Here is a 71,285-nt window from a genome sequence, read left to right on the forward strand (position 1 = left end):
GCAGGGCACAGGGATGTGCCTGCCTGCTGGCATGCTCAGGGAAGCACAATCACAAAGGTCCTGCCCTTGTGATACACTCCATTAGCCTGGCTGGGTTTCTGGGGAATGTCCTGCTCCAGGACTCTTGCAGGGGTGCAACCATCCTGGCCCTTGGCTCTGCTCTGATGTCTGAAAATGCTCTGGAGCAAGCATGGGGCAGGTCCTGCTGCTCCCCAGGATGCTCCAGGCTGTCAGTGTGCTGTAGGAAACAGGAGGGGAGCTGGCAGGGGAAGGTCTAATGGAGAATTATTCCCATTCCCTAACAAGTGAGCCGAGACAGCCGTCTCCAACAGACTCATCACCTCAGCAGAGAGACATGCAGGGCAGCCAGCCCTTTCCAAGGCTTGGCCCACAGAGCCGAGGGCAGGAATAGCCTGGGTTATACACTGATGTCTTGTTCATCAGCCAAGAAAATACTGGAGAGGCCAGTGGTGGGTCTGCCTGTGGCCACACTGCGTGGGTTAGTGGCAACCTGTTACCTGTGTCAGTGCTGAGCCTCTGCAAGAGGACATTGTCACAGAACAGACTGAGCAAGGCATAACTGGGGAGAAAAACATGAAAAAAGAAGCAATGATGGGAAGAGCCACAGGGGCATTTCCTGAGCTGCACAGGATGTTGGTCTGGAACAGGGAATGCGTGTTTGTATTGTAAATATTAGAGTTAGGGAGTTTGTGAGTTGGTGCCAGCTCCTCTCCATCACTCCCCTGCTCACCACGGGCAGGCACAGCCCCAGGATGAACAAAAGAGTCGAGTACAGTGTTCACTGTTCACTGCCATGTGGGAGCTGTGCAAGGCAGGGGCTGTCATGGGTTGATCTGAGCTCTCCTCTTCTTGGGGAGCGGTGCTGTGCTGAGGAGAGGCACAGGGAAAAGACCAGAAATCCTCTTCTGGTTGTTCTCAGCTGGGCTGGTTACTTTCTGGCATTGCTTGTGCTTGTCTGAATATTGCTGTGACATCTTCTCTCTCTCCTGATTCTTTCTCATGTGTGTGCTCTGCTGCCAGCCACTGCCAGAAAGGGGCACGGATGCTGCCCACTCCCCCTGCATGTTCTGGGTGCAGATACCTGGAGCCAGCCACTTACCCCTCCTTCCACCCCAGCAGAGRTGGTTGTGTCTGAATTCACAGATATTTTTCAAGCTGAAGGATGCATTAAAGCAAATCAATCATGTGACTGTTAAATTTCTCTTCCTTTCTTAAGCTTTTCAATTAAGCCTCTGTTGTCTATACCCTTGACTTTCTAGATACAGTAAAAATGAGCTGTCACAAGACTTTAGGGAGATTTGATTGCTTCTTTGAAGCCAAAAATTTGATTTGCTTTTGAAGCCAAAAAATTCCCRTTCCCAAATCAAAACTTTTCAGTAAGAATTAAAATAGGAATGGTGTTTGGTTTTAATTCCAACAGCCTCCCTTAGCTCTGTGAACACCAGAACTGCTACAGTTGTTCACAGCCAAGTTTATGGTGTGAGAAAGCAAATGGTCACTGATTTGGCCATCTTGTCCCTCAAAGAGAGGTCACTGCTTTCCACAGCATTAAGGCAGTGAGTGAGTCTGGAGCTCTCTGTGGGATTTTGGTGTTGAACTCTTACATCATCGTTGTTTTTAAAAGTATCTGTCTTAAAAAAAAAACAAAACCAAAAAACAACAACAAAACAATGAACAACAATCAGCCTTTGTGCTTAGGCWGAAGTTAAGGAAATGTGTTCTCCACCAATAGGAATCCAAGCATGAAATCCAGAGCTTCCTAGAATTAGGCTGTTTTCTGGACCCATAGCTCTGATCCTTCCAGTCAGGGCTCTTCACGTGGACCACTGGCCACTGCCCAGGGGTTCAAATGGTGCTTCCATGTGGGATTTCTTGGCCCCCATGTCCTGGATCATCCTCACACAGTCTGTGTCTAGTTGCATGTCCCAGTCTCTGCTATCAAACCAGGAGGGAAAACTGAGCTCAGGCTGCAGGAACTGTCTGGATTCATCACTGCTGCTGCCAAGCTCTATTTTCTTTATTTTCTCTTCTTTTTCTCTTTTTTTTAATATTTTTTTTTGTCCTGCTTGGATGTTAAAATCGAAAATTGGACAGATCCAGCAGCCAGTGGCTGCAGCTAGGGCTTGGCTTTGACTAGCACAATCACAATATCCTCTCAGAAATTCGATGGCAGGGTTGTTCTCTGTCTCTTGGGTGCAGTATTTYAGCAGTGAGGAGCCTGTCTTGGCAAAGCAGTGTCTTTGTGGTCAGGGGTGAGTGAGCAGTCACTGCTGGCTGAAACATTCACTCATTGCCCCTGGCACGTGCTGGAGAGGAGTCAGTGAGGGCTGGAGAAGCTCACTGCTGCACCCATGAAGAGATCCAGGTCCTAATTTCTGGCTTTTCCATGACTGCCTTAAAACAAGTGCCAATCCCTTCACACTGTAGAGCTCTGACTGTTGCTTACCCTTCTGATAATACAGTTATGTTTTTTTTTTTCCATTGTACATTCTTCCTCTCCTATGAATGCAGTTCAGCTGCACACATGCCTTGTGTGCATAGCTCTTGTCACCCATCCTTTTTCCTTCRTTCAAGTCAGAATCCATCAAAAATATCACCTCCTGTTTCAGAAGGTTTTTTTGGGTCTGAGAGAAAGCATCCCCTTCCAAGAGGGTCTGCCCTGAGAACTGAGCCTCCCTACAGAGCAAAGCAGCACCTGTCCCACTGACCTGCTGGCATTTGCAGGCTGTAATTTACACTGATCATTTCAGGCACCACAATTTTTTTTTTCTCTTTTTTTAGGTTTTGCACAGACACAACAGGAAGCAAAGCTGGGGCTGTGAGACGGCAGCAGAGAGGCAGTGGTGGGGTCAGGATTAGCTCCTCAGGGCCTCTGGGGTGCCTGCTCATGTGCAAGGACATGTGCTGTCTCTTCACTCCCCTTGGCTGGAGCCCACTGGATCTCCTCCAGGTGTTAACCCTCTCCAGTGTTTCATATTGGAGACCACATGTGGAGTTTTTGGCTCCTTGTGGCCCCAGAGTCCAGCCTGGAAAACGTCTGAAAGCTTCATCCTCCAGCCCAAAATGAGCTGGGATTTCTCCTGTTGCATCCCAGCCTCTGACTCCCGCTGATCTGGGGTTTCCAAACCTTTTCCTCTCTAGCACCTGAGCACAAAGATGTCCTGCATGTGAGACACCCCCCATCCCTCTGTGCTGCCTGTTTCCAAGGGGCATTCACAGCCCAGCTCAGCTCAAACMCACATCCAGCCCCTGCAGCCTCCCATGGCACAGCGAGTGCTGGCAGCCCCTCTCAGCASCTCTGGGTCTGCCTTGGTGCCAGGAGAGCAGAGCTGCCACTGCTGCAGGTGAGGGTCACCAGTGTGATGGATAATAGCATATGGATAATGCTTTTGTTTTGCTGCGATGGCAAATATCTCACCTGATTTGTTTCAGGGCTTCATTTGGCTTTTTTTATGACTGTCACACTGGCAGTGTGATGGCCCGGAACAAATGCATCTGGGACCTCCTGCCACTTCCAGCAGCAAAGTAGCAAGAACTGCTGAATTCCAGCATTGTGAAATTAAATCCTGTAATTTCCACTCCCCTTATCCAGGATGAACTTCAGTTTCCCTGTTGATCTTCCAGTCTCTCTCTGTTGTGGCAGCCTTTCTCAATGCTTTGTCCATCATCTGTATTTTTCTGTTTTTATGTCAACTCCTTTTCAACATACTAATCCCAAAGCTAATCTGGGAGATGTTTTTCTAGAAATCTGTCCTCTGCCCAGTATTTCTTATTTAGGTGCCACCTGCTCTCTAGTTGCTCGTGACCTTTACAATTCACCTTCTAAATTTCATTTTCTCTGACTGAAGTCCTTGTTTCCTGTGTTGTCTCAGTCACTGTGTGTATCTGGGTWAGGATCTACCACACAGGCTTGATCTTCAGAAACAGCTTATTTTATTTACAGAAAAGTTTTCATGAGTATGAGCTGTGCCTGGTAAATGCCATGTTGATTTTCATTCTGAGTTATTTATTATCCAGTTGCACCCACATCTTTTAATTGCTTTCTTTCCTTCAGACTGTTTTCTGAAGCCTGGGTAATGCTGATGTCAGCCTAGCAGGYTTGTTGCTGCCTGAATCCTGTTTCCAAGCTAGACTCTTCAGTTCACTGGATTTGCTGTTGTGGTTGCAGAGAGCCTCCCTCCCTTATTGAGGGTCTCTGCAGCCAACACAGCAAATTCTTTCACTGGTGCTTCCAGAAGTCTGGAATAGGCATGAGCCAGTCTTTCCCTCTCCTCACACATGTCTGGCTGTCTWTGCAATCAGCTAGCACACCTAAATATTCACAGCTTTAAAATCTATTCCCTTTTCCAAGGACAGCTGGCAAGACATTGAAGCCCCAGATGCAGTTGTGGCATTGATGTCACACACTGCAAGAGAGCAGCTTCAGCTGTGATGGGACAGCACTGAAATCTGGGATGCAGGAGGAAAGGAGGGGGGAAGTGTGATAATTTTTTGAGCTCCAAAAGTAAGTCTGAAAGCCCTTGTAGCACAGGAGATTCAGAAATGTGCCTGAGCTTCCTTTCAGGCTCATCTTATTGAGTGATTTGTGGTCAGTGTCTCTGCCTCAGCGCAGCGCGTTTGGTCTCCYCCTCATCACTCCTATTCCCTTGCCTCATCATCTGAAGATTCAAAGGACAAATGTGCTACTTCCTTCTGCCTGCCTCAGTGAAAAACACTTCAGATTTGGATCACAGACATGCCCTATGTTGATACTTCTCACCCAAACAGTGATCCTGCAATTGCCAATTGATGTTGTTTCCCGTTTAGAAAGCTGATATGCCTTGGCTGAGTGATATCCCTGCTTTCAGATGCAATTGTGGCAATGCTAAATTTCCAAGGATTACCAGTGCATGTGGTGCAATCTGAGAACCTCAGTAACAAGCTATAAAGTCAGGAGAAAAGCCAGGATGTGAAGGTCTTGGCAGCTCTTCTGTTATGGAATATCCTGTACTCAGGGCCATGGTGCCAGAATAAAGCACAAACCATTAATTCACTCACATGACACTCCCCCCTTAACACTGACATTTATTTCAGTATTCCTTGGCCTTYCCAAACTTCTTGGGAGTCCCAGGGGCATTCAAAGGGTGGGTAAACCAGTGGTACAGGGAATGGGGTTTTTGACTCTCAGCATGAATGAGTGGAATAGGTGGGATGTGTAAACACCAGCCAGGGTCTGCTGACAGGGAGGGCTGGGACAGGAGTGTGTGAGCAGGGARCTGCAGGTGCTGGGGCTGAGGGATGGGGAACAGGGGGTGGCCACAGCTTGGGGTCACGGGGCAGGGCTGTGTTGGGTGGCAAAGGCTGATCTCAGTGGGACCAGACTCCATGAAATCACTGTCTACATCCTGCTGCTTGCTCAGGCAGGTTGCAGGAGCCCTGGTCTGCCTGCCGCTGTGACAGCCAGCTGATCCCAGATGKTCTGGGGATGCTTTGGGCACAGGCAGTCAGGATTGTTCCTGTCCCTGCACCTGCAGCTGCTCTGACCAGCCTTATGGAGAATGGACACTCCATCCCATRGGACACATCAAATGCTGCCTCCTGGAGCCGTGCAGGGTCACAGCTGCACCTGCCCCTCTCCACAGGGGTTAACCCTGGCTCCAAAATTCACTGTCACAGCCCAGCCAGGATCCCAGCTGCTTTTCCCCTCGGGATGCCATGTGTGGTGTGAGCAGAGTTTCTGAGCAGGGACATCCTGCAGGAGAGCCCTGTGCAAAGCCAAGCCCTGCTGCTGTGCCAGGCCATGCTCTGTGGGGTTTGGCAGTGCGGGGCAGGGATGGTGTCAGTGCCTTGGAGCACCCAGCAGAGCAGGATGCAGCCAGTACCGAGTGTTGGTGTCTTCCCCTGCCAGCTCAGCACTCCCAGCCTCCTCCAGCTGTATGAGAGCAGCCTGGCAGGGTTGTTTCTTTTTTTTTCCATTTTCTTTTATCTCATCCCGTTTTTTTCTGGAACACTGTACAGCTAGAGCATAGCAGGGATCCCAGGGGGTTTGCTGCTATCCAGAGAAGATGCCTCATTCTCTGCCAGGTCTTGCACTGGGGAAGGGCTGGGGAAAATCCATTTTACAGCATTTCTGCTGGGGCTGCTGGCAAAAGCCCTGCAAGGTACAGCAGCTGCTGGCCAGGCTGGTCCCTCTGAAAGAAATAGGGCTGAAGAGGTCAGAGCATGGCTGTGACCTGCCTGACCTCTGCTCCCTCCCTGATTTACTGCAGATTTGCCTTTTRTTGAGCCCAAAGAGCCTCCTGCTGAGCCAGCGCTGCTCCGGGGCCGTGACCTGACGCTACCCTGGGCACTGGAGCCTTTCCCTGGGACCTTTCCACGCCKCCCTGTGCAGCACCAGCACCAGCTATTTGCATTTCTTGTAGCCTTAAGTCAGYCTGAACCACCCGGGGTTTGCGTCTGTCCCAGTGAGGAAGGCTCTGGTTGATGCACGTGTTAATCTCGAAAACAAACGCCTCCACATTGTTTTTATTAAATACAGGAGCAGTGTCTGCTACAGGGCACTGCTGACAGCCCTCAGCGGGGTCACAGTCTTACATCCAACAGGAATTTATCAGCCCCAGCCAAAGGGGAAAGGGACTCAAGTTTAATGCTCACTGTTCACAGATTTCAGCTGCAGTGAGTCGAGTTTTCAAGGAGGATCTCATTCCCTGTCATTTGCAGAGGGCTGAGCCTAGAAATGTGAAACAGGGCCCCTCTGGGATGAGCATCTCAGCCCGGCTCTGTACATTGGGTTTTCTGCCATCTCCCACTGGCACAGATGCCATTTSACCCTCCTGTGGGGTAACTGATATAGAGGATTGAGGAAGAAACTGCACCTTSTCATTGAGTCACATCTTCATCAACCCAGGGCTGCAGGAAGTGTCATTTCCCATGGACACGCACGCGTACAGGCACTGCTGATGAAATCTTGYGAGGTCAGGCAGTCATTTCCTCTTAATTACAGCTCCAGGAATGAATAATGTTTAGCTGAGACCCTGTGACTTTGTGCTTTGGCGCAGCCTTCAGTTAAATACAGCATGTATTTATTATTTCAGTTAAATTCAGCAAAATACAAGCATGTGGAAATGAATGCAGGATCTGGATTTTTCCTTCTGGTTATTTTGGTTATACAGATACCATCTGGGACTTGTATAACAAATTCGGGGTTGTTTGGTGATGGTCAGTGAATGAAAAGATCCAGAGCCCCAAACTGTCATGCAAAAAMCTTCTGTTAGAAACCTTCACATTGYGAGAAATGGCTTGTGGCAGATACTTTTTCCAGGAACTCTGAGGACAGGAAGAGTCTCTCAGGCCACAATCTCCTGAACTATGTGTCCTATCTTCCCCTTCAGCAAAAACATCATTCTCCATTTTAAAACTCACGGTGTGATTTCTTCTGTGGAAGCCAGCTCCAGGGCTGCACAGCCCCCATGCTTACCAACCTTCTTATGGGAGAACTGTTGTGTTATCCTCTGCCAATGGAGAGAGTCAGAGCCAAGAAGCAGAGGGTGGGAGAGTGGTGGGAGAGCTGCAAGCAGAGCCTGTGCCCTGCCATRGCTGACTCCTTTTGTTGGGTCTGGGGTATCCAGGCCACGTCATTCTGCCCCCACTGTGCTGGAAACAGATCCCTGGGGCTGAGGAATGGCAGCTGAAGCAGATGCTTCCTAGCCTGGAAGGTGGTTGCTTCYGTAAATAATTAATGAGCAGGAAAAGTTGAGCACCTGGCAGTGACTGGGTGTCGGATGCCACACTCAKGGCTGGTCAGATCCAGCCTTGGGTTTGGTGCTGCTGCAAATGGATCTGTGAAATGAAAGAGCTGATCTGCAGGGCAAGGAGAAGGCAGGGACTGCCTGGGTGACTGTCCTCAGCTTCAAACACCAGAGGAGGTGCTGCTGGATTAAAAGGGAAGACAAAAAAAATAGCAAATAAGAACTTCAGTTGATTCACTAGTCAGACAAAGCACCTGACCAATTTGTGTGCTCTTGTCTGTGTCTCTGAGCCAGGGAGTGCAAACTCTGAGCCTGCCAGGGCTCAGCACAGAGCTGCCAGTGTTGTATCTGTCAAGCACAGGGCCATCTCACCCCTTACAGGACTGTGGCAATGCTGGTTGGGCTCYTGTCTCCTCCTGGTTTATTCCCTCAAACAGCCAGATGTAGTAGCATTTCCCAAAAGCATGTGGATCAAGCTGTTGCCAGTTGCTGTTGAAATTGTAACAAACTGTTACCTTTATTTATGGTCTTTTATTTGCTAAGAAATAGATCTGGACCTTTTGAATGCTAACTGCTGATTTTGTTAAAAAGTAGGAGGGAGGGACAAGCATTGTTGGAGCATCACTTCCAGAGCCAGATGGGTTTGTCTCTTCTTGGGAGATGTCTTATCCTAACTTGGGCATCTCTAGAGAATATCAGGGAATATTCCAGCCTTTTTGATTTTCCTCACTCCTCTTTCAGCCTCCGAAGATATGAGATCCACCTGGCAGGGGAAGGCYGGTCGCAGCCCACTCCAGGCCCTGTATGAGAGTGACCAGGTAAGGGGACAGGGACAGCAAAGTGTGGGGCAAAGATGGGGTGAAGCACTGGGTGCTTTCTTCCATCCCTCTGGTGTGTGGGGCACTGTGCCATGTCCAGCCACCCCCAAGGTCCTTGCAGCTGAACCTCCGACTGTATAAAAGAGAAAACCACACTGCTTGGTGCAGTGACTTGATTAAAAACTGTTTATGGCCCTTGCTGGTACTTGGGCAAAGGGTTTAATGACCCAGTGGCCTGAGCCACTGCTGGGAAAATCTGGGGGATTTTGCCATCTGAAGATTTCAAAGCCAACACTGGGCCATCGTGGCAGGGCAAGAGCATCACTGCTGCCCTTCCTGAGCTAAGAATTGATAGATGTTTCTCTGTTGGGTGTTGTATATATGCACACATATTTATTTATTTACATATGTATAGCTGGACTCAGCCATGAGGGATTTATAATCCTGGGACATCTCCCGTTTCCCCTTTACTCTGAGCTGTGCTGAAATATAAACAGCCAGGCACAGCCTGGGCAGAGAATCTCTCCCCTCCAGGTGGGCTTAGGGGGTCCYTCCCTGTGCAGGAATCAGGGCAAGCATCCCATTTGCCTTTCACAGTGGGGTTTGTGGTTGGACCTGCAAAAAGCRTTTGTTTCTGCTGCATTTCCCCTCGGCAGGCAGTTTTCCCCTCACACAGGCACACTTGCCTTTGCAGGGGGATCTTCACCCACAACTTCCCTGCAGGAAATCCTGTGGGAAACCACCCTCCAACAGGTGCAGTGCCACGTGCCCCAGACACCAAACGTGCCCTGCATCTCCCCATGTCCACAGAGCTGTCATCTGCTGCAGCCCCAAGAGCAGAGGGCAGTGCTGGTGGTCCCTCAGTGGGCTGCCATCCCTGCTGYCCGTGGCAGTGCCCAGTGCAGCCAGAGCCAGATCTTTCCATGTGTGACACTTTGTGTTACTGYCTAGGCTGATGCTCTTTGGTTTATAAGCAGCCAGAGTACATTTGCTGTCTGAAAAATGGCAAATACGGACTTCCTTGGCCATGATAGCAGCAAACCCAAATGCTGCTGGAATGTCGTGGTGCTATTTCCTTTAAAGTGATACTTAATTTCCCTGGCTTTTCAAGAGAAGGAAATGAAGGGAGCAATTTTGCTCTGAAATAACTGCAAGACGTGCATTTATTCCAGTGGGCGGCTGCTGAAAAGTAGTCACATTTATTTGTTGCCATGCCTGCAGACAGTGTCTGTCCGTCTGTCTCTCTGGTCCAATAGTTTTGAATTATGCAACAGCAGGGAAAAACACCTGAAAAAAAGTCACATTGTTAAAATGCCTCTTTTTTTTTAAGCCCTTGCAAAAAGGTTTTCCAATTCTACAAACTGATAGGGAGGCTCTGAACAAAAGAAATTTCTACTGAAAGATTTGGCTGTGTCACAAGGCAGCATGAGAATGCCTSTTCAGCTGTGGTTATCACCTCCTTAGGTGCTGTGTTTTCTTCATAGCCAAGTAGCCAACAATGTCAGAGTCATATCTTGGTGGCAGTTAGCATCTGTTCACCTGAATGTCCTTCATCTGGGCATTTTCCATTATCCTCTCCCTGTTGGAAGGAACAGGGATGGGGTGCTTTCTTCTGTCCCTGTCTCAGGTTACTGACCATGCAGGTTCCTGGAGAAAGTGGTCACTAAGATGATCTGGACGAGGTTATTTCTTTTGTGGATGGAGATCCAAAGGGTCTGAGTGTGGCTCATCCCTTGCAGGAGAAGTTTTTTGCCCAGATGTGAGTGTCTCCCTGAAGGTGACAGGCCTGCTGGATCATCCATGGGATGGACAGTTTGTCTCAGTACCCCAACTCCTGGCAGGAGCTGTAAAAGCCCATACAATGCTGTACCTCAAAACCCATCGTTGGCCCCTGGAAGCAGTGAGGGAGCACCTGAAGCCTGACCAAGGGTGTCCTTGGCTCTCCAGGCAGTGACAGCTGTCAGCAGCACTGTAGGGACCGAGGCCGTCCCTGCCCTTCATCTGACGGCTGGCACGCTGTGTGGTGACAGAACTGTTCACCATGGCACCCTGTGACAGAGGCAGGACTGTCTTCACAACCCCAAAGTGGTGTTGTGACATGATGGKCACTGCATGGCGTTAGAGCCACAGCCCTGTGGGGTCAGGGCCGCCCTGGGTTAGGGTGTGCTCGGTGCAGCTGTTCCCAGATGAGGCTCTGGGGTGTTCCCAGCAATGACAGACACAAAACTCCCAGCCCTTGTGAGCAAAGCCAGGACAGAGTGGGCAGGAGGAGGAGGAGGAGGAGGAGGGCACCTTCCCCTTCTGACTTCCTGGAAATGGTTTCCTCCCTAAGATGTTCTAATGACATTTTGGGATTTCTGATGAAACCCATGACAGAAAAGGCCTGCACTTTCTGTCCTTGGGTCCATGCATCCCCCCTGGACTGATGTAAGGCACAGCACTTGAGCCCAGCATGTGTGTGTGTGTGCATCTTTTAAAGAATGCTCTGTTATTGACCCTCTCTGCATTGGCTGTTCTTCCCTCAYCCATTTTGATTTTTCTCCTCATCCACCTCCTCATCACATTTTGTCCTCTCTTTTGACCCCAGCCTGTGCAGAATTAAATACACCGAATCAAGTTGTGTTCAAAGTCAGTGCTATCTCCAAAAATCCCTTATGGGTGACTGACCAACCCATTAAATGGGAGGCGGTGGGGACAGTTGTGGGCCAAATGTTGTGTGTAGGCCACACTCATCTGGGGCAAGCTGGTGACCATCTCTGTGGTTTTTTCCTCCCCAGTTTGAGCAGTCGTCCCTGCAGACGATTCACCAGCAGAGACGGGAGATGTTGAGCAATGTCTGCAGCCGTTACACCCGCAAGCGGCGTCTCCTGCAGCCCGAGGACCTGCGGCACCTGGTGGTGGACGACACGCACGGGCTGCTCTACTGCTACGTGCCCAAAGTGGCCTGCACGAACTGGAAGCGGGTGATGATGGTCCTGACGGGGCAGGGCAAGTACCGGGACCCGCTGGAAATCCCCGCTCACGAGGCCCACGTCCCCTCCAACCTGCGCACCCTGTCCGAGTACAGCGTGCCCGAGATCAACTACCGCCTGCGCAGCTACCTCAAGTTCATCTTCGTGCGGGAGCCCTTCGAGCGCCTGGTGTCTGCCTACCGCAACAAGTTCACCCTCAGCTACAACACGGCCTTCCACAAGCGCTACGGCACCAAGATCATCCGGSGGCACCGGCCGGAGCCCAGCGAGCGGGCCCTGGAGCACGGTGACGACGTGCGCTTCGCCGAGTTCGTGTATTACCTGCTGGACCCCCGCACGCAGCAGGAGGAGCCCTTCAACGAGCACTGGGAGCGGGTGCACTCGCTCTGCCACCCCTGCGTCATCCACTACGACGTGGTGGGCAAGTACGAGACCCTGGCTGAGGATGCCAACTACATCCTGCAGCTGGTGGGGGCCGACACCAGCGTCAAGTTCCCGGCCTCGTCCAAGACCACCCGGACGACGGACGGCATGACGGCCCAGTTCTTCCAGGACATTAGCCCCTTCTACCAAAGGAGACTCTTTAATTTATACAAAATGGACTACTTGCTCTTCAATTACTCCATCCCCTCGTACCTCCGCCTCCGATGAGGCAGGGGCTGGGGGGGAAGAGGTGGATAACTCTCTGAGGGAGAGCTGGATAACTCTCATCTTGCCACAATTCCTCTCCTCCCACTTTGTACTCATCTCATGGTTGACTTCTTCCCTGTGCCCTTTTATTAGGGTGTGCTCCACGTGCTGATGCCTTGTTCATGCATGGTCTGGAGGAAGAACACCTCTCAAAACACTGGGGCTGGAGCTTTTCCTTCCCTTTGCCTCRCAGCCTTCAATATCTACAGGGARTGGTGGTGGGACTGGACACTGCTTSCCTYRGTTGGGGACTTTCTTTTAACTAAGAGACTCCCCTGTAGATCCAAGTCTTGGGAAGGCTCTTTTTCTGGGCAGGATCCCTTCAGGTCTTTCTCCTCCTTACTGGGCTGTTTGGGGGCAGACRTGGAGTCTCAGGGGTCAGAGTGGAGTGTACCAGAGACTTGCATAGAACCAGAAATAAAGCAATAATTTAATGTAATTTTTCCCCTTTTATTTAACATTTCTTCCATCTTTTCTTTTTGTCTTTTTCTCCTCCATCCTCATCCCACTTCCCACACCATCYCCCGCTGAGGGGGATGTAACACACAGAATTGTGTTGCTCTGTGCTGCTCTGTGCACGTCTCTGGATTTCTAATCAAATCCATTAAATCCAGGTCCCACACCTCCCATTTCCTAAATCAGGTGATAACTGTTGTAAAGCCATATGTACAGCATGGGTTCAGATGTCTCCTCAGATGACATCACATCATCCCCAGACCATCCTGATGGTCAGGCAGGGTCCTGCTGGCAGCCCTGGCTTCTCTTCYCCTGACAGCATGGGCTGCTCCTGTGTGCAAACCCTTTGTAAAAGTTACTGAGTGTGTGGGGGGCTGGGATGTGGGAGTTAATGGAAAGGTGATGTTGGACTGCGAGGCCAGAGAAGTGTGTGTGTGTTTGTGTATGAGAAAAAATTGGGAATGAAAACGGGGAGAGAGACACCTAGAGGGAATCAGCCCTTTGCCTGGCTGCTTTTGGACAATCATTCCTTGAAGGAAGAACGGGGAGGAGGGGGTGAAACACAAAAGAAAATGACAAACCGAGCCCTAGGATTTTAAATTAAAACCAGTCCATATTTCAGTCTTTCCTCTTTTGTGTTTGGCTTTGGCTTGCTGGCTGCCTTTGTAAATAAACACACTGGTAATAGATGCTGTAGAGTGTGTCTGCTGGCTTGGCTGCAAACACTTGACTTATTAGTGCAATACAATGGGAGGTTTTATAGAACCACAGTGCTCTCAGCCTCTGTGAAAAAAATGATGCTTCCATCTAACAACTTTCAGCTGTTATATCTTAACCTTTTTCTTTTCTGCCTCTGAACTGGCACCTATATGCTGACACTCCCTCCTTGCTTGCTCCATGTGGAGATTGGGTTTTGCAAAGAAGTGAAAAAGAAAAGTAAATGAAGCTGCTGGTGTGTGACTGATTCTCTCAATCTGGACTGGAGATCTTGCAGAAATGGCCTTTCTCGTGCTATCTGAGTATCTCCCTGTCTAGCTGAAACACAAAGCACAAAACCAGATTATATGATGCAACAAATTTCATCTGCAGCGTTCAGGCTTGGAGTGCATTCCTCCTGCTTTCTCAGGAGTCTCGTGTTGCCCGCCTAGAGCTGTCTGTGCTTGGAAAAAAATCATTGTTCAAGTCACCACAAGATCTTTTCAACACTTTTGGTTATGAATCATAATTTGGGGGCAGATGCAGAGTCAGTAAGGGATGGATTTTTGGATGGTTGGGTTTTTTTGTTCTTTTCCTAAACACTGTTCCCTGCAGGTACCTCTGAAGAGCTGATGGCACAGTGAGTGGCAAGGACAGACACACTCACTCCCTGCTGTGCTGTCTGTGGGTGTTTAGACAATCTGTCTGTCTGGGAGCCGCTTTGGCCTTCTTTGGTGTGGAAGTGAGGGAACAGCAACCTCTGGGCTCTGTTCTTTATCCAGGTGCTTTCTAACATTCCCTGCACTGGTGGCAATGGGGAGATGGTCCCAGATGTGAGTGGCTGTTTGACAGGCAGCCTGTCCATCCCCATCAGCCCTGACTGCTGACCCAACCAAGAGCCCATCCACACACGAATGGAGCACATGCAGCTCTCCAGCCTCGGCCATGGGCTGCTAGAGGCACTGCTCTGCAAAGCTGTCACTGGGGTCATGTAGGACCTKTAGAAATGCCCACCTTTGGCATCCTACAAAAACCCAACAGCCAACATCCACAATCCAACCCACTTACCTCATACCCCTGGCTTCCTCCCTTCCTAAATCCCGCTTTCCAGTGCAAAACCTATCCGTGCAAACAGAAAAGAGGCATTTTTTGTGTTTCTAAAGTGAACACTTTCAGCCTGGGCTGGAGATTTCTGGGCCTGGAATCGCACTGCCCATGCCAGAGTCGAATTGCTGGGACCGGGATGCTGCGGGGTCAGGATGCTGCGGGGCTAATTGGGATGATGCGGGGCAGGGATGCTGCCGTGTCGGGGATCGGGATGATGCGGTGTCGGAATGCTGCGGTGTTTCGGGTCGGGATGATGCTGGGCAGGGATGCTGCGGAACGGGGATTGGGATCCTGCGGGGACGGGATGTTACGGGATCGGGATCGGGATGATGCGGGGCAGGGATGATGCGGTGTTTAGGGTCGGGATGATGCGGGACAGGGATGCTGCGGTGTTTAGGGTCGGGATGATCCGGTGTTTAGGGTCGGGATGCTGCGGGGCAGAGATGCTGCGATGTTTAGGGTCGGAATGCTGCGGTGTCGGGATGCTGCGGGGCTGGGATGCTGTGGTGTTTAGGGTCGGGATGATGCAGGGCAGGGATGCTGCGGTGTTTAGGGCAGGGATGATGCGGTGTCGGGATGCTGCGGTGTTTAGGGTCGGGATGCTGCTGTGTCGGGATGCTGTGGTGTTTAGGGCAGGGATGCTGCGGGCAGGGATGCTGCGGTGTTTAGGGTCGGGATGCTGCGGTGTCGGGATGCTGCGGGGCTGCGGCGCTGTGCAGCCGCTGCTCTCCCCACAGGCACGGTCCGACCCTTCCCGTTCGGCCCGAAGGCGCTGGAGAAGGGAGCAGGACGGAGCTAGGAGGACCCCGTGTGACCGCTGATCCCAACTACAGGCGGTGGCATTCCCGTACGGCTGCTGGGAACAATTCCTCTGAGAGCTCCTGGTTGTTATGGCTTTTTTAACTGTTTCACTGCGTCCCTTTTAGAGGAGAAAGGTGCCAGCCCTGGTCTCGCAGAGGACAAGACCGTGGCACTAATGTCCCCCAGCCCCTGCAGGTTTCCCGTTCTGGGCACGGGCTGTGGGTATTGCTGTGGGTATTGCTGTGGGTATTGCTGTGGGTATTGCTGTGGGTATTCCATGCCAGGGAGCTGCTGGCCCTATACCTCATGCCCAATGTGAAGCTGTTGAGTTTCTCCTTCAGTGGAATAAAATGGAGCTTCAGTGATCAGGGGGTTTCTTTCCAGAGCTCGCTGTGCACCACAGACTGGATTGTTTACCAGCTGGAGGATTAAATAGACTTTCATTGAAGGGAAAAAAAGGTATTTTCAAATACGTCTTGGAAGCAGTGTCTCCCTTGAAGGAGGCTTTTCAGACCTGCTGTGTTTGCTGTCTGGCACTTCGCTTGTCCCTGGTAAAGATGCTCCATTTCGCAGAGACTTCCTGGAAAATTACTGTGTTAGGATGGAGGCAGTGAGTGAAATCAGTGGGGGGTGAAAAAAAATGGTTTGACTATCCCTGAAAACAAATTCCTGCTCCCATCTGCATCTACAGATGGTGACAGCCCCTTCTTTGCCTCCAAAGAGAAATCTTGATGCAACCAGGAACAGGAGAATCCCTGACTAATCTTCCTCCCTGTTTCAGCTGGGATGTCCCCAAGGTCCCAACAACACCCCAGCACCCCAACACAGGTGGAGATGCAGGGCAGGCCCCCAGCTCTCCCAATTCCAGTGCTCTTCCTCAGCTGCCACCCCACAACAGTGACACAAACCAGGGGTTTTGTTTGTGGGGGGACAATAATGGCTGGTGTCAGGAGTGAGCCTGCCTGCCCTGCTGGTACACGGGSAAACAAAACCATGGGAGATTAACAAAAGATATTGTTTCACTGSCCACTCCTGCAGCCTAGATCAGCTGGCTGATGGTGGCACAGGRCTCAAAACCATCCAATCTCATTCTCTCCAATATTTTCTTTTATTCCAACTAGAGCTTACAAGAAGACAAGCCTTCCACCAGCATCTCACAACACCGGATGGGATTCTCAGTTAAGGGCAGCACTGAGCCCAAAGGGGCAGGTCAGACCCAAGGACTCAAAAGCAGAAAGAAAGAAGGTCTCTTCTCCCACCTCCTCTTTTTTTAAGGATACTGCTTTTTTTGGGAGCTGTGAGGACTAAATACAAATAAAAGTCACTGTTGGCTCAAACAGAGGTGCTGGTGTCACTGGCAGGGTGAGTCCAGCCCAGGGAAAAGCTGGGCACTGTAATGACACAGCCACAGCAGCAGAGAAGCCAGGCCCACTGCTGGCAGTGATGTCCYTGCTGGGTTAGACTGAAGACAGAAATCCCTGTGAAATGTCCCCACCCTGTCTGGGTTCTGCCACCCACACAAGTCTGCCCTGAAGCTGAGCTTTGTGGAGAAAAAGGGGTGAAAGCCACCCCCTCCCCAAAGCTCCTCCCTGACAAAATCACTCCAAYRCAAMACYACAGGAAGAGTAAAACCAGGTAGGRTGTGCTGTGATGTACTGAAAGCTCTTAAAAGCTGAGGAGTCTGCAGATATTTAAACACCAAATTCCTGCTTTTAAGGGGAGGGAAGGGGGAGGATGCCTGGACAGCCCAGGGRCTTCTGTCCCTGCTGGGACAGCCAGGGCAGCTGGTGCCAGGGTCAGAGCAGTGCTGCCCACTCACTGCAAGGGCTGGGGATGCCTTCTGACAGGGGCAGGCTCAGATGGAGTCACAGGAATGCTGATCCAAGCTGAGCTCTGGGGTTACACATAACCTTTGTTAGCAGAGGCCCTTTCTCATTTGCACAGGGAAGAAAAAGGGAGGAAAGAGTAAACAGGCTGAGSAGCCAAATAACTAGCCTCTCACTGCCCTTAAAAAAAGAGGGAAAAAAATCCTCTTTTATTGAAACCATTTCCTTTGGTTATATCATTTCTCTTGAGGCTGGAATCAATTTTAAGTCTTAAGTGTATTCCYTGCAATAAGTGCACGGGCACGAGGCTTGGCTGCCCACCAAGGGCTGCCCTGGAGAGCAGCACATCTTGCTGTGCCCTCTGTCACCTCCCCACGTCACCTCCGAGCCCCAGAGCCCCCTGCAAAGGGASCCCCCAAGCCCAGCACGGGCAAGGTGCAGCACAGGTCACCTTGGCCCCGCTGAGTGCCCCAAGYAGGACACAGATGGCACCCATTACGTGTTCCCATCCATGTCCTSTGTCAACAGTGACAAGATTAGGCTGAGTTCTGCCCAGAAACCCCCCGATGGAGGGACATACCGGTGCCAGGCTTTGCTGTAAGCACATAGCAGAGAAACAGCCGTGTGCTGGGCACTGGGATTTGATGTTGGAGGAGTGACTGGGGTCCTTTACAGTCTGCACAGACACCGCCTCCAGGCCGGGTCTTTTGCAAGATTGGAGGAAGCAGGGACAAATCCATKTTATTAAGAGAAAAACAGCAAGAGTTTCACATGTTCAGGATCCTGCAGAGGGCTGGGGTGTGCCCCTTGTGTGCAGCATGGGGCAATTTGACCTTCTGGACAAAAAAAGGAAGAGGAAGCTTGTAGAAAGGAGAGGCAACAGCATTTTTTTTTTTTTTTTCAGGGAGTGCTTTTGCCCATGCCTGGCAGCCCTAAGAGCTTTTGCTGTTAGGGACCTTCAACCATGATTCAAACCCATGCAGGGCCCTCAGCTCTGGGAGACCAGAGCAGAACTGGGAGCAAAGAAACACCCAAGGCCAACACAGCTCAGATTTAAGTGTTTAGAGCTGGCAGGCATGAATAAGGCATCTGTMTTCCAGCAGACTGGGGGATTTGACCTCACCTTTTCCCTTCTCCAACAGGAAGGCAAATAATTCATGAAGGTGAGGCCTAGTGACATTTTTCAAAGGTTTGATCCATGTCCTCRACTCCTGACTCTTCAGCATCTTATTATCTCTAGAATTCTACTGCTTCTTAAGTTTCAGTGAGAATTGGCTGCTTTCAGCCCCAAAGCCTCCCTGACATGTCCCTGATACACCAGATTGCCACCTTGGAGCGAGGACCAAGGAGTCACTGGCCACATCCTCGAGCCTGATCTCACCCAGCCCGACACAGGTGGCCTCTGGACTCATCCCAGAGCAATTGTTAATGAGTGGATGATACTGTGGGAGAGGGAATGGGATTTAATTCTAACCTGAAACTTGTGGGTGCCAAAAAGTTCTTGGTTAAGAAGCACTAATTTTCCTGAAGCCCTATTAAAATTGTGTTGTCCAGCCCTGAACGGATGAGAAAGAAACAACAAGTTCTTCCTGACAAGTTAGAACTAGAACCAGGCAGAGTCATGCCAAGAAAAAAAGAAACCCACAATCCACAGCGTTACTTTTTTTTTTACCCACTTTATTTATGTGTGTGTTTCTATAAACATTTTAACTACTGGACATTTCATAAACCGTAAAAATAAACCTTCCTGCCCCCAAAATGCAATCTAACCAGCTTTTGGGTCAGCCACCAGCGATGCTGCCAGGGCAGGTAGGTGTCCCTAGGTAACCTCCTGCTGGGTGTGAGCCAGCAGCTCACTGCCTCAGATCCTGAGCCTCTGACAGGAGAGGAGACACTTTAAACACCTGGCAGCTCTCCTCCTCCAGGGATTCAGCAGGAGAAAAGAAGGGTGGATAAAGAATTTCTCTTGATGGAAAGTCAGAGTCCAGCAGAGGGGTTGCAATGTCCCCTTGCAGGATCAGACGCAGTGACCTGGGCAGAACAGGAGCAGCCTGGGGGCTGTGGCAGTGCTGGGGACAGAAACCACGGCCCGAATGCTCATTCCTTGCCCGTGCCCCAAATGCTCCTCGGTGCTTTGTGTGAGCAGCCAGTGCTTCCCAAAACCGTCTCTCTCTCATGCTGGGCWCGAGGCTGTGGGTGCTGATCCCTCGGGGCGGGCGAGCCCGGCTCTAAGGCACCATGGGGAGGGCAGCTGTGGGGTGGCAGGGGAGGCCCAACCCAGCCGGGGGACCCAGCGCTCGTGGCCAGACACCCCACTGTCCCGGGGGAAAGCACCGTGTGGCACCAGTGACCAGAGCAGCTCACACACTCTCAGTTGCCCAGGTTCATGTCCGTGCCGTGGACCAGCCAAACCAGGCGGAAACAGATGGCCAGGAACCCAGTGCCCAGGAGATCGCCCAGGGCCGTGAGGTAGGGGATGGAGAAATTATCGGGGTCCAGAGCCTTCCTCCACATCAGGCGCACGATCAGGTCGGCCGCGTAGAGCAGGATCCCCACCTGGAGAGGCAAAACAGGCCCTGCTGTGGGGCTGAGAGGGCAACAACAGAAACCCTCAGCTCACAACAGGAAAAGGTGCCAGGGCCAGCAGGGACCCCTGAGCACCCACACCTTCCCCAGAGAGCCGGTGTTCCTCAGAGGGATGGGATGGGATGGGATCCATGGGATGGGATGGGATGGGATGGGATGGCATGGCATGGCATGGGATGGCATGGCATGGCATGGCATGGCATGGCATGGGATGGCATGGCACGGGTGCAGCGGGCTCCTGCCCCTTGGCACAGCATTGCCCCTGGTGTCACAGCCCTGTGCTGGCAGCCACAAGTGTGGAGACCCTGCTCACCAACATCACCTGCTCAAACCAGAGCCTGGCCACACCAAAAACATCTCCCAAAGGTGCTGTTCCTACTTCCCATGCCTTGAATGGGAGCACCCCACTCACTCCACCAGATAAAGGGTTCCTGTGAATATGCAGGCAACCCCAAAGGTAAGTTATAGCCAGATTTTTTTTTTCTCTTCATCCTTGTTTTTTCCATTAGAAATTCAGATCATGTCTACTTTGTTTTTCCTAAAAGTCTCAGTGGGMAACTGGAGTTTGAGGCAGTTTTTACATCAAAGCTATCCCAAGAAGAACTGACATGTTAAAAAAATAAAATAATTTCTCTTTTTCATCTCAACAGTTTAAAAATCTTTGTTGTGATTTCTTTTAATTCTTATTTCATTCCCAATTCTGATAAACAGATGGAGGAAAAAAATACTTCGGTTAAAGATTAAAGACTGTCTAGTTAATTGAATTAAGAAGGGAGAGAGAGCTTGCACCCCACATCTGTGCTCCCTCCATGGGAGACCACAGCACATCAGGAACCAAAGCCTGAGGTAGCATTTCTAAAGGTGAAAACTGCAAGCTGGGTTGGGAGAAAGGGAGAAGGAGAGATGGAGATAGCAAATGAAATAACAGCATCACAGAAACTAAAGCTGGCTGGAAACTCAAGAGTTTTACACAGATCATTCCTCCRCCTGAATTCAGGATCAAATGCATCCCCATCTTTCCTGATGGAAAATTTCTTTAACTTGTGCTGAACAACCCTCAGAGATGGAGATGCCACACTCCAAACAATCAGCTCATGGATTTTTTCCCCCATTTTTGTTTTTCTCAAGGCCTAACATAAATCTGCCTTTTTCCATTTGAAATCCATGATTTCATGTTTCCTCCCTAGTGACTGCACAGTAAATGTTACTCTGTCCCTCCCTACATAAATTTGGTACTTTAAAGGCTGTTAAACAGATTTTTCTCAAGCCTCTCTACTTTGGACTGGTTAACCTCAGTCCATTCAATCACTCCTCTGAGGTCATGTTTTCTGGGCCTCTKATCTTTCTCTTTGGGCTTCCCCCAACTGACCCAAACTTTCCCCCTGCCTCTCTTTCTGTCTTTCTTTATAAAGTATAAGAAGGAGGAAAAGGACCAGTCTGAATAAATTCTCCTCACTAGCCTCCCTGGGAATCTTTCAGGGTCAGTGGTGTTGCTGGGATGCTGCTCTTTATGCTGTCATTTATTCTTCGTATTTTCATGCTTGGCTTTGGTCAAGGAGTTACCTCGATGCATGAAGAGAAGAATAAATATTTTCCTTTACAACGGTGGCTGTGCTGCYGGGCTTGGGGTTGTGCAAAGGTCGAGAAAAACTGATTGTTTACACACACAAGGAATTCACCCTCAGACACAAGGCTGCTTGTAAGGCAAAGGGAGAGTCAGCCACTCACCATGCACATTAATGAATTTAAAAGGGCAAGTGAAGCCAGAGCCTCTGTGAGTTCAGGCAACAGCCACATGAATTTCTCTGAGTGAGATTGTTTAGAGGGCAGGAAAAATGGCAAAAGGAAATAAACAGGGCAAATCAGATGCTCTGCCCATTGCCTACCAGGAACTTTTACTTTTGAAGATGAACTGCCTGGGTTTTCCCTTTGGTTTTGACCCACATAGCCTTGTCCAGAGGGATTCCCAGGTCTCCACCATAACATGTGACACTGGTTTCCAAACAGAGTGGGGAAACCCACTGTCTGGAGTTCACTGCTTTCACTTGCCCCTTATTGGGTGACGAGGGGCAGTCTGGAAATACTTGGAGCTTGGAGGCTCAAGGAGTGAACAATTTAACACAAGGTGCTTCCTTGCTGAGTGTGTCTTTGCACAATTACTGCAGCTCAGTGTGTGCTGAGAACTTCTCCTTCTCTCACATCTGATCCCTCACTCACCCTAAAGCACAATCATGCTCATGTGGGAGACTAGAGCCTGGCAGTTTGGGTGAAGTTTTRCTGGACCTACAGCAGGTACATGATGCTTTCTGAAACAGAGGAGCACCAGGAAACAGAGACTGCTGTTGGCTGTTTGAGTGTGACTCCTGTTTAACCTAGAGAACATTATTATCATGTTATCTGAGAGGTTCCTTTGAGAGTTTGGGGCTTACCTGCAGCAAAGCAGCAGTCAGGTAGAACATGACAAAGGTGAAGGACAGGGACGTGTGGCCTCCCTGCAGCAGATGGATGGTGTAGAGGAACACCAGGTGCCCAGGGATAACCAGGAGGAACAGGACCCGGGCTGACTTGGAATTGACCCCTGCAGAGGACAGAGACAGGAACAGGGCTGACAGCAGCTGCAGAGGSTGGGAGGGGACAGGACACAGCTCCACRGTTTAATGCACRACCCTGGGGCTGTCCCCTCCCRCCAACCACATTGCTGATGCCTTCTSCAGATCACACAAACAKAGGAAGAATCTCCAGGATCAGCCCAGCAGCTTTGTCTGGCACCAAAACTGCATGCCAAAGACTTTGTGCTCCGCTGTGATTCTTGCAGACACTCCTCTCAGCTCCTCTCTGCCTCCCACAGCTTCTGCTCTGCCTTGCTGCAACAGATTTTCCCAGTTTATGGTYTGATCTAGCACTAACTCTCAACCTAACAGGGAAAATTGAGAGGAACTCTATAAAGACAACAGACCCAAAATCGAGTTTGCTGATGCTTAAGCATTTCCACTGCTGAAGAYGGAGGAATTGCTGATTTTCAGCAAGATTATGGTCAATTCACCCCTCTGTCTACAGGTGATGGCTCTAGGCTGGCCATTAAAATGACTTTCTGTTAGATCAAATCTAAGATTCTTTTTCAATTACTGTCTTTACTGCTCCCTGAAGGCTCACTCTTTGCATGCCAGTGAGCAAATATGCCATAAGCCTTTTTCTTCATGCTGCCCACTGCAAAGATGCTTTTTCTYTGATTTGAGAATCCTCCCTGGAAGGGCAAAATTCTGCCTTTGGAACCCACCTAGTCCTTCCCAACCAGGCTTGGGGAAGGAGCTATCAGTGATGACAGGCCTTGAGACACGGACACGAAGGGTTCAGGGTCTACCTGATGAGAAGAATGTGGAGCATGGGTTGGGCCAATTCTGCCTCATCTTGTATGGCAAAACTCCAGGCATGCTCCAGAAGTGCAGGAATGTAGAAATTCGGCTGGCCTGGATGGCGACCAGATTCCCTCCAACACCTGCAGGACAAAACACAGAAAATGTGTAAACCACCTTAACCAGAGCAGGAAACATCAGTCTAAAACCTAGCCCAAGGTGAGTCAATCTCAGTCAATATTCACTGAGAGCAGCAGCAAGAGAAATAGAAAACCTGATCCCTGAACTATTCATTTTGCAGGAACAGCTCTTAAAACTCAGGAAGGCTCCAGTAATTTTATCCTTCTCATTGCTGTACTGAAAATACTTTCCCTTTCTGCCCAGCACTGGATGTAAATGCCACTGGATATAAATCACAAAGGTGTTGTAATTGCACCTGGTTTGACACACTCTGTGAACAACACCTGGGRAAAGCAGTGCAGATGCTGCTCATGGCCACTTCTTGGATTTACTCACTCAGAGAAACATTATTGTTTAAAAGAAAACAAACATCACAGAGAGTGATTGCATGTCTTTCTGTAGGTACCTGACACTCTTGTTAAATGAGAAAGAATCTTGAGAATGAATTAGGACCCAAATATGTTTGCTAATTAAAAGTAAATTAATTCCTTCCAGACTGATTAATTCTAGCAAACATGAAAAAGCAGCTACATTTTCCAGCAGAAAATAGAGGGATAATGATCTGTGGAGGAAACCTCCACTGCCCAAAGAATTATCAGGGTGGAAATGCCACAGGAAAGATAACGGTAAGCGAGATGCTACAGGCTTCTCATGTTTTGCCTTCCTTGRAGAAGAAATCATCATTAAACATGAGATTTTCCAGATGGGAATCAAAGTGAAAATACTTAGGCTATCTCACAGCTCAAAATGGGAACTGTCTGAGCCATGCACTGCACAYTTTGCACATGCAAAGCGAAGACCTGCCAGTGCAAAGACACAGAGCCCTGCAAAGCTCTGCCACCAGCTCTGCCAAACCAGTCMCCTGTCCCCACAGAGCAACATCTGGGTAAATCATTGCTCAGATGGATTGCTGTTGACCTTCCCAAGCAGGATCCCTGGCTAACCATGCTGGAAAGGGTTTGTCAGCAAGGGGGCTGTCTCTGTGCAGATCCAGGGAGGTGGCAGCTGGGTGACACTGACACTGCAATAGGACACCGTGCTTGGAGGGTGGCATGAGGCCAAGCCTGCCCCAGCAGTGTGAGCTTCCCTTGGAATGGGCCTGTCCTACAAAAATGTTGTAATAGCCAAAAAATAAGCCAGTGGATGTTCAGTGATACCAGAACCCCAGCAGTTTGTACTGATAAAAGTACTGTGAGGATTCAAATAAACATAAATGTGCACACAAAATACGTTGATATATATATATAAAATACAGTTATAGCAAATCTATGTATGTCATCTTTTATATTCATACACTTGGATAATCTTATAATATTAATATTTATGAACAATCTGTATAGGGGATACACACATATATAATTTATTATATTAATATTTATCAGCAATCTGTATAGGGGGTGATTGCACAGCTCGAATTACTGAGTGGAGGGAAGGAAACAAGGGAAAATGGATTTATTGTGGCATCCCAGTAGGTTTGATGCTATGAGAAGTATCAGAGAAGCTCCCAGAGATGCTGTTAACCTTTTTCCACAGCTCTGTCCTTGCTGCTATTTTGCTCCAGAGACACTTCCAAACATAAGCAGGGATGTGATGGGGACCTGTAGCTTCACTTCCACACACAATGAGAGCAGGGACTTGAACACTGATCTCTGTGTAGGAGCAACAGTGGATACCAGACCTCTTCAGAGRAGGGGGAGGTATAAATAAAAACATGAATGGAACACCCCGTGCCCAACCTACCGTTAATMACAGGTGTGAAAACTGCCATGCCTTCAAAGTTTGGGTCAGTTACAGTTTTGTCCAGGATGAGCCCACCAATGCTGTTAAAAAAAGGACAGGGATTGAGRGTGGATCAATCTGTTCCTGGGGCAGTTCCTGCACTGTGAAAATAGCACAGTGAGAGGGTTACTGCACCTTCCCCAGAGCCAGGGCTGGACTGTTCACCACGTGCTCCTTTCACAGCTCACTTTTCACCAACAGAAAGCCTTGCAGATTTTGTTTATGGCAGAATGAGCTCAGGAGGACCTCCTTGCCCGTCCTTAAGCAAAACTGCTAGTAGTTAGGACAGCTTTATCATCCTTCCCCATAGTTTTGTTATATTTCTATACTGGCCTTGGCAGTTTTTTGAAATCCTCTCCCAGACCTCAGCTGGCTGTGAAACATGTAGCTCAGGAGGAATGAACTACCTGGCTCTACATTTACAGACCTGGCTCTGTATTTTCTCTTTACAGCTGGATAAGAATGAGGCTGAAGCCTGACAATTTGTGATAGTCATCATCTGTGCTTTCAGTTTCCTGGTTTTCACCCACACAGTCCCTGGATATGTGATTGAGACTTAGAATAATTTGCTTTTTCCACTCCTTTGGGGGCTCCTTATCTGCTGTCTCACATCCTGTTGGAGAGTCACCAGYAGCTAAGAAGCTCTGGACAAGCACCTTTTTGCTGTCCCTTCCAATTTCACTTTTGATGGCCTTCTGAGAGAGCACAGGACCTGTGTCAGTGTGCACACAGCAGTGCCTCGCTCACCTGCTGATGCTCATGGCTACAATAACCGGCTGCCACCCCGATTTCAGCACTTCGGCCAGGGAAGGACTCTGCTTGGCAATGGCAACCCAGAGAGGGATCATGACAATGAAGACAGCACAGATCAGGGGAGAGAGGTACTTCACATCTGGCAARGAAAAGAAAGCTTGAATTAAATGCCTACAGTTTCGCCAAAGCAAAATTGCCTTGCACAAAGACAGGTAGAAAAGGCAGTAGGATTCTTGCTCCAACTGAGTTATGTTAGAGGAAAAGTCACATGAACCATGATAGTCCCCACAAAACCACCTCATTCCAGCACAGAAATCCATAATTAATCCCTGAAATTCACTGCTAGAGGATGCTGTTTGAAAATCAGCAGGATTCAAGGCAAGTTATATTTGAAGACGAACAATWCTCCAATTCCATCTCCAACTAAGAACAACAAAAAGTTAAAAAATCTCTGGCTTTAGGGTACAAATCAAACAGCAGGRCAAGGGAGAAACTCCTGTGTGGAAGCTGTATCCCACTGTGGGCAGACACCTCACACCTTCACCTAAAACAAGAGGTAAGAGGTRCTTTAGGAGGCAAGCTAGCAGAATTGCTGAGCAGCTGGTCTGCTCTATAGGAACAAATGTTCTCTGGCACCAATAAGCCAGTTAAGATMTGGGGTTTCTTTTGTGCTAGCTTACAAGTGTTTCGATTAGGTGCTTTTTCCATTCAGCAGAGGCTTAGTCTTGCAGTRGTCTTTAGAAGCAAAGAAATTAAAAAAAATAAGTAGATGTGCAGCACTAGAAGAAAATAAACCTGACTCAGAAGCATGAGAAACACCTTCGAGCAATGGGGCTGATGCCAACCCTTTTGATACTAAAATGCTTCTTCAACAAAGCTCTCCATCTGGTCTCTGAGCTGGGGCCAAAGGCAGTGGGATGTGAGGCTGACTTTGTAGGCAATCTGGGAGATGAAGCAGCTCAGAGTGTGCATTTTTTAAAACACCATGCCAGGGCCTTGGGCTACCTGGCTGCGACAGCACTGGTGTGAAGGCACCTTCTGTGAATCAAAGSCTCTCACACAAAGAGGTGCCACTCTTTATCAGTGGGCACTGAAATGCAGCCCCTCCTGGGGTATAAAGAGTTTTGTCAGTGCCCTTTACCCCCTGGAGTCACCCAGGACAGGTGGGTTGTGGGACAGACTTAGCTGCTGTACTGGGTGTCCTACCTGCACCCCTTGTTGTTGGAATTGATTCCTTCTTAAATAATGCAGACACTGAGAACTGGAGTCTGTCAAACGTTATCAGAGCCCACAGAAAGGCTCCTGGTAGGATGAATGGTCTTCAGGCTCCACATTCCAGTTCTGCCACATTCTCTCACAGGCAGCCCATAAGCGAGCTGRAACCCTTTGGCACAGTTTGTGTCGCCATTATGCGGGACTGAGAAGCACCAGAGTCAATTAAAAAAAAAAATTGGGAATCTTCTGTGGCAAGAGGATATTCTGCAGAAGGAGAAGGTGCTGCATCAAGAGACACACAGTACTTCAGCCTTTACAGACTCATCACTGTTTCTGAAGGATACATTTGGGTCAGACTCAGGAGTGTTCACAGCCTGACCTGTGCCTTACTACACACTGGGGAGGGAAATGGATTTATTCAAGCACCATCAGCAGTGCCATCCTCTGCCTGCTCCACTTCATGCTCCCAATGACTCAGTGTCTGTGTGCTGACTATTTTCCATCTCAAGAGGCTCTTTAAACTACTCTGGCAACCTCACCAGTGCTGTCTGGTCACAGCCATAGAGGTTATCGTGTTGTTCTGCCCTGTGCTCCCTGGAGATAATATCTGAGGCATAGCAACTGAAAGACAGATTAGCTTTACAGAGGCAGGTGCAATGGCATCATGGAAAAATCCTGTGAAAAAAAAAAAAAACAAACAAACCACCTCTGAAGCTGAAGGAGGAGCGGATGGAAGCGATTCATAGGCCTCTCCCTGCAGTGTGTGCTCCTTCCCTCCCTCACTTGTGCTTGCACATGGAATGRGTTATGCAAACTGAGAACAGCTGCCTCACTGCTTCTGCTCACAGTCTGAAGCAACAGTTTGGGTTTCAAGTGGTATTGAGTTTGCTTGATCATTTTATTTTCCCATTTCTGTTCCAGGTTAGACTCACAGTAAGCAGCCTAACACTTKAAAAGCGACAGTCAGACATTTATCACCAATGTTTTGAGCTTCTGAGGGTCAGCAGGTGCCCAGGTYTTTGGCAAACCAGCAGCACAGCTAACCCCAAATCCACAACTCCTGCTCAGAGCCCTGCAAGCACAAAACACTGCACACTGCTTCCCTCCAGCTGGATATATTGTTCATCCATGACTCTCCACGTGAGAGGATACAAGAATACTTTCTGAGTGCCAAAACCTGAGATTGCCTTGTGAAGAAGGAGCTGCTATTGCCCAGGCACAGGCAGTCGAGTTGCTTGGCCAGTGACAGACCCAGGAACAGAGTCAGTGTCACATATGTCACCCTTCTGTTCCAAAGCTGCGCAGTACATGTTGGTCATTTCTTTGACAAATCCCAGCTGTGTTTATTAGGCTCTGCCTTCCAGTTTTTTTAACTAAAAGTGAGTCTGGAAAAAGCCTCTTTGGTTGTTTTTCCACCCCAGTGGCATGACAGCCTCCATTCAGAACCATGCCAAAAGTGCTTAGGGAGTCTGCAATAATTTCACAAGGATTTGTGAGCCCCCTGACTGTGCTGCAATCCCGTGCTGAGCACTGTACCTATGTATTTGAAGAGGGTGCTGCTGATTCCTGCCAGGAGGGAAAGGGTTATCAGGTCTCCGAGGCTCGCTGCTATGGGTGTGGCGACATTGTCTGGATTGATCCCAATTTTCCTCGCTCCGATGATCACGCCAATCATCACCAGGCCTGGAGRAGACACAGAGCAGGCATCAGGGAAAGCATTCTGCCCTGTTCCACCCCTGAGCTGCTGCTCTGGTTCCCAAGGGGTGTGGGGGTCTAAGGGAAGTGAGAAGCAGATTACCCAGGGCAGCATCACACAGCTGGAGAYTGGACACCCCAGGAATCCATCCTCGTGCTTTCACCAACCTGAAGGGCATGGCTCTGCCATTATGAAGTGCACCAAGGGCCCAGAGGCACACAGGCAAATTCCAGGGATCAAAGGAGGTACCAGCAGGCAGCCCAAGTGTAGAAGCTCCCCTCCTGAGCAGCCTAATCTTTGCTGCCTTGAAGCAGGACCAGGCACGAAACACGCTCATAGATAAGCACACAGCAGGCGTGCAGCAGCCTCCTGGTGCCATCCCCTGCTCTGGATTCCACAGCACAAAGATATTTTCCATATTAGACCAAAATTTCTCACAGTTTGAATCACTGAGGAGCAGTGAGCTTCCTCACAGMAGCCTGCATCAGCCTTTCAGCCCAGCCATCTGACCCCAGAGTCTTTGGGGCTGCTTTAATTTGCACTGGGTGGGTATTGATGCTGTGAGCAGCTCCAGAGTTGAGGGGTTACGGAGTTGGTCCACACCTTTTCCCTTGTCCTCTGAGGTGCACCTGGAAAATGGAGCTGCTTTTCAGCCTTGCTGGGGAAGGGGGAGTTTTGCTTGCCCAGGTAAGTTCAGGAGCACAGACCCCAAATCCTGAACATGTGGGAATCCCTCAGCTATCTGWTCTCTCACAGCCCTGGTGTGGAAGAGGCACCTGGAATAAACCCTGTCTGGCCAGGTTTAACTAGAAAGGGCAGCCTCGAGACAAGACACACGGCATCCCTTAAAGCTCTTCCATGGCTGACAGCCTGCACCAAAGGAAATTTAAGAAATGGTGAATCCCTCCACCTCATAACCTCTTGTACACAGCCCCTCCAAAGCTGAGCAGGCACAGGAGCATTAGCTCTACCCCAAGAAATGCCCCATGTGCACCTTCCCTGGTACAAAACAACATCCCTCACACAGAAACACATCCTCTCCCAACAGGACATTTCCACAGCAGCCCTCCCAGACACCCACGATCCCCTCCCCACCTCACAGTTCGTGCTGCTTCTCTCCCTGGCCATAAAAATAGCAGCTTCCCATTGTACATACCCACACAAGGCTGCTGTCACCGTGTCCAGGGACAAAATTGATGTCAACAGCAAACCTGAAACCGTGCAGCAGCAAAGCCTCTCTGCGTCACACCAAGCAGGGACATTGTAGGGAAGAGCAATGAAAGCTGAGCCGCTGTTTTTTAACAACTGCCTCATCCCACGTTTTCATCAAAGGCATCTACAAGCACCCTTTGACTCCAGCTTGGGGATATGCACTTGTTCCAACTTGTCCCTTTAATTTACAAAACTTGTATCTATGTGCCAGCTGCCTCTATTCAGGGGATCGTGCTGCCCTCGTATGGCAAACCTACAAACTGGAGATCTCAGGACACACAGAACAGCTCCTGCTGTCCAGCCCATCACATTCCCCTGGAAGGGGAAGAGCCAGGGGACAGGACAGCCTGGCTCCCAGCTCACAGCAGGCAAAGCACGGGCTGGCCACAAACCTGTTCTGGGTATGGGGTGACCCGAGCCCATCTCGAGCGTGGTCTGGATTTGTCTGCGACAGCCCCTCCATCCCTGCTTTGTGCATGACATGAGCTGAGCTTTCCCTCAGAAGGGCTGTGCAGATGGCCTATGTGGCACCCAGGACACACAGAGTAGGGCAGGGGTGTGTGTGGACACCTGGRCACAGCACCTGGCACTTTTTGTGTGTCAGGTGAGGGACATTTTAAATGCTGCCGGTGGATGCTGAGAGCTCACAGTCCATCACGGGGGAAGAGCAGCAAAGGCAGGATGCAGAGGGGAATGAAAACAGCAGACACAGGATAATATCCCCTGCATCCCTCCCCCTCAAAGAGGGCCTCCCTGGAGGAAGGGACAGTTGAATGCTGCAGCTCTGATCTGAAGAACCAGAGCCACTCACCGAGGGAGAGCGCAGCGATGAAGGCCGTGGTGACGCTGCTGGCACACAGCACAGCAGCCTGGCTCAGCTCCACTGAGCCCTTGGAGATGGCTCCCAGGATCACAGCAGCGATGGCAGCCAGCAGTCCCACCACGGTGGCCTGGACCTGGGGACCAAAGGACAGCTGGTGAGCGCTCATCTGCATCTGCTCACGGGCAGCCCTGGTTCCACACGGCTGCAGCACTGCCACACTGCTTGGAGGGCACAGCCTGGCACAGATGAGGATTGTTTATGTGTTTAAGCAGCATCCCTGCAAGGCTCCACTARATTAAAAAAAAAAATCCTGAAAAAGTTTGGAGAAAAATTGTGGAGGCCTGCAAGGGGAGATAACATTTCGCATTTCAGCAAAGGACACCGAATCCATGGACAAAGGAATAGCCCTGGTCAGCACAAGAACRGGCTCCCCATCAGCACAGCACTCCAAGGGAGCTGGAGCTGCAGAGGGAGATAAGGGAAAGCACACAGACACACACTGCAAGCCCTGTGGTCTTGCCATGTGCAAACTCGAGGCTGATTCCTGAGTTTTAACAGCAGAAGGAGCTGCAAGAGGCAATTTCTCCCATYTCCTCCCTCCTGCCCAAGGCTGATKCCCAAACRCTGCCAGGCTTTATCCAGGGCTGCTGTGAAATGGGGTTGTGCCACAGCTCCTGCTGCAAAAGGAGGGGTTTTATTATTTCAGTTTGTCCACAAAGGCAGTGAATGTCCAGATGTGTTTTACAGCTAAACTACCAGCTCTGGGGCCACACAGAGCTTTATTGGAGGTCAAGCCCTGGCTCTGCTTGGCTGTGTTGAGGATACCTGCCCCAAWTCACCAGCTCTGCATTCAGCACTGCTGGAACAGATGCTGCTGGTCTGCAGCACAGCAAGAGGAAAGGGAGTTCTTCATCTSCCAGCTGAAGGGACTCACCTGGATGAGGGCTAAATTGCAGGTGGCCATTTTCCATTGCTTCTGGGCATCATCCATCTGTCCAGTGTTAGCCTAGGAGTCAAGAGAGACACCTCAAAAGCTGTTTCTGAGGTACAGGTGGCTGCTGAAGGCAATTTCACCTGGTCCCTGGGGGAAAGGGGCTGTTAAAATCAGAGAGAGGCAAGTACAGGTCATGTCCCAGCCTTCCCTGCATATCCTCCTTTAACTCCTCTGCCATGCTCCAGCCCACTGTCCCAGGGCCATCAGAGGCTCACATTTGCAGAGGCATTGCAGGGCACCCACATAAAGGGGAGTGGGTACATCCAGCACATCCCACACAGACAAAAAACTGAACAAATTAAACCATTTTTCGTCCTTATTTTCCCCTAAATTGCTCAGGTGAGCTCCAATTTCTCCTGACACATGTAATATAAAGAGCCCAAAGTAAACAAAATTGCTTAKGGAGATAGAAGAGATCAAACACAGAGCAGCAAAAGCTGCTGCAGGTTCCAAGAAGCCTCGGTCTGCTCCCCCCAAGGCGGGAGTGCTGGGAAGCCCTCAAGGWTCAATACCCACAGAAAAGCAATCCAGCACTGAAGCTGACAGCTGTGGAGTCCTGCCTTTGTCTCCTTCATGTGTCACAGGGCCCCAAATACCAGCAACTGKCCACCCAGGGATTAATTCACCTTCAAAGTGCAGATGGAAATTCTCTGTTCCAGTTACAAAATGAGGGCAAACACATTATTTTAATGCTCACACCCCACTAGTTTCCACTCAGCAGCAAAGGGCATCTCTCGTACACTTTGTGATTACATAAATGAAGAATCTCCTGATGTYTCCTGCTAATCACCCCCCTCCCCACAGCCCCCAGCAGCTTGTTAACACTCACAGCAGTGGAGAGCCTGGATGCCAGGGTCATCTCCAGATTACCCTTCAGGCCAACCAAGGCAGGAACCAGGATGAATACCTCTGTAATTGTCCGAAACACATCCCAGTGCTGCAAGAAAACAAAGGCAATGATCTCAGTTTGTGATGCACCCAGGACATCAGGTTCTTGTCTCGCCACCTCCAGGTATCTGCTGTGCACATGGGGGCAGATGCTGCCCTAGTGCATTTTGTTGTTGCATTTTGGGAGTGAAGGAGGGAATTTTCAGCTTGCAGTATTTTCTCATCTCATGCACAACAAAGCACTACCCCCGTCGGGAAGGATTTTTCTTCCTGGGGGCAACAGAAGATTTTGGAAATCCACAAATTAAAATGTGCCTTTAGCATTAGCCAAGAAAAACGTGGAAAATAATTAAGGCTCACAAGCCAAATAAAATAGAGCACRTTTTCAATCCTTTGCACTGACACTAGATACAGGGACATCTATTGCTAACCAGACTCATAAGAACAAAAACAAAGATCTGGAAAATGATGTAACAACCAGAGGCTGTATCTGGTTTTGCTTACCAAACTTCTAGTTAAGCATCTAATACTGGTGGTGAGAGGGAACGAGATTTTTGCACCTCTTCTCCACACGCAGTTCTTAAATCTTCCTGTTACCAAGTACATTCCCAGCACAGCTGGAAAAAGGTTTTCAATTAAGATATTTCATAATCCAAACTGCTGGGCCAATATCTTGCCTGTGGTTGCTCCTCCGAAGCTGAACTGCACAAAGCTGTTGGCTCAGCTGCAACACTTGAGACAAACTGAACATTTCAGAAACTTTGTTGACTGACATGTGTTCTCTAATTTCTGTACCATACAGCRCCTTGGAATAGAATTCATTCCTCTTCTGTGCATTCAAGGGTATTGGCAAAGTCCTGCTGTAGCCAGAGAGGTTTAAATCAGGATGAAATCACAGAATTCARCATGAGGGAAAAGGAATGAGCCCAACATCGGAGAGCACAATACAAGGAAAAAAGGGCGGCTGCAATGAGTCAGGTCAAAGGTCCATCCAACTCATCCTTAAYGCTGCCAATAATCAAACAAATAATAGAACAAGAATCTACAAAAAGGACAAGTAAATTGGATAATTCTCCTGTGTGTTTTCCAGCCTGAGACTATCTGCCAAAGGGTACTGAGCTGGCGGGGRTTTTCTGCACACTTAACCAGTATTGAAAGGATTTCTCTTTCAGATGCTCATCCAAACTCCCCCCGCCAACCCATGTGCCATCCTGTGGCAAAAATTCCCATCGTTTAACTACACATCATGTAAAAGGTCAATTTGTGCATTATTTCCACCTTGTCACTGGCCAGTATCCCATGATGGTTCTGAATTCTGGCACCAKAGGACAAAACAACACATCCCTGCCCACCTTTTTCACATCCATCGGGATTCTGTAAACCTGAAAATCCAGGTGGTTGGACAGAATCAATAAATGTTGACACATTCAGCTGCCAGCCTGTTAGCAAATGCATACAGGGTGTGCCAGCTTGGTGTTTTCCTCTGGCTGTGCCATGGAAGCTGTGGGGAGGTGGTGGTGTCTGCTGGGAAGAGCTCACAGCTTCCTTTGGTCAGGATGAATGAAATTGGGGCTGAGTCCTGAGCCCGTGGTGCAAGGCACCTCTCAGAAGGGCAGAGAACAGGTAAAACATTATTATCAAGAAAAAAATTGTTATCAATATTATCAATATTACCATTATTATCAGTATTAAAAAAAAAAAAAAGCACATTTCCTGGCAGTAGCACATTTCAAAATGCTAAAGGTAAGTTACTGTTGAGTAAACAACCAACAAAACAAAAATAGTCACCTTCTCTAACACAATACACTTCTGCTTAAATTTGTTAAAGTGGAGCTTAAATGCCTGAGAAAAGCTAGGGGTGGACACCTCTTCTAAAGATTCATATCCCCCTCTCTCCTCTCTCTTTAATTAAGAATAAAGATCTAAACACATCTTTGACATCTTCAAAAGAAAGAGGAGAAAACCCAGACTTGATGGTCACAATGTAAAAACCCCCAATCATTTAAAGCACAGAGGCGTGCAGACATTTACACTTCAGACCTTGCATATTTTGCACATAAAAAGACATAAATAAAAAGCAACAAAATACCACAATTATTAGTATTTTCTATGCATGCCACCTTTTAGGAAATATAACTTTGTTATCTCTAGGTAAGCTCCAGTCCTTGTGTCATAATGGATTTTGCAGRTCTCAAGCCATCAGAACAGAAAATTCAGCACGAGGTATGATTTTTTTGGGACTCTGCCTTACATATAATTACACCTAAAAGCTCTGAACAATTAATAATCACACAACTGTACTAATTAAAAAAGCTGACTTAATTGCCTCTATTTGAGTCTCATTAGTGACTCACCCAGAGCCTAAGGACAGATTCATTATGATTTATGCCACAGCAGCCAGGACTTCATTGTGTTAGTGACTGCAGAAATGCAGAATAAACAGATGATGCCTGTGCCATCAGCTTGAGGGACTGGAGCTGGAGGAGGGGGGCAGATTGGAGCTACGCAGGCAGGAAAATACCTGAAAGAAGACACCTGATCTAAGACTAGGAAATGTCTCTGTCCTTCGAGATCAAAACCGGCCTGAAAGGAATGGGAATATTCCATGCAGCAYCACAAACCCACACGGGGACACAGAGCCAGAAAGACTACTTCCCACTTCACATTTCCATAAGAGAGTTTCAGCCCCAAAACTCAGCTCTGAAGAAACTTGGTTAACTTGATTCAGTGATAGCCATGGCAGCTGGACTGCTGGTGGGGGCCCTGAGAGGAGGAGAGGCAGTGATGGATGCACTGAGCCAGGGCAGCCCTGCTGAGACTCCTCACGCTGCCCTCACAGTCCCAACCATGTCCTGTTACCTCTCCAGGACACCCATCTCTCATGGCAGCAGCTCAGAAGCCTCAGAGATTTTCCATTGCTCTGAACAAGCCACCAGCAAGATCAAAATACCCTGGAGTACAAAACGCAAGCCAATTCAAAATCCTTTTCAATGCTAATCATCTCATGGGATTTTATCAATAAAGGACAGAGATATCTTATGTCTGCAACTTGTATTTGGACTGTGTCCCACTCCAGTGGTGTGGAAAGGGATAAGGAAAGGGAAGATTTCCTCCTGAATTCTTTGGTTTGAAATCTGATCATCCAGCTTCAATCTGATTCTTCACCTCACTGTAAAAGAGTAGACCCTGCAAGGACTCCAACACAAGCCAGCCCAGAATCCAGATCAACCAGCTGGCCAAGGATCACTGGAGCACAGACAGAAATGTCCAGAAGGAAAAAAACTGCCATGCTATTGGCCCTGCAGAGAGACTGCATCACCTGCACCAACAGGAAGAGAAAATGGCAAATATCTGCCTCTTTGGGCATCCTTTTCCTACAGCATGGGAGACCAGATTTGAGCCTTAGAGTCAACTGGGTTGATAAATCTCTTYTGTTGATTTTKCTYTTAAACAGKAACATGAACTGTTCTTGGTTTCAAMYCACAGCAGATCAMAARCTGCTAAAATCYKGWGAAGTTTGGTAGGATATGAATGAGCAATTTCCACTTTGTTCTCTTTACAGCAAAGTGAGCCCTGCAAAAGACAGCATCAGCTGGACTCACACAACAGAACCAAGTTATTTCAAGATATTTTGTGTGTAATAAAAGAAGGGCAGCAGGATTAAACTCAGTATTATCTATGCTCTACATACCTTAAGCTTGCCCATATATCTCCCTCTCCAAGGCAGACACAAAGACACAATGTTTTGCAGTCAATACAAATAGGGCAAAACATTCCTCAGCCAAACAAACCACTAAAAGATGGGCAAATCACACACTCCTGGACTTGAAAAACCTGTAGTTTCAGTATGTGAGCCCTCAYGATTGGCAATATAAGTCTTATGGTACCTGGCCCCAAGCAAACAAACTTAGTGTCAGGTTTTAGTTGGACAGGACAGTGMRTTTCTAGYKYTCACACTTGCAGGAAGTTGAGAAYAAACAGCTCAAAGACAGAGAAGCASAGAAGAATATCCCAAACCTTTAAAGGCTAAGATCTCTGCATTTTTCCAGCTACTGGTTTTGTTTATAGCTATGGGGTTGTTGAGACATGGCAGCTCACCTCACTAACATCTCTGCAGTGCCACTTGTGACTCTCAGTGCACTGGGCTCCCTCCTCTGGGAGCTGAACCCATAGACTGAYGGCTTCTATTTCAACACAGTTCACCAAAAACTACACTTCCTGTGGTTGTGCTTTACACCTGACCCCATTTCTAGGAGTCTGGTGAGCAAACACTCGACACAAACTAGACTGCACAGTGGTATTTAAAGGACACGTACAATGTACATATACACGGCTTGTGTTTTCCATCAGTTTGGATGCAGTTACATTTTTGAACACAGCCCAGCTCTTAGCAAGTGAACTGATTTCTTCTAGACAAAGACCTATTCACTCCATGGTGTGGAGTGGGTATGTAGCGTGTCCTTATCCTTCTTGGAGACAGCTGCTAACTATTAACATAACATCTTGGGTAGTGTGAGAACTTCTGTAATGCTGCAGGACAGGTCTGTGCCTAAGCACGGCACAAGGAGGAGATGACAAACACAGCACAGCAACAGCCTGTGCCACTCCAGTTAACCCTTCTTGGATATTCCACGTGCTCCCTTTAGCTCAACTCCTCTGCCTTCTTTGTTTCTTCCAGCACAAGAAAAAAACAAGCAAAGTATTGTCTTTCCAAACATTCAAGTATCCATATTTAGCTCCTCCTGTGGTATTAATGCCAGAGAAGCCGATGTACTCCAGTGAGCTCAGAGCGCAGGAAATATCCTTGGGAAACTCTGCCAGCCTTTTGATTTGTAAATCCACTGGCATGAGATGTCCAAACTGGATCAAATTTTGCATTTCTATTTGTGCCACTGGTACAAAGGAAAGAAGGATGGGATAGATTCGGGTTGTGGGCACAATGGTGTAAATGCAGCAGCACTTCCTGGAAGTKACTGGAAGTTATTCCAAATTTACACCCATTGCAGGAACAGCCCGAGAAGCACTCAGTTTGTAGTCAATGCTAATCATTTTATGGTGCCTGCCTCTCATCACAGTAYATAAATGCTCTCTAGACCAAGGATTACATCTGGTTGTTTGCAAAGAACTGAAAGCATGAACTTGCCTCTATGTAAAACAGGTAGTTAATAACAACCCTGACCTAGATCTCCTTATCAGCAATTTCCGAAGAAAAGAAATGGTATCATGCAACAGGGGAATACTCTGCAGTCTTATCCAGTTGCTCCACAGGAGCYTTTACCAGAGTGTTGAGCTCGATAGAGAAAAGGGAGCACCCATTCTAACGCACCCAGGGCAGCCAGTCTGAAAGCCCCTACCCCACATTACAARGAGCCCAGATCTAAAGAAGATGGATAGTGTTCCTCTACACAGCCAGAGYCTCCAGCCATGCTGCTGACAGGCTGCTGGGACCACAGTCATTAAAAACAAACACTCACCAACACTCAAGGTCACTGCCTTAGCCCACCCTCTCACCTCAAATTGCCTAATCACAGGTACCTACTTGAACAACGTCCATCAAGAGGCCAGCAGCTACCATTCCCAAGCCAGCCAGAAGGAATGGCACAAAAATCTGGGAGGCAATGGAGAAGGAAGTCTCTGGGAGAAATCCATTGGCTGACCTGGTCAGCTTGCAGGTGAAACCTCTCAGCTTCTTGCCATGGAAGCAGAGTTCCAGCTGTAACTGGGTGACCACCATGGTCACAACACTGTTACCCCATGCTCAGCAGGGAAAATGGAGGGAGATCAGGACATCACACAGATCCTCCTCGTAGCTCTCTCTGAAGTCAGAAGRAAAGCTTTTCCTCAAACTACAGCTATGAGGCCAAATTGCTTTAGTTTCTTCTCCTCCTAGGAGCACGTCCAGACGATTGCAGCAAGGGTATCCTCCAAAACYGATTCAGCTGGGTTGAGCCCAGGTGGCAGCAAACTTGACGGACACAATTTCTCTGATTTATATCCAGCGGGGAATTAAAAAAGAGAAGAGAGGATCGCAGAGATGTCTGTGGACGAACAGAAACGAGCCCACACCCCATTCAGCTCCCACCACTTCGGTAAAAACCAGTAAGACCTGCTCAGGCTACAGCACTGAAAGAGTGACAGGTCATGCAAGAATCCCTCGGCGCGCTCAAACGCACTGGTGTCCTTTCTCCTCGGGTTACACTTCTTGTCGGAGCGCAGCGCGCGTTTGATACCACGGTTTAATGTGTAAGCTGCTGCCAGCCAGCCCCGCTCCCTCGCTCCCTTTGCTGAACTTTCCTCACTGTCCCAAGGCCGAGGAGCTGGGAGTCACCAACCACGATCCATCCTGCACTTCTTCAAGGTGAGGAAAGGTCGAGGGAAGCACGAGTGCGTTTCCCTCAGCTGACGGCATTCCGCAGGTCAGGTCCCCGGGCGGGTGACACAGCTGAGCCGCCTGGTGACACAAGATCTGCCCTTCTAGACCCCAGCCCCTCGTGTCCCCTCCATGCTCTCGGCGGGACAGAACAATCGGGCTATGCCAGCTGTACCTCTGAATGACTGGCTCTCAGGGGGGAAAAAAGTGCAGAGAAGCAGCCAATGAGCTTCAAAAGCGAACACCCTTATCTGCTGTCATCACTTCAACTTTCTGCTAGTTTGCAAAGGCCAAGATAAGAGTCATAGCCGGAGCTTATTTAAGGTAGCTCCATAATCTCTCTGCTCCACAGGCAAGGGAGAGAAAGGGCATGCTGTGAACTGGTCTCCCTTCCTGTTTTAAAATGAAAGAGTGCTCCTGCATGCTCCTGGGAAGGCACAGGCTTTGAGAGAGGGGGGCTCATGCCAGAGGCTTCATGGTCAAGCAGCTGATACAAGGTCAAAAACCAGAGCTGCACCATGGCCACATATGAAAAAAAAAAAAAAAATTATCCTGCTCTGTAAAGGCTTCAGCTCAAAGTCATATATGTAAGGAAAAGAGTCATGGTATTACACTGGGGCCCCTTTCTAATGACTAGTTTGGGCAAACTAATTGAATCAGAGAGTCAAAAAGCTTTAAAAAAACGATTTAGGATGGATCAATCCCTTCCCTCATACTCTCTGTAGAGAGACAAAAAGATTAATGGTTTKTGGACTCTGTCCTTGTGACAGGGTCCCCAGCATTGGGGGGAAATTGGAGAGAGCAAGACATTCTTCTGCCTTGCAGCAAAATAGGGAACTGAGGAAGCTCTCTGCTATTTAGACAGAGTTCATTGGTTTGAATTCACAGTAACCAAAGCACAGAGTCTAACATGCTGAGGTGACAGAGCAAATYTCCCTGGAAGCACAGCAAACCCTGGCTCCAGAGGCTCTGTCCTTCGCTGCTCTCTAGGCTGTTATTTTGGTACAGCCCCTAAAACCTGCTCTGCTCCAAGCTGCCTCTCTGTGTACATGTGTCTCCACCACCTAACAATGGTCCAGTTAGCTGAAAGCTAGCAGGAGAGTACATTTCAGCTAATCTAACCGGGAAAAAAAAAAAACAAAAAACCAAAACCTTCCACAATAGCTGGAAGAGGGAGGTTAATAAAAATCCTGTAATAACCACACATGACCCAACCTCTGTACACCAGCTGGGAACAGAGAAATGACAGCATGAAGGCCCAGTTCTGGTTAGTCATTCACAGAGGCTTCAAGGAAATAAAAGACAMTTTCTGGATAACTACCATAGGTTTTAAAGTTCTAACAATGTGCCTACCTAGTTCCATAGGTCACAGTATCAACCAGCTGGATTGATGACAGGCAGAAAATTAATGTAAAGGAAATATCAATGAGCCTAAATGACTCAAATGACATTAAAAAACACATCGTGTACTAAAGTGTCAGCCTGGCAGGGTTTRTGGGTTTATCACACTCCATCTCTCTCCCTCTAAGCAAGCACCATAAAAAGCCCTCAAGCGATAAATCAGTATGCAGAGAAGGTAATTGGTTCAGGTGGCCCACGTGTGTACACTGGGTCATTTTATTATGCATTTAAGGAGCCTCTGATAAAGATCCRCACCATATTTGTCAGCAGAGAGATGCATCACATTTTCCTGGCAAAGAAATATACCTTATTTGTCCAGAAAGAGATGCATCAGGTTTGAGAAGAGAGYGTTGCTCAACAGTGGGAGAAAGCTTGCAACTAGCTAGCAAAAGAAAAAAAACCGAAAAACCCCAATAGCTCGTGGTTGTACCAGTCAGGATGGCAAGACCTCTGCACAGACACATTCCATCTCCATGATGCCAACTCATCAACAAGGAACATTGCCCTGGAGGAGTCAAAGCAGAAGCCGCCTCTTGAGTCCTGACCATGACCTAGCGCCTCCATCCACTGCCATAGCACAGAAAACAGAACAGAAAGATGACAAGTGTCCAAGAGAACAGTTCCATACATACCTTATGAACCCTGCAAAGAACAGCCAGGAGTGCCAGTGAACATTCTCACAATGTGGGAGCAACAGGCAGCGCTGCTCCAGCACCTCGGGCCCAGGGGAGGACGATGCTTTYCAGGGACTGCACGTCCCAGTTGCTGCTGGAGCACTACCACTCCTGACTCTGTGAGCTCTCTGCTACATCAARCAGTGTATTTTTGTTTCTAACCTTGCTCTTCTCTTCCCCGCTTTGGGAAAGGGCAGAGAAGAGAGCTTGTGTGGAGAGATGGGAAGCAGGCAGATGGAGAGTGCCTGGGGCCCCTGGACTCTCAGGGATGTGCTGCAGCCCCACAGAAACAACAGCAGCAGCTGGGYAAAWGCCAGGAMTGGCCCAGAAAGGAAGGGCAGCAGYGAGTCCGTGATGAGATGTGCTCAAGCAGTCCATGGTCATGCWCGAACTGCCGCTGTGCTGTTTGCCAAAAGCCACGTTTCCTACGAGATGTTGCATGGGTTGATTTCCCAGACTTTAAGCACCAACACAATGGCTTTTAGTGAGCTGTTTATTTGCGAAAACAGAAACCAGACTTTTGCATTTTCAGAGAATGAGGTTTGCCTCACATTTTGTTCATATTAGTGGCTCAGTTCTTCCTAGAAAAAAGAACTGCCAGGGAAGAAACATTGAAAGAGAAGTCCTCCTCCAACATCATAAACCCATCTGCAATCCATTTCACGCTTTAATAACTCACAGTAGGGAGAAACATACATTTAATGTCAGAGATCCATAGGAACAGGCAGGTCTAAAAAAATCTAAAGAATAAAAATGRAAATGGCTTCTCAGTGCTCAAGACTCTTGGGAATAACGTCTAAGGAGATAAAAAGTAGTTTGACACTGGGTTCTGGATTTGCCCTGRTGCTCTGTGATCTGATTAGCCATTCTGCTGGGTATCAAGTCTGTGCTAAGGTCARTTAAGGATACTGTGTCATACCTAAGCCTTTACAGATCTTAGAGCTCAGGGAGATCAGCCCAGGGTTAATGACAAAGGAACACAGCTCCAGATTGCTGAAATTGTCAATGTAAGCACAGTAGTCACTGCATCAGATGGGTCAGGGTAGTTTGACCCCACAGCTAGTTAGTCAGATAACAAGGTTAACAAAAAGGRAAGCAGTGAGAGTCACCCAGAAAGCAAAGGCAATTTATAATCTGGATATTAACTGCAGCTTTAAGCTGTCTAAAAGTAGGTGCTCATCATTGCTTTAAAGGTCTGTATTGCTGCACCATAGAAATAAAGGACCATAGGAGGAAAGGTCTCACCCTGACCATCACAAAGTCAGAAACGGGTTAAAGAGTTCAAGTTATCTGCTAACCTTAGGAAAGGATGTGGTGCACAGGCAGGGCTGAGCTGTTGTGTGAAGTGTTAACAGTGCTGGGCTGGCTGGAGCCCTGTGCAAGGAGGCAGCGGCTGCAGGACTGTCCAGAGCTCCATCCRTGGGTGATATCACAACTCCATCTGCTGCAGGAAAGCACTGTGCCACCCCAGCCTTGGGGCTGCAGCTCACCTAACCTCTCCCCAGGACCAAAGGGAGATCTTTGCACAGGACTGCACCTTCCTAATCATCCTTTGTGTGCTCTTTAGTGTCACATTCTCCTTTCTATCCAGAGGAGGAATGGTGCCACAAAAGCACCACATGTTATCTCTTGAGAGCTGCACAGAACTACACAACAACTGACTTTGAGGGACATGCTGGCATGTGAAAMTGCTGCAAATCCTCCCTTGCAATGCCATTCCCACAGCAAATCCCCTGCCTCTCCAGGAAATCCCCCGCTTATCCCATATCAGGTATGTCAGATGGGTTTCTTTCCCTTACCTGAACATAATCCAAAACCATGCCTGCCAAGACCATGCCCAGCCCAGCTAGCAGGTATGGCAGGAGCACTTGCAGGCAAATTGAGATGGCTGACTCTTCCTCTGACTTTGCCACAGCTGCTTTCTCCTCAGCCAGCAGCTTCTGCTGTGCATGCAGAGAGACATCCTCTGCTTCCTGGCTGCCAAGCCGGCTCTCTCTGTGCTTGCCCTTGCTCTTCCCTTTGTGCCTCGGTCGCTCTCCATTCCTGGACTTGCCCTCTTTTCTCCTCTGCCGAACTTCCTCACCTTTCATGGTGGCTTTCTTGAGTCACAGTTTTTCTGAAAAACAAAGTCAGAAACAATGAGATAAAAAAACGAAGTATCAGGTGAGTGAGAGACAGTAAATCCTTTGGCATTCTGTAAACTCCATTCACCTGAAGGCAAACTACCACCTACTCCCCAAACCCAAGATACTCTGCCAGCCCAAACACTAGCTCTAAGTTTACCTTCAGCTTTGTACAGTGTCAAACCATCTCCCTTTCTGTAGCTGCATCTCCTCCTAGGCCTGTGTTCACACTGCAGTGCTTGCTGTGCATCCTGGCTCTTCCCCTGAGAACACCTGGAAGGATGCTGAAGGTGCTGCATATGGCCTGAACTCATGAGGCCACCACCCCTCACACTGAGAGTCACAAATTATTAGCCCATGAGAATCCAACCCTTTTCAGGATCTGACCCCCAGCCAAGAAATGGGAGCAGATGACATCCTCACATCCTGGCATCCCCAGGCCAGCACAGGAGCAGCATCCCGATGAGTACCATGCATATCACCTAGCCCAGCTGTCCACCACTCTTCAATAACAAGATAATTCCTTGATCTTTGTCTAATCCAGATACTTTTCCTTCCTTTTGTGCCTTGCTTGACACGCACACACTAGATGACTCATCTATCTACAGGGAAGTTGCCATGACCCCACAGCATCTTATCAGAAAAAATAAAYATGCAAAATTCTTACCAGTAGCCCTTTTGCTGCCATCAGATCTCATTTCTTGATAGACCTGTCGTTCATACTGCCTGTCCTACTGCTGGCCCAGGTATTGCCCTCGATCCGTCACCCATCACCTCCCGCCAGCCCTCATCTGGATTAACCTTTGCCAGATGTTCTCTGATGCTCTCATTGACCCCGAGGCCCCGCGTTACCCCAGGTGGGACCAGCCCTCTTCTCGCCCAACATCTGGCGAGCAGAGGAAACAGCTGGGAGGCCCCAATCACGGCTGGGGAGAGGAGAGGAGGGGAGGAAGGGGAGGGATGGAGGGAGGATGGGCGAGGCAAAGCCCCGCCGTGCGGGAGGAGGACCCGCGGCCCGACCCCCTGGCTCTTACCGGCTCGGTGCGCTGCCCGTGCCGGGGCTGTCCCCGCGGGGCCGGCCCGCTGCGAGCGCGGGAGGCTCCCGCCACATCTGGGCGCGCCGGCCGCGGGTTCGAGCCCGGCCCCCGCCCGCGGAGGCGGAGGCGGCGCTGAGTGGCAGTCGCCGGTCCTGCCCCGGCGCCGTGCCCGCACAGCTCTGCCGCTCTCCCCGCCACGCCGGCAGCGGCCTCAGCCCCTCCCGGAGCCCCCGCGGCCGTGGGGGGACACTCCGGGCAAGGACGGTCCCGCTCGGGGTCCCGCAGCGCGCCCCAATCCCCTCCCTTCCCTCGGTTTGCCGAGGAAAACCGTGACAGCTTCCAGCCCGGGCAGCGTAAACAGGAGGCTGCAATTAAGAGCTGCAATTAAGAACTGCAATTAAGAGCTGCGGAAAGACGTTTCCTCTCTCTGGGTTTGTCGGGGTATTTTTTGTTGGGTTGATCGGTGGAGCTTTTTCCTCCTTATTTTGGCATTTGCGAGAGCTCGTGTTGCAAGCTTCCTGTGCGAAAGCCGGCCTCCGCCACCGGCACGGCAAAACTCCTGTTGATTTGGTTTTTCTCCCCCTCCCGATCTGAATCAGCGTGTTAGAAATGTGATTACAGCATCCATCACATTTAAGCACATAAATCTCATTAAGCACTGGWGTAACCATACCCATGCAAGTCTCCTGAATCATGCAGCTCAGATTTCCAGAACAATTGAGGATATTAAATCATACCTCAGTACCAGAGCAAACTTATATCCTGCTGAAGTCTCTCAGATGTCATGCTACGCTAAAGGGCTCTTACAGATAAAATCGTGCCTCTGGCTCAAAGCGGGGCACCCCGAAAGGAGTTGAAGGTTTTTTTTAAGTGGCAGTAACGAAACCCTGCAGCTGCTGAGGGTGCGCGGTGGCTGCTGAACGTCACTCTATAAGGGCAAGGCTTAAATTTCAGCTCACTTGGTGTAATTTTACGTCTTTACTTTGCAACTGATGCTTCCCTGAGAGCGGTCAGAAGGCAGCGTCTTGGTGTGAGAAATAAGAGGGCCAGGAACGCGGTTTTAAAAAGTAACAACGTTGCCAAGACAGTTTTAGACCTGTTAAATGTATTCTCCTATCGTTTTACCATGAGCTTCAAAGAAAAGTATCCACAGAGCAAGCAGAAAGTCTCTTGGGGAGCTTGACTGACAAGGGCATTTCGGTAAWGGTAATTTTTGGTGATGGTAATTTTTGGTAATTTCCTTCCAGCTCCGGAATGTACCTGTTCTACAGGGGCTGTACCACCTGACTCTGAGCAGCAGCCACAACAAAAGCTCCCAGCTCTGTGTGCAGACCTGTTTGGCTCATGCTCCACGATCTGATGTACCAGGCTGCAGTCCCTGGAGCATCCCCAGAGGGTATTTATTTGAGTAGGCGGCCTTTCAGCAGCGGCACAAAGCTGCACTTTCTCGGAAGCAGCACTGTTTGGATAGATCMTGGCTTTGACGTAAGGGAGCAGTGGCCGGACCTTGATTGCAAACAGAGCTCGGGGGACCCTTTAGATAGGACAGCTCAGCTGCTCCTTGCAGCCTGGGCAGTGCCTGCTGGCACAAASCTGAGCAGCTTCATGCTGGAAGGTTTTATCTGCCCCCTGAGTTACAATTCACGTGTGCTGCTTTTCTCTGCTCTCTCRCAGGTGTCCAGGTAGCACCAGCAGTTGTAAGGGCATTTGAAGACTCAGTACAGGCATTTCTGTTTCTCTCCACAGTGCTTTTGAAGACAGTTTCCTTCTGCAGGAAAAAAAGAATGATATTGGTGTTCCCTTTGTCTCCTCCATGTTGCTTCACAACTGGAATTTCTTTCCAGCAATTATTCCCTCAGCCAAGAAGAGTGGAATTTTACAGCCTTTTCCAGTATTCTGTCTGAAGACATTTCTTTCTTTTCCTTCCCAGTTTTCTCCTTTAAAATGACATTTCTTGGGTGACTAGGGATGACTGGAGACATTTCTCAAATAGAAATCCTGATTTATGGCTTCAGTGAGCCCTGGTGACAGACTTAGTCRGGCTGCTGGGCCATGCAGGTTCCCGTGTCACTGCTGGGGCTGTGCTAAGGCTMCTGGAGACTTCTCCAAGGCTCACTGGGCTGCACTCCCATCACGGGACATGCCTCTGGATACCCACCCGCTGCAGTTCAGGGATGCATAAAGMAAATGCATTCTCTAGCCTTTCACCCCTGTGTGACAGTGTTAACTAGCATGRCTTAAAATAATTATTTGGAGATATGTGCATAGACAGCAGCAGGCAGTGCAAAACTGACATGTGATTAATACTTTTTACATTATAAACCTGAGGGTTTAGAGACAGGAAGCAGCTTTACCTCCTGGAGCAGATAAAGGGGGAGAAGGAGACTTGCCTTCTTTCTGCTTTTTCCTTTATGTATATYTGAAGCAAAGTGAGCTTTATGGTCTGCAAGCCAGGCCCAATAATTTCTAGACAGTTAATTTTATTCTAATCTCCACCTCCTTCTCCTTCTGTTACAAGGTTCTGGGAAGTCCAGATGTTTTGTGTGCACCAGYGGTACTAAGAGAAATTGAAAGTGCCATTTCCTACCTTCTTTCTCTCATCACCTCCCCTTGTCACAGGCACTCACCACTCCATGTCCACTGCCCTTGGAGTGGTTGTTAAGCCASGCTACAATCACAGACTTTCCCCCAGGTTTCCTGCATGGAAATAACCCAGCAGAGAAGAGCAAAAGTGACATAAAGACCTGGTGTTTCTGGTGGGACACCTCTGTGTTGGCTCACAGCACAACAGTCCTTTGTTTAACTGTTCTTCAGGGTAATAAAACCAGCCTAAATCACCACRCTTCCCCATCACACTGATGAGAACTGTGTGCAGGTTATTCCACCTAGGGAGTCCCAAGGGTGACATTTATTTGGCTTTCTATCGCTTGAGGCCTTTCCATTGTGTATCTGCCATTAGATGGCAGCAACCGAATGCGAATGAGGCTCTGTGAGTCCTACTTATGCCGTGGCTTGTGCAGGGATTTCAAGCTTTTCACTTCTAGGTCAATGGTTCAAATCTGGCGCAGGTCAGGAGGGGCCAGAGATCTTCATAATCCGACAGCTGCTGAGCGTCCTCTGCGAGAGCAGTTCTGCATTTCCTCTTCTGATCTCGTGGGTGAGTGCCCTTCTCATCACTGGCACTAATTGGCACCAGCGCTTGACAAACCAACAAAGAGGCGGAAGATGCTCCAAAGAGGCTGAATTCCCCTCCCTGCACTCCATATGATCGGACAAAGGRGAGCACTCATCCCTGTGCACAAGCCTGCCCTCGGTAATGATGCCAGAAGAATGTGTTGGCCCCATTYCTCCTCTAAGCGAGTAACTGCCCAAAATTATCTCATTGCAGACAGGAGGGTGACAGTTGGGGTCTTTCAGCAGATAAAATTAATTTGTTATTAATTTGAGATATGATATTCGGATGGCGCAATGAAACCCTGTCGAACATGTTGTAACACCTTCGTTATTTACGGCCTCTATAATTGCAGGGGCAAACTCCATCCAGAGCTGCTTTACAAGGTGACCTAATTTGGAAAAGAAAACAGATACAGAATTTTCACACATTAAGGGATACCTCACTGTGACTTCTTCCCTTACAAATTTAAAGCCCTGTGAAGGACTGCAGCAACTGATTCTCTCCAGAGAAACCCMTGAGATAAGAAATGAGCCGAGCAAGCATGTGATTGTGATACAGTTCAAGCCCGTGTGTGTATCACTCAGCTTGTTCTATAAAGATTTGAGAAGCATGTCACTACGTAAATCCCTCTGGGCAGCTGGGCTCCCCTCCAGCACACAGATTTCCCTTGCTGCTAATGAATCAGCCTCTTTTRCTAACTTACCTCCAAAGCTCGTTTACTTGGAAACCAAGGGAGCTTAGGGAACAGGGTTCTCTCCGTGCATAACAATGACCTATTTTAGATACTTCTCCTCGCGAGGTCACGGAGAAGGGGCAGCAAAAGAGTGCTTCTATCCAAAAGGCATTTMCTGGAATCGGTCCCAAACAATGCCAGCCATTTCCATTTTGAGACCTGACATTTCGTGGTGCCAGTGCCACCACGCAACAGAAAATGCCRGTGTGAGCCAGGGATGGGATCCAGCTGCCTCATTCCAAGGACACGCACCCAGGCCCCTGCATACGTGCTCATGATGCTCTCAAACAACCCCCTGCCCACGGAAACTGGAAACCCAGAGTGGAAATGCTTCACAGCACTCCCAGGGCARGATGGCAGATGAGGCCAAGGACGTGTTTCCCACATCTGGGTGTGTTTACATCACCGGGCTCTCTCAAGTATCATGAGCAATACAGCTCCTGGCTGAACTGGAGCATTTTTTGTTAGAAATTCTGTTAGAATTTCCTCATGAGGCCGAATTTGACCCATTTCAGCTTTCAGCCCCTGAACACAGTTATATCTTTATGACTACACAAGCTCATTTCCAAGCTGCCTTTTCCTTGCCATTCTCCTTGTGTCCCTCATGTTAGGRCAAGCAGATCAGCTCCCACTCCCTCATGTGGCTCTCCCCAAAACTTACCCCAATTAACTAACAACTTTCCAAATACTGTGCTAAACAACAGGGCCTGGTATGGGGCTGTAATGCTGAATCCAGAGAAAACCCAATTACCTGCAGCAGCAGCAWTCTTGGTTTGTCCATCCAGTGACCATTTTAGCCCTGCTAGACCTTTAGAGACTGGCACATTGGCCCATGGATTTTCATAACTAAAGTGCTGATTGTTTGCCTGTGCAGCAGGAGACTGCCAGTGTGTCACAGTGTCACTTCAGCCAGTCAATAACAGATCACTGCCTGTAACTTGTCAGCATAACTGGATCAATTTGAAGGGACCCGTTTTTCCTAAATAAGTGCTCACCGGTATTAATTACCCAGTCATTTTCATTCATGAGTCACTTCTGAGCTCTCCCACTATTTTGACTAATAACGCTGTCAMAAACTGTGACACATGGCACAGCCTTTTTCCCATTCTCCTGGAACAYACCTGTGCTTTGCTGTCCCTGCAGGCTCCATTTCTCACCACCACYGACAGCTCAGGCTACTGAGTAAGAGGGAGAGGAAAAAAAAAATAATAAATCAGTGTTTTCATAGAATCACAGAATGTTTTGAGTTGGAAGGAGTCATAAAGATCATCTATTTCCAAACCCCTTGCCATGGGCAGAATTTTTTTCTAGCTACCAAAACCAAGTAGTTACTCAGTCTGCTTCATGTTCCAAATTTACTCAGGGCAACACCAAATATGCTCTGTTCCCTTAATGCTATTTTTAGTAATAAAAAGGGAGTCATCTTCCTGACCCCTGAAAATTCAGTAAGATATCATGATGAATAATTACTCTTAGTCATCTCAGTATGTTTAATTTAGCACAACTGCACCTTTGCTAAGAAGCAAGATGGTTGTATTTATGTTAAGCACTCCAGTTAGTTCACTGTTCACACCAAAATATGGGGTAAAAGCTGTACTGGGTATTTCTCAGGTTCCCAGTTTGTAGTGATCACTTCAGGACCTAGTAGGACCGTTCAAGAATGTTTACACTCACAGTGCCTTGGTACAGAGCCTCATGATGGGATTTTTAGGTGGTCTGAGCAGGAAATCTTTCTGCTGGGATGTAGCAGCTCCAAAAGTAGATAACAACAACATCATTTCTTCCATTCAGTTCAGCCTGGAACTGATACCTTAAAGTAAGGCAGTGATYCTTCTATTCATTTTTTTAATGGCTCTTAAAATAAACCATCTTTCAAAACTACTCAGTTCTGCAGAAACTTGGAYGCTATTGAATGTCTTTGGAGTTGTGTCACTGCCCCCAAGGAAGACGAACAAAGCAACCTCTCCCTACAGATAAATGCCTCTTGCTTAAGAGGAATTAAATATAGATGCTTATTCCTTAGGGCACAGTTGTACTGAAATGAATTTTAACTTACAAATGATCATTTTGAAATGTCTGGTTTGTTAGGATATTTCCTCAKGAAACTGTTTCATTCTTACCTTTCACTGATCTGTATTATGAATCGTTGCCTTTGATTTTCTTAGTTGTTTGCTGCTGCAAATAGCAACAAACTTTCCTGTCTGAACTCTTTCCAGAAAAGCTGAATCTTTTTTGAGAAAGGACCTGGGAAGYCCAAACAATATTGTTCAGCAGAACAGAATATGCACTGAAAGTGTCCCAAAGATTACCTTAAGAACTGGCCTCAGTCTTGGCAGCCTTAGCAGAAAACTCAGGATTTAAAGAGGACTGTGAAGTCTGAGCATGGACATATTCATTATCAAAAACAGGCTTTTAAAAAAGCATAGTTATAGCCATAGGCTTTCAGGGGCACCTTTTCTAAGGAATTGTCTAACAAGGCAGGGGCAATTTGTGCCCAATGAGTATGCAAACTGCACATACTTATTTTGCAAAAGTATTTTGATCTCCAAACATCTCAATACAGAGTGCTGTAAACCAGCACTTAGACTCTTGGAAACCATGGGAGGCCCCAAGGTGTGGGCACACACCTCTGGCAGCACCCTCAGATGGGGTTCTTTCCTCAGGCAGCCCTTGGGGGATCAATGTCCTCTCCCTGCCATGGAACAGACACACACAGCTGTCACAGATCACCTTCTCAGAGCAGATCTGCTTGTGGGGTGGGTGGCAGGGAAGAKGTTTCAGCAGTATAACGGAGTCGTATTTCCTCCAAGGATCCTGGAGCAATTTACGAGCTTCCTCAAGYAGATTTATTTGTTATACAATATTCTGAAAAGCTGATAAATGTTACATTAATGTCTTGATGCTGCTGTTATTAGGCCCAAAAGGGCAGGTTATGGAACCAGACTCAGTCCCCKTCAAAGTGCAAGTCCTGAGGTTTTTTCTCCCCATCAGTTCCCATGCACTCACAAGGTACATCCCTGGCTGTGGGGCTGCACATTTGCAACTCTCGCTCACTGTTATCATTAATTTGTGCAAATCCTAATCAAACAAATTCTTCTCATTGAAAACCATCAGCAACATTTTTTTCAGCMCTTTCAGTTCTATTTCAGTCATGACTTTTCTCCTTTTTCTCCCACACACCAAGCTAAGCACTCAGTTTCTTTTCCCCGTCAAAGTGTTCTCCACAGGCAGGAGAAAGGGATGTCGCTCATCTTTAACCTCTGCAGGATGTTCAGAGCATGTCACCCACAGGCAGAGAAATGAGGAGAAAAGCTTGTAAAGCTTGTGTTCCTGCTCTGCATCTGGGCTGCAGCATGTCAGCCTGGTCATGTATGGAGTTGGCTCACTGGGGGCTGTGCCAGGCTCTCCAAAAAAAAAAAAAAAAAAAAAAAAAAAACCACAAAAAAAAAAAAACAAAAAAACAAACAAAACCTTACAAGAAAGGAAAAGGTATTTATTTATAACCAGCTAACCAGCTTGTGAGATGGAAAAGTGGCTTCTATATTTAATAGAAAGTGTTCCCAGCAGATTAACCCTGGTAGTATTGGGTTTGGGGACTTGCTGGGCTCTATTTGAGCATTAGMTACTACACTGACTGTATTTCCAGTCCAATCCTCCGCAGCGTGGAGCCCATTAGCATAATTGTTAGTTAGAGGGGGAATAGTTTATTCTCAATCTTTGTTCTAAGAAGATCCAGACTTAGAATTGTACAGCCWAGAGAAGAGGCACACTGCAATTTTCAAGGTTTTGCTGAGCTCTTATTTTATATTTGAAAGGTAAAATCAGTGTTTGAACACACTCAATGCTTTGTGCTGCAGCCGTCAGTACCACATAGCCCCTGTCCTGGGACACTGCAGTAAGATCACTTYTGCCTTTTGAGGCCAAATTCAAGGGCATGTTCCCATCCAAACAGCAACTTTAGAAACACTGCATGAGACCTTTTGGGGGGATGCACAGTTCAAAGTAAGTTTGTTCATACATTTCCCATGGGTGGAAACTCAGTCCCGTGCAGTGAGGTGATGCAGGAGCTGCAGTGCCCGTGTGCAGAAAACAGCTGGATGCAGGCAAACACTGCACTCACAGCTGCTTCTGGAGCTTCTGGAGCTGCCAACACCACACAGAATCTCTGCAATCCTCCTCCTGCCACCGCAGCACAAAGGCAAAAGGCACTGTGAGAGAAGGGCTGTCAAGCATGGCTGCAAACTGAAAAAGTTCCTTACACAGATGACCTCTGAGTTCCAGCCTGGGTAGATTACATTCTTCAAGTTTGCATCACCATTTCTTCTTCAAAGGTATGCAGTGCATGATGCCTCTACCCTGCTGTGAACTGCTGTGCCAGGCTGTGAAAAAAGCACTGCTGTAACATTCAGTCCCAGACATGGGTACATTCCAGGAGCAGGAGACACTATTTCTGTGTGTTTCCCTCTACCCGGACCAGCTGAGCTTGTTTTGAAACCGACTTTCTATTTGTGAGAGACTTTGAGGATACTTGGCTAAAAGACACACATAGATCTCCCTCTCCAACTTAGGCTGCRTTTCTCTCGTGGTGTTTTAAGGAAACTGAGACACAAGGAGCTCTAATTAACTCACACAAAGCTATGGACATATCTGTAGAAGACTTCAAGGAGCAAAAAACTCTGTAACCCCTAGATGGTATCACTTTTCATTATTCTCTAACCTTTTCTTCTCCAATCCTTTCTCTCTAATAATGAGGAACATCTTTCCAGGATCAGACTCTAAACTGGACTGTTCATGTATTCCACCAAGCAAAGAGATCTCATCCTGACCTGGCAAACCCTATCAAAGCAGTTTAAAAATTTGACTACATGCACGTGTCTGTATATGTCACATTACAACACCAGAGACAAATATAAATCTAGGAAACATCGATTTTTTTCCTTTCATTTGCAGCCTGGACAAAGGGAAAAGGCTGCATGTTCCTGTTTGGGTGGCACCACTCATTTGGTGGGGGGAAATCCTCAGTTCCTGAATGCCAGGAGTGCACGGTCAGAGGGGCTTGCCCAGGGGGGTACAACCCACTCCAGGTCTGGAGAGCAGCCATCACATGCCTTGGCTTTTCCAGAACCTGTACCTACAGTATTTCTCAACCCTCTACACACCCCTGGCCACAGGGAGAAGCACTGCCTGCCTGTGTCAGCAGTGAGAGGTTTATATCAGGTTTTATCAGGTTTATATCAGTTTTTATCAGGTTTATATCAGGTTTTATCAGGTTTATATCAGGTGCAGAGCCCTTCTGGCTCAGACACAATGAGCAGCCACAGCACATGATACATGCTGAGCAGCTCTTCAATCTGTTTACCAAAAGCTTTGATCTGGCTCTGAAGGAGCTTGGCAGTGCTGGGCACTTCAGAGGCAGCACAGCCCAGCTGTTGGGAAAGCAAGTTTGGGGGAGGCAAAGCAAAGCTGACATTTACACGTGCTGCTAGTTCTAGCTGCATTTTAGTCTCCTGTGTCTCAGTCTTCTCATTTCTGCTTCCAGGATAATCACTGAGCACAATCTGTGGTAAAGCTTTCTTAAACACTTGGGTGAAAAAAGCTGCCGACAACATTTATGGATTTTTATTCCATTAGCAGTTAGCTTCTGCCACAAACAGGACCCAAAGCAGCTTTGATATCTTAAGACGAGATCTATTTATGTATCTGTGTGCTAAGCAAAAATACAGAGTCCTTGAAATGACAGACAAACAGGTTTGTCTGTGCTGAGGAGAACCAATCTGCTGAGCACTGTGTGCTTGATGTCCCCCTGTGCCACGAGGTACAGAAGTGACTTTGAAAAAAAATTGTCCCTGTTTCTTTTGCACTTTGAGATTCAGTTAACAAACCATCACGACTTCAGAGGGACAGATCCTGGTGAATGGGCACTGCCCTGCCCTGCCTGAAGCTCTGAGCTGGCAGCAAAGCACTTTGGAGTAATGGGAGCCATAATAGGTATGTGAGGCCTTAGCTTTCCATATTTGTGGGCTGTTGGAGCCCCTGGCAGCACTGCCAGTAGTACATGACACCCCGTGACCTGCCCTGTAGTGACAAGCCTGWGGGGACAGTGACATTAAGAGCAGGGGTAAATGTTTTGCAGTGTGCACTCCAGGATGAAGGTAATAATTTAATGAGCTTTTCAAGAATTTGCACCCTTCCAGAAAACTCTGGCTGGGAATGAGCTTTAAAACAACTTCCTCCCCGTCTGTAACACCAAGGCACTGTCACTCTAATTGAACAAATACCAGGTCACAAGTGCCAGAGAGAGCCTTGTACAGGTGCAGAAAAGACCTTGCCAAAGCTCTCCTCACTTTTCAGATTGCTACATAATCAAATATACTTCCATTTGAACTGGAAGAGCCCTCAAAGTCATTTGCAGTTTTTCCAAGCAAAGTGATTTAAATAAAGGTAAATATTCCAACCTAACTTCCACAAACAGAGCACTTCCTAAAACATCTCTTTAACACCAGAGACAGTTTCTATCTTCTCACAAATCCAGTTGTGTCTGCAGATGTGCTGCAACCTCCCTTCTCCTCCCTTGTCCACTTAAACAAGAGAATCCTTGGGGATTCTTTGCTTTATTTTGTTGTTCATGAATACATTGGTTTAATTACCTATGTTGAAATGCAACAGGCATCCAGAAAGAGATGGGAAATTGGGCTTCAGCTTAGGAAGAGCTTTCAGACTACAGAGATAATGAAGCATTAGGCCAGCATGCCTCCAATAACAGAGATCTTTGCAGGCATAAACATCTACACACAGGTAGAAAGAGCAGAGGATGGATGAGAAGGCTTTTAGAGTTGCCCTCCCACTCCACAATTTGTTAATTAGCTATGATAAACATCAACTACCCACCTTCTAAAAGCAATGAAGCAACTAGAAGTGCATCCTTGGGTATTTTATAGATTTCGGTGACCTGCATTCCTCATTCTCAGACACTCAGAGTTGCTCTGGTTTACTGAGCTACTGCACATCAGCTGAGCTACATAAATCTTTGCTTTTCACAGATAAGGGGGAAAATGTAAGCTGTGAGCACTGCTAACCCAGATGAGTAATGCCTAAAGCCCCTGACTGSATATGTCAAAATTGAAACAGGCTGGATCACACCCATTAAACATCAGGAAGGCTGGAGAGCCAGGGAGCAAATCATCAAATCCATCTTCAGCACGTCTCATCAGATGGAAACCAGTAAAAGTGCTCATTGTTCTCTGCTGGCTACAGAAGGAAGCTGCCTTAAACACTGAACTTTAGAGTAAACAGACAACATGAGTCCTGGAAGAAATCTTTAGCCCTAAACAAATCCTAGCAACACTGCCCACCTCTCTGCTTGTGCTTGTGCACTGCCCACCTCTCTGCTTGTGCAGCTGGGGCACAAAATCATAACATTTTAACCAATAGCTGAGAAAGACATTTAAAACAGCATTTTTTATCAGCTGCTTCTGTCTAGGTCCTTAAGATAGGGCACACATTGAAGAACACTTTCTCCTCCTGTCCCACTTTAAGGTAAGATCAAGTTGCAAATACAATCCTAGCTTGAACGTCACAAACCATCACTCCTGTCTCCAAATCTAGTCACTGGCAAAAACCCACTCATCCAAGCAAGGCCAGAGACTGATCCCAAGTTGGTCACACCTGGAGTTTTCTGCCACATTAAAGATTTGCTAAACTTGGAACTCAGTTGTGGGTCAGCTTCCTAACACCACCCATGTTTGGGGTGGCGGGAGCTGGAGTTTCAGTGTTGGGCTTTCTCCATGGAACTGAAGGCCAGAATTATGATAATGACAATAAAAATATTCAGCACTTCATCCTCAAAGGATGGGGTGCAYGGCTCAGCCAGTGCCTAGCTAATCAATGGCACAATATGAACCACGCCATCAATTATTCATACAATATCTTTGCAAGCCACATATGAAAATAGCCAGWGGTGTTGATAGGTATATTTAGGGTTTTTTCCCCCTAGAGATTCTATTATTCCTAGATTCCCCAAACCACAGTAGCAGTGGTAATAAACAGATTTTTAAAGGGTGTTGTTATGATCTAGAGGCAAGCTGGCKGGGAGGTGTGAATGGATACTCCTAAAGCGATCACTTCTCACTTAGAGTGTGGCTTTCAGAGCAATTCCTGTGTGTCTTTTCACCCTCCTCCTGAGGGATTTGGCTGGAAACACCCTCATCAGCTGCGCTGCCTCCTTGATCGCTGGAGGCATTTCCTTGGTGACCAGAAAGTGGCACAGAGGAGGAATTGAACGTGAACCCTTTAAAGGGCTGGCACGATCCCAGGCAATGAGTGATCAGAAAGCCACGCTTCTGAGCAGCCTGAGAGGAAGGAGCATTYTGCAAAGCAGCCAGACTGGGAACACAGGCTCAGGTTTTTTTTAAGTCGGAAACTTCTTGTCCAGAGGATCAAAGTAGGTGCATAAAGAAATGCCGAATGAGTGTCTCCGAGTGCAAGAGACGCCTGGAGAAGATGCTTCCTTTCCTTCTTGGCTCAGGAAAGGGAAGTTTGTTCGGCACACATCACACTACTCTCACTAAGGAGCTGATCTTGCTATGTGCTAAAGAGCTTTGGCTTTCAYGCTCATCAGCGACTCGAGGTCATGCAGTATTTTGCAGCAACATATTCCCTGGCAGGGTCAGGCTCTAAAGCTTTTGATGTGCAGTCCTTTCTTTGCTTTTAAACATGTCACGTATCTGTTTARAAAAGGATCAAGCTCATGCCAGGGAAAAACACCCTTAGGACCTTTTCTCAGTGCAGAGAGCTGTGCTCTGTGTTTACTCTTCAGTGCACTCCTGTGGATCCCATACACACTGAGAGCTGGGAAAAYCTCACAGTGCTCCCTGGGCTGCCTTCAGCTCAAAACCAACAGGTTCCTCTACTTATATCAGAGCCCTGCTTATACAACTTGAAATAATCTCCTGAATCTCAGCTGAATCCACCCCATTTCCTTCCTTTCCATAGGCAGTTTGCATTGATTTTTGAGCTACAGTCAATCCATAGCCATCTCCTTTCTCAATCTCTGCTGGGTTTGCTTTGAACTTCTCCTCCTGGAAGGGTGCAGTGTTAAATGATTGTGTTATGGTTGACCCCTCWGTGCTTTGGCTGGGGGCAGAGAGATGTCATGGCTTCATGGCAATTACTCCATCAGAGAGACTTCCCATCACTCGTGGTAATTTAAATTACAACCCATCTTCTAAAATATATTTTCATAGCTCCCACATAAATAGAGGATTTCCTCCAGGAATTCCTGGAATTGTTTGGCCAGTGTCATGGAGGTTGGAGGATTTGGTCATAATGGTCCCTTCTGGCCYTAACATCCATTAAYCAGTGAATAATTTCATTTAGCCCTGTGATCTGRTCTCCATTGTGTCACCAGCACTTTTCATAACAAAACAAGGGGTCCATCATGTCTTGGAGAATGGAAGGAGCAGAAAATTCCAGCAGGAACACCATGAAATACTGAAGAGGCTGTCACAGGCTTGTTTTCAAGCTCACCTCCATATCCAAAGGCAGCTGGTGTTTTCTTCATTCCTGGATGGAGTGGATTTATTGGGCTCCAGTGTCAGTTTGTAGTTATTGCACCTCCCTGAGGACCTGTGACCTTGCAGCACTGTGGTTGTTCTCTCTGAACATTTAACCCTGGAAGCCTTCTGGAGGGCTCCAAAACATTTTCAGATGTTCTGAAATGGAAAACTGCAGGAAAATCCTGAATCCTGACTGTTTGGGTTGCAACACAACTCCAGCCCAGCTCTAGAAAAGTCCTGCTTTGCCTGACCTACAGAGATATTTCAGAGATGCTCCTCGGGAGGCCCAGACACTRAGAAGCATGAAATAAGAGACTTAGAAGTGGCAACTCAATTCCATCTTCATCAGGATCAGGGAATTAACTGCTAATGGCTAATAGCTGACTGTAATTACATATTAGGTATAGTAATGAATGAAGATGAGAAACATGAGAGCCTTCAGATGCAAAATTATCCAAATTGCACAGTCCTTTTGGTTTTGCAAATAGTCAGTCATCAACTTCAGGAAAAAGGCTTGTAATATAAGGGGCTGTTGCATTTTATTGTTTCTACAGATATCCCAGGAAAGGCAGCACAGTTTCTCCAGAAGTCCAGGGCTGTGTTTGAAGCCTTTTTGCAGATGAATCAGCTGTCTGAGCCCATAGCTGGGGCAATATGCCATACCAAAGGGTGAGAAACCTGAAGTCTGATGGTAAAGTTGATTGATGAAGGATAAATTTCTTAATCTGTGGATATTACCAAAGTAAAAGCCTTTCTAGAAGAGAGATCCTCCTGCTGTCTCCAGAGAGCTTCATGTGCCACAGAGAATAACTAACCAGTTTATTTCCTGATCTATTCACCACCTCTTCTCAAAGGTTGTTCTGGCAGGATGTCCCCTTTCTGTACCTGTGGGATCACAGGCTKGATCCACCCCTTTTCTGGGATATTCGAGGGCCTGACACCAGCAGAGAGGGCTGTGGGTGCCACTGAATGTCACAGCACAGTTTGGGAATTTCTTTGCAGGGACAGCATTAACCCATTGTCAAGTCTTCCCTAACAGCAAAACATAACAGTAATCAGAATATTTTCCATGCTTATTTTCCATCACCAGCACTGTGGCCCAAAGCATGGTCTCACCCACACTCTCCAGGAATAGTTAGAAAATAACCAAATTGGTTAAAGCACAGGCTGGATCACAGGGTGATAAGAAAGGAATTGGGTGGGTTTCTCCCAAGTCCCCATACTCCAGGGGAGTTTGGGAACCAGTTTGAGTGGTAGCCCCAAAAAGGAGAAGCTCAGGATGTGGAGGGTAAGACAAGAACAAAGCCTGTGACTGTGTCCAGTCAGTGCTGCAGCCTGGCAGCTCTCGTTAGTGCCACTGAGGGAAAAGAAACCTGGTGCACTCACACAAGTTGCTTCTTGTTGACACAATTTCCATGAACCAGAGCTCCCTGGCTCACTTCAGGGGCTGCTTTTCATCATTCCTCACAGGCCTGCTGCAGCCTGTATCAGACACACTCCCTCTCTGATCCTCCTTTCACACCCACTCCTCCGTTTGCCTTCATGCCACCTCTCTGCCACCCTTTCCTGCAGCACCATCTGTCCAGAATGGGCTTGTCTGCTTTTCYTCAACCCAAATTCTTCCTGAGAAGCAAATGCACAATTTGAGCAGGTCTGAAATAAAGAAACAGGCWAATGATAAAAGAAAATCCATCTTTCTGCATTCAGAGTTCCCACCTGGCAAACATTTTCAACTCGCTGCCAGAGGATTGTTTCATCTGCTGGATATGCATTTCATCTTTCATTTTTTGGATATGCACTTCAGTCCACAAGCCAGTTCTTCCCCAGGTATCTTTCACGTGGGGTCTTCCATGCCAAATGACAAACTGCCACCTTTGTGTGAATAGTGGCAGCAGTTCAGAGAGAACAGGATTGGAAGCAGCAGGTTGGAAGAAAAGAGGAGGAAAAACTTCAAGATTGAAGGGAACTTGCTTGAATCCCTTCCATCARACTCCAAATGCATCCAGTAATGAAGTGGGGAAAAGAAAAAAACAAAAAAGATAAATAATCTGCATGCCAGAGCTACAGCTGATGAAAGTCAGCACCGTTCCAGTGCCATGTGGATGACTTCAAGCACAGACCCTCACCCCTTCCATGGGCAAAGTCCTACAAAGTGCAGATCCACAGACATACAGGACCCTTATATCCTAAATTCAGAGCAAAAGACGCCTGCATCCTAAATGCAGCTGCAAAAATCAATGTATGGCTGCAGTGGTGCAGCGTAAATTTGCACCGACTTTAAACTTGCATTAACAAGTATACGTGATATAAAGTAAATCTCAAGAAAGGGATTTTCAGAAACTAAAATCAAGCCAAGTTACAGCCAGCTTCTCAATTCCCTCAGCACCCTTTACTTAGGCAGCTTTCCAATTAGTGTCAATGAAAGTTTTGCCTGACTAGCRACAAAGTAAAAATAGACTCAGAATTATCAGGATTCGACCCAGAGCCTTTAATACACAGAAATAGACAGACCCACACACCAACACACACACGGAGGGCAAACCTCAGGAGTGATAATGAGCCTTGATTTTTTCATCAGCCACAAAAATACCAGCTATGCCGCCAGTACATTCCACAATAGGGCAATATTTATATTTGATCCCTGCAGTGGCTGCACGTTACATAAGCCAGTCATTCCCCATACAGTAATGGAAACAGCATTTGCYGGGGTTTATTTTCTGCATCAGGCATTCTTTGCCAGGTACTCATGGAGGCAAGATGGCAGGGGAATGGCACTCGATTYGCCCTGCACCCAAGGGGTTTCGCTCTGTTTTTGGAACTCTCACAGGAGCTCCTGGCTCATCCTGCCCCCTTTGCATACCTCGAAGGTGTCATGTGCTACGAGAGCGGTTTTGCTGACAGAACAAATTTGGCCTCAGTGTCTCTGCAGTGAGCTCCTCTCCTTCTACCTGTGTGAATGGGACACGGACAATCCTCAGGGTGGGATCTCCCTTTTCACAAGTATCATTATTCTCCAGTGATCTCTGCTAGAAAAGCACCACCCTGCAGAGAATGAGCTCAAAGAGAGGTTGACCCCTTCACMAAGCCCTAGGCCATGAGATAAATTTCTAGGCAGAGTGAAATGAAAATTCAATGTTACTAAACAGTTACTGACCATTTCATATTGACACGAGCATTAACTACACAAAATAGCTACTCAGTAACCTTTTGTGAGTCCATCCATCTCATATGGTTGTATAAACATATGGCTCTAAAAGGAAATTTGGATCCAGAGTGAAGATGTCACTACAAACCCAACTCCAGCCCTGGGCTTAGACCCACTGCAGACATGGGATCATCMAGCAGCATTGCTTGGGCTAATGTTTATCGGATCTGTGCATCAGGGTTGSGCTGGGACAGATTATTTCCTGCCTTTAGATATTTTTAGAGGGTGAAAGCTTAACTATCAAGATGTTCACAGAGTTGTAGTGTTGTTCTGGAACAAAAGAAACTGCCTGAGGCTCAGAGGTGACCTTATCACTCTCTACAACTTCCTGAAAGGTGGCTGYAGACAGGTGGGACTTGGTCTCTTTCTCCAGGCAACAACAGGCAGAATGAGAGGACACAGTCTCAAGCTGTGCTAAGGGAAGTATAGGTTGGATATTAGAAAAAAGTTCTTTACAGAAAGGTGATGAAGCATTGGAATGGGCTGCCCAGGGAGGTGGTGGAGTCAACATCCCTGGATGTGTTTAATGAGAGATTGGGTGTGGCACTTGATGCCATGGTTTAGTTGAGGTGCTGGGCCATGGGCTGGACTCGAAGATCTTGAAGGTCTCTTCCAACCCTGATGATTCTGTGATTCTGTGAAGGTCAGGGAAAGAGCTTGGATGGAAGGGCTCAGAACATCCCCCCAAGCCTGGGGGAGCTGGAAAGGCCTGGGGGGAAGCTTGAAGGTTTTATTGGCAGGGATCAGAAGGTGGAAATGGACTTCAAACCTGTCCTGTAGCCCTGTCAGCTGTTTTTCTTGGTGCCTGTTTGCTTACAAACTGTGAAGGGACACRGCGGCTGGAGCTTTATCACAGCTTTTGCTCCCAGCAAACACGCGCGATTATTTTTTGCATCCTTGCTGGAAAGAACAGAGCAGACTGTACTCCAGGACTTTGTCACCTCAGGACATATGATCACCAGCCGTATGTGTCACGCTCAGCCTGTTAGCAGGGCTGGGATAGTGAAGGCAGYGAGAGACGAGCTGCATTTCCACAACCCTCCAGCTGTCAGGAGCAGCAGAGACTGACAGGAATGAGCTGWGCAGAGGAGACAGGCCAAACCAGAAATAATCCATCATGTGCCACAGCTCCCAGATTCCTCAGGATCCTTTCTGAGGAATCTGATGTCAGGCATTGAGCATGTCAGCACGGCTCGCGCTTGGGTGATTTTCCATCTGTAGCTGCTGTTTCTGATATTACACACAGGGTTACCACTGACAGGGAACGCTTCAGGAACAGCTGGAGGAGCAGTGGCCAACCCTCCCTTGCATGCTGCAAGTTTTGCATGGCCAAAACCCAGAAGACATGTTCTGCAGGGCTGGGAATACCTGACAGAGGCAAGGACAGCAGCTGCACTGGGGTCACACTGCTCGTGTGTGTCAGCACTGGTGACAGCAGGTTTAGCCCCCTCCTGACTGATTTCCAGAGCCATCTGAAGTCACAGAGCAGCCCCCAGAGCCCCACAGAMCCCCAGTGCTGGTTGTGTGACACTGTCAGTGCCTGAGGAGCTGCACTTAGGAGGCAGATGTGACTCCACAGCCACACAACCATCCTGAGAAAGATCAAGGCATTAATGAGGGGAATTGAGCAAACAGCCAGAGAGAGGCAGATTTGTAGTTCTTAGTACAAGTGGAACATCTGGGCCATTTTTGGAGTTTCCAATATCAGGTTTGACCAGCAAAACAGATCTCAGGGAAAGCAASAGTGAAAGAAAACAACCTTAAGTTACAGAAACTCCTCCCCACGTTGCCTGTTACAGTTTTCGAGAGAGKCACTTAAGAAGGAGCACCCACTATTTCTACCTTTTTTCCTTCTGGAAGATCCCTTTGCAAAAAATCTTTGGAAGCAACAAAAATCCAAAACCCACATGTGTTCCTGCACCGACAGACAGCACAGACAACATTTCTGCCCCAAACTTGGCCATCAGTCTTGTCCTGCTCATTCTCTCGAAGGCAGATGCCGAATTCCTGCAGAGCTTCCATGGACCACACTCTGCTGCCAGCCAGTTCTGACCAGTCATGGAAACAGAGCAGGAATCCAGAGCATGGCCCTGCCCTGGAGACACCACTCAGCAAAACAATGCCACAGAAACTGAAGCCTGGATCACCCTGAGTGTTCACATGCACTTTTCACCATCACTCCTCCACTCCCTCCCTCTCCATCATCATTCCTATCTATTTACAACCACATTAGGCATATAAACAAGTGTGAGGAGAAAAGGATCCATGCAAAGAAGGTGGTTAAAAAATAGGTAAATTGGTATAATTAGGATTATTTTGGAAAGCAGAATGCCCTCAGGAAGTAAGAATACTCGTGACTGACAGCTTCAGCTAATTTCTCTTTGCTGTGGGGCAACAGCATTGCAAAGTATGGAAAGAAGCAACTCATGCACAGAAGGAAAACACTCAGGGTCAGTTGGACAAGAAACTAAAAAGAACTCAAGAAATGCCAACCAACTGAGRAAAACACAGTCACATTTCTCAGCCCCATGTTCCAGCAGCTGAACTTTCTGTCCCCTTCTGTCATTTAATCCCAGCTTTTCCCAAGTATCAGAGTCCTTCAAAGGAAACTGCTCACCAGAGTGCCCAGAAGATGCACAGCCCTCCTGTCTCAAATTTAACACCTCATGAGGTACTGCCATTCACACCATTAAAAGGGTCTTAGGAGTGTATTTTAGGCACTAAGTGATCCTTTGCAGCTTTCACTGCTTCTCCAGTTCTTGCCTTTATCCAGGGTACCTTGTTTTTTATTTTAAAATCTTCTTTTTCTGATTTTAAATAATTTTCCTTCCCTTGCCCACTCCTTGAACAATGTTTAATGCTCTTTCACGAAGTCATGCTGCCTTCTATTGCTCTCTTCTCATTCAGTTGTTGCAATTGAGTTGCTGCAATCTGACCAGATAGACTGAATGGACAGATTCCTGCACTGGGCTCCCTGCAAATCTCAAACCCCTCCCTGCCCAAGTGCCCTCCCTGTTCACACCAAGAGAATTAGGTCATCTGATAGCAGTGTACACAACAAATGCTGCAGCAACAGATGTTATGGAATTGTGGACTGTTCAGTGATGTAGTTCACCATGACCTGGTTTTGAGTCATCATCTATAGCTCTGGTGTTCTGAAAAGTCAGAGATTGACTTAAAAAAATAAAAACCCCGCATGTATAGAAAGCTTTGTGGATGGCTCTATGGATGAAGTGCTCATACAGTTGAAAARGAGAGAAAAAAAGGCATTTGTGCAAAATAAGATGCAGAGCTGCAGCTGCCAGAGCTGATTCCAAGCCATGATGTTAATGTGAGCTACCCAAGGGCTGGGCAGAGCTGCACTTCAGGAAAAATCCACACTGACTCGAGACTGGGGGAGCCAAGTATGGCAGAGAGGATCATCACAGGTTTGTAGAGATCAGTTCTAGCACTGAGTGGCAGGTTTGGCTGGGATTGGGTTAATTCTCCTCACRGGAGCTGGTACAGGGCTGTGTTTTGGATTTGTGCTGCAATCTGTGTGGATAATGCAGGGATGTTTTCATCAATGCTGAGCAGTGTTTGCACGTGAGTCAAGTCCTTTTCTGTCTCTCACCCCACCCCAGCAGCAAGTCAGCTGGGGGTACACAGGAATTTGGGAGGGGACAGCTGGGACAGCTGACCCCAACTGACCCGAGGGATATCCCACACATATGGCATTGTACTCAACACACAGAACTCTTGGAAGGAAAAGGAAAGGGGGACAAGCAGAGGAATGGTGCCCATGTTCCCCACTGACCATCACACCCACGATGGAGCCCTGTCTGCCTGCCTGGGGATGGCTGAACACCTGCCTGCCTGCAGGAAGAGGTGAACAAATGCCTTGTCTTGCTTTCCATATRTGCACAGCTTTTGAGTTGCTCTTTACACCACCTTTATTTCAGCCCATGAGTTTTCTCACTTTAACTTTTCCCATYCTCTCCCCTGTCCCACTCTCCCATCCCTGCTCAATAGCACAGCCATGAGACACCAGAGCTGGACAGTTAAGCCCTCCATATCTTCAGATCTTTGTTATCTCATGTACCACAAGCCAGCAGGGATGATCRCAGAAACATAATCTTTTAGTCAAAATAAATAATAACAAAGCCATTCTATCTAGAGGAGCTTTTGGAGACAATCCCTCAAGTCTGGAATTAGGAAACAACACCCTCTGAAGTCAACAGCACAACTTATTGCCACTAATTCCCAGCTCTGGCAAAGGAGCTGAGGTTCATATTTCTAATCAACTCCACCAGCAATGTTTGATTTTTCAGTGACTCACTTGGACCCAGCAGGGAATCCCAGAGGAGAACCCAAGAGAGGAGAACCCATAGCATCAGCATCCTTTTTTTTTCAAGTAACTTAATCTAAATCTAACTTGCTTTCATCCAAACCTTTCCTGCTTTCAGTAAAACTTTCCTCCAGTCYAATTCTAGCTCCAGCTCCTTTCTCTTTCTCTTATGGGGCCCTCTTGAAAGTCTTGGACTCACCAGCACTRGGGATTAGACTGTACATGGCTGTCCTAGCACAGAACAGAGAGAACATGATGTAATTTCCATTTTTCTCCCGTTTGTGCTCTTTCAAAGCCCCAAACTACTTATGGTTTCCACGCCACGTATTCTTCTGTCCGTTGCCATGGTGCAGCCACTGGTTTGTCATTAATATTGTGGGTAACTTCAGATCCTTGACCTCAGGGCTTTCAGAGCTTTTCATGGTGTATTTTCCTCTTGATTGAATTGCTCTGCATTCCCAAGCACAGCTAAAACAAAAATAAAACACTGCTGCTTTTGAATGGTGAAAATTCATTTCACAAAGACAGATTTGCAAAGGCTGGAAACCCATTGAAGAACAGCAGATTAAAAGGAAAACAGCCATTCTCTGCAGACAGAGCAACTGTGGCACAGATTTGAATTTACCTACAGCATCTGAGTGAAGCAACAGCCCCCAAGGCCCATGCACCAACTCAATATCTGGTGCAGGTCTGATCCTAATAATATGCCACCCCATAGGACAGGACCTCAGATCACTCCATAATTTCTCATCCATGAAGTTTCACAACAGTTTTAAGAAGTGCAGAGCTACTTATTCCCAGATCACAAATGGAAAGGCTGAGGTACAGAAACTGGAAGCTGAATGAAGGCGCAGCTCGTGGCTTCCTTGGTCTGAGTTCTTGTCCTGGGGCAATTTGCACACCCAGGGGTACCTCAGTCCCACTGCAGGCTGTGCAAATGGTTTTGTGCCTGTGAATTTTGCACAGTGGGAYTATTATTTAGACAGCAACTGGTAAGTCACGTGCTGTCTGTCATTCTCCATATTTGAATTTACTGAGAGCAGAATTTYATCTCAAGTATTCTTTAATGCTAGCAATAGTTCTCACTTCAGAACACAGTGCTTTGCTAAAGTCTCTGAGAAACCAGCAAGTTTACAGATTAACAGAAGTACCATGACTTCCTTTTTTCCAGGATTTGAAGAAAATAGCCATTAGCATGAAAAATGTATTAATTGTCATATGAACAGGAAATTGCCAAAGCTAAACTATTCTTCAAGTGAAGAGTTTTTAAAAACTGCATGTACTTAAAACAGTGCTTTCACACAAGCTCTTTCTGTTAAACGGGATCCCAGAAACGTGGATTTGCATTTAAAAGGCCTAAGCCATCACATTTCAGAAGGTCCAACCCTCCAGCCCAGTCTGGCAGTTTGTTTGGTGAGGGGCCCTTCAGGATATAAAACCCCAAAGGAACAGCAGCATTAGCATTTTCCTTTTTTTTTTTTTTTTTTTTTTTTTTTTTTTTTTTGTTTTTTTTTTTTTCCCGGGGGGTATTATTTGTTTTAAGGGAAAAATACATGAAGAGAGAGATGCTTCAGAAGATGCAAAAAAAATCTGAATCTACAGGCAATGCAATACTGCAGGTACCAGGTGGTTTTATGCAATTTAGGGTGCCCAATAACAGGATTGGGATTGACTTGAACGTATCAGAATCCACACAAAGAACTGTATCAGAATCCATACAAACACAGGTCAGGAAAGATAAAGAGCAGCAAATGGATAGGAAGACACGAAGCCTGAGGGTTTTTCTGGAAATGCTGAAGGAGCGAAGAACAAGCAAAGAAGAGAAGGAAAAGTAACATGAAGTTTTATCCATTCTCCTCAAATTTGGGGTCTGGTTGAGCTCATGCTGCCACTGAAGCAGTTTTAGGGCCACTCTCCCTTCAAGGGTATCTCCCCTAGACCCCTTCCAGGGCAGGGCAGCAAAGCAAAGCCATGTCCCAAGTGCTCAGGGACAAAACCCTCCCCTGCCACCAGCACGTCCCTCCTGCCAGAGGAGGGGAGCAGAGCCAACCCCACAACTCCTTCCCAGCAGAATAAGGACTCCCTTTAGGATTTGCTCAGTCAAGAGGACACTCCAGCTGGCTTCACTCCCTCCAAAGCTTCACTCCTGTGCATCCATCCTGCCAGGCAAACCCAGCAGAGCCACTGTCACTCYTGCAGTGAGGGTGAGTTGGCTCTGAGATCCCCCAGGCAGCCCCTTTGAAAGCTTTCATCGGGCAGGCCAGTCACATTCCCTGGAGACAAAAACGTTGCCTTGTTCCTCAGATCCACGGCTGGAATAAGGGGAAAAAAAAAGAGAAAAAAGGGAAAAGAAAAAAAACATAAAAAGGAGAAAAAAAAAGAAAGGCCGTGAGATCCCAGATCTCCTCAGGGAAAAGTGTCTCTGTGTGCRTCAGTGTGTCCGTACCTGATGTTTATTCTTATAAAAGCCATAAAAAATAAGGTTTTTATTTAAAAAAAAAATATTATTTTGAGGATTTATAGAAACATGGTAGAAATTATGAGAAATGCCAAATATCCCTTCCTGGGTTAAATCCTGTGAGATGCTGAACATTGTCACCTCCTTACGAATCAGGCAATTTAAACCCCAGGATCACAATTTCATTTTCCTCATGTAATCTGCCCCATGCTCATATTCAAGAAGCTCACTTTGGAGTCAGGTACCAGCCTACTGCTTCCCAATATCAGAGRCAYTTTGTTTGGTTTGTGGGGATTTTTAACCCATTTATGAATAAAATAATGCTGTAAGTGAAATCTCTGTGTATGTGTTGCAAAAAGTCACATCTGTTCCCACACAGTGAGGAATGCAGGATTAGCTCAATGAATTCTGCTGTAAATTAGATTCAAAGCATCTTACTTCACCTAGGAAGAGAAAAATGCAGGGTTCCTGCTGAAAGAGAGCTGCCTGGCTTTTTCCAGGCCCAAACCCATCCATGCATCCCTCCATCCCATAGCAGAACCAGTCCTACCATGAATAGGAACGTAAGAAAATAAGAACTTAACACTCACTTAATTTCCATATTGTATACTTTGCCACACTCTCTGCTCAGAATTCAGCATGGACATAGAACTGCACCTCCCRATCACAGAGGAAAGAGATTAAACAGCCTCAAAAAATAATTTTGCAGTYGAGAGCATTTCATTAGACAAGATTTCTCCCACATGGAGAACATGATGCTGGAATGGAAACAGCTTAACCCGTTTTATAAATTGGCAGGAATCAAGGTAAACAGCAGGCATTAAACAGGCTCCAGTCRTGCTGTTTGCATGCTTCACTTGCTGGATGATGATATAATTTCATCACTGCTGATTAACTGATTCTGTTAACTGACTCTGCAGCTAGAGTAGTCATCTATCAAGGCCTTGAGGTCTCCAATTCCCTACCAAAGTTATGACCTATTTAGTACATCACCCAATTACCTAACAGCGACAATAAAAATCACACCTGGCAGTTAAACTGCWGCAGTGAAAGTCAGGAAATAGAAATTTTGCCCCAGCTCTGTTACTCACTTGCTGTTTGTGGCTAGCTCACAGTTTCTTCATATCCACTAATCTGGGAATTCCTCTTTCAGACAATCAGGATCTCGTTCTGATATCAAGAGAAAATACAGATACTCAACAAATCAAYCCCTCAGTGTCTCCAAGTGACCTCCCAAATGCAACAGAGAGCCCTACAACTCAACTCTGTAGTGATTCTTTAGCCATTTTATCAGCTAGAACAAGCTTTATGCACCAGCTGATTCCTGCCTGATGTTCCCCCCAAAAGATGCCTGGAACATCTGCAGGGCAGCTCCTCTCCCCAGTGCAGCATCCCAGCAATAAATGCACTGTAGCAGCCACCCAGCCTCGATTCTTATGTGCAGACAGGATGTCATAGCTTGGCTTGGGGTTGGGCCACTCAACAGCCCCGAGGAGCTGCAAAAAAACCAACCCCAGGTGCGTTTGCACAGGGAAAAAACCCACAGAGTGCTGCYTCATGGAACAGGGACAGTGCCTGTGTCTGCCTCGCACAGGCTGTGGCAGATCTGAGCAGCACAAACAGATTTTAGCTCCTTTATGGAAAATGCTGCACAGCTCTCTGTYCTTGTGCTGCTCTCTCATGCAGCACAGCAGGTTTTTAGTGCTTGTTTTCGGTCCTGCAGCCCCGGTTAAAAGGAAACCCTGTTCCACTGGAGACGGAATGTGCTCTGGGCAGCCGAGCTGAAAGCAGAGCTYCGTGCTGAAGCTGGAACAAGGTGAATCCTTCACACCATGGCACCTACTCACGGGATAATGCGCAAGCATGAAAAATGAAACCAGCTGAGTTCTGCACAAAGCTTTTGTGTGTGCCTGTGTCTGATGTGCTCTGGGAATCTTTTGTCACAGCTCAAAGTGCTGTCCCCAGAGAGGGGCAATTTTTTCCCTTCCCTCAACCGTGTTTTATGGTTTTATTCTAATTTTACAACCAGTCTGTGACAGCTGGTCACACAGTGTGTCTGGGTTGAATAAAGCCCAGGGACCCTTTGCCAARCTTCTACGCAATGTGCTGAGCTTAATGAAATGTGTCAGCTCCACTGTGAATCGTGCATTCACGGAACTGAATGAATCCGAGTTTTCAAGGAAAACTTGAGGGATACATTTGCACACAGCAAATCCAGGGGGGTGGAGAGGCGAGAGAAATCCCAGAGAAACACTTAGCAGCTYTGCTAATAGCCAAATTGATTCTGATAGCTGGAATGTAATCAACCTGTTCGAGCAAAGATATAAAATATCAGCTGAGGCCTCAGGGGAGARAGAACAAGCATGGTTCAGTGGCTGAGTTAAAATGCTGGGTCTGGGTTATAGAGCAGCTCTGCCACACATCCAGCACAATCCCGAGGAAGTCACATCGTTTTTAGGCCTTTCTCTCCTGTTTATGTAACAGGAACAAAACTGCTCTCTTCTGGCTCAGGTTGCTTCTCTGATCTATTGAGGTTATCGGTCCAGCAGGACACTGGCCACTTCTGACACACAACACTGGTTGGTACTTGAAGCTATTTTCATATTTGGGAGAGGACAGGCATCTAAAGGGTGCAAGCTACACAAAGCAAAGTGCATGATGCAARCTGGATTGTACTCTGGTGAACACAAAAAATGCTAACTTCAACAGAAAAAGAAGTCTTCTAAAGGCTTAAGATTTTCCTGCATCATGTCAATCTGTGAGAGTCATGGTGCCATTGCATTTCTCATCCTTGTAGTTTCTTTCTAGAAATCAATCCATCAGTAAACAAATTAATGGCTTGGTTTTCCATTGGAAGGAAAAGGAAACAGGAGTGCTCAGCATCCCTGAAAATCATGCATGGTTGGGAATCTTTCTGACCTAAGAGATTCTCAGGGGAAAGAGGTAAATTATCACTGTTATCTGCTGTAAAAGAGTTGCACAGTTTTCCTTTTCCTCAATGTTTTCAGTTAATTGTCAGCCAAACTGGCCCAAAATTAGACCTAAATTTGTGGGGCGATCTGTAAGAAGTCACCTGATGTGCACGGATGGCCCTGCTGCAGTTTGCTGTCAAAGTCAGTCTGATATTTTATGAGTCGGACAAGAAGTTGTCTGACCTTGACACATCAAGGAAAACAGCAACCACACTTGGACAAACATTGTAGAACAGGGGGACAGATGTCAAAACGTGGATGTCCTTTGGGGCAGAGTTAAAAGTCAAAGACAGGACTCCTGGATTGTTAGCACTGCTTCCAAAGCTTTTCATCTCTCACCAGCACCTTCTACCTCAGAAGTGATTTACTAAACAATCAAGACATAAAATATCCTTCTGGATATTCTATTTTACATTAAGGGAAACAGAAGATTAAATGACTCCTGCAAACTTTGCACTTGTGTTGGGATCAGATATAAACCCCAGCTATCTTTGTTCCACTCCTTGGCTTTCGCCCAAGGCCATATTTTTTCACCTCTTAAAACAAGCCCTGCAGACATGTGCTCAAGAAGAGAAACTTCCTCTGCAACCAAGAGCCCTCTGGCTGTAAACATAGCTCTGAACTCTGCCAACCTGCCACGTGCACTAACAATGAGGAAAAAAT

The 71,285-nt window shown here is 47.6% G+C and overlaps 2 protein-coding genes across 5 annotated transcripts in view; one reads left to right on the forward strand and one right to left on the reverse strand.

Annotated features, from left to right (window-relative positions):
• The window catches only part of CHST13 (carbohydrate sulfotransferase 13), a 29,676-nt gene extending 17,009 nt beyond the window's left edge, over window positions 1-12,667 (forward strand). For both annotated transcript variants that reach the window (XM_057390267.1, XM_057390268.1), the window contains exons 2-3: window positions 8,490-8,566; window positions 11,344-12,667. In XM_057390267.1, the coding sequence (XP_057246250.1) occupies window positions 8,501-8,566; window positions 11,344-12,189 (912 nt within the window). In that variant the 5' untranslated portion in view covers window positions 8,490-8,500 and the 3' untranslated portion in view covers window positions 12,190-12,667. The remainder of the gene's footprint in view (window positions 1-8,489; window positions 8,567-11,343) is intronic.
• Window positions 12,668-18,772: 6,105 nt separating this feature from the next.
• On the reverse strand, window positions 18,773-44,291 carry SLC41A3 (solute carrier family 41 member 3). 3 transcript variants are annotated; one of them, XM_057390269.1, is made up of 11 exons: window positions 44,196-44,291; window positions 42,838-43,154; window positions 32,535-32,642; window positions 31,646-31,717; window positions 30,700-30,844; window positions 28,517-28,663; window positions 25,760-25,904; window positions 24,974-25,053; window positions 23,062-23,196; window positions 22,130-22,278; window positions 18,773-19,670 (listed from the first exon to the last, which is right to left on the reverse strand). In XM_057390269.1, the coding sequence occupies exons 2-11, from the start codon at window positions 43,126-43,128 to the stop codon at window positions 19,485-19,487; spliced, it is 1,458 nt and encodes a 485-aa protein (XP_057246252.1). In that variant the 5' UTR covers window positions 43,129-43,154; window positions 44,196-44,291; the 3' UTR covers window positions 18,773-19,484. The 3 variants fall into 3 exon arrangements, with proteins under 3 accessions (XP_057246252.1, XP_057246253.1, XP_057246255.1); XM_057390270.1 differs by lacking the exon at window positions 44,196-44,291 and adding an exon at window positions 43,829-43,944; XM_057390272.1 differs by lacking the exons at window positions 42,838-43,154; window positions 44,196-44,291 and adding an exon at window positions 38,133-39,156.
• Window positions 44,292-71,285: the final 26,994 nt, after the last annotated feature.

The sequence above is a fragment of the Malurus melanocephalus genome, unplaced genomic scaffold, assembly GCF_030028575.1.
Source record: "Malurus melanocephalus ecotype Western Australia unplaced genomic scaffold, MMel_1.1 scaffold_24, whole genome shotgun sequence".
NCBI classification, from domain to species: Eukaryota; Metazoa; Chordata; class Aves; order Passeriformes; family Maluridae; genus Malurus; species Malurus melanocephalus.